Below are 72,089 nucleotides of genomic sequence, written 5' to 3'. Positions count from 1 at the left end.
GGTCACAAAACACCGAGCTGATCTCCCTGTGCTATGCAGCTGCTTCCCACTAGCTATCTATTTTACCTTTGGTAGTGTATATACGTCCCTGCCACTCTCTCACTTTGTCCCAGCTTACCCTTCCCCCTCCCCGTATCCTCAAGTCCATTCTGTAGTAGGTCTATGTTTTTATTCCCATCTTGCCCCTAGGTTCTTCTCTTTCTGACTTACTTCGCTCTGTATGACAGACTCTATGTCCACCCACCTCACTACAAATAACTCAATTTCGTTTCTTTTTATGGCTGAGTAATATTCCATTGTATAAATGTGCCACATCTTCTTTACCCATTCATGTGTTGATGGACACTTAGGTTGCTTCCATGTCCTGGCTACTGTAAATAGAGCTGCAATGAACATTTTGGTACATGACTCTTTTTGAGTTATGGTTTTCTCAGGGTATACGCCCAGTAGTGGGATTGCTGGGTCGTATGGTAGTTCTATTTTTAGTTTTTTAAGGAACCTCCATACTGTTCTCCATAGTGGCTGTATCAATTTACATTCCCACCAACAGTGCAAGAGGGTTCCCTTTTCTCCACACCCTCTCCAGCATTTATGGTTTGTAGACTTTTTTGATGATGGCCATTCTGACCGGTGTGACATGATATCTCATTGTAGTTTTGATTTGCATTTCCCTAATGATTAATGATGTTGAGCATTCTTTCATGGGTTTGTTGGCAATCTGTATATCTCCTTTGGAGAAATGTCAATTTAGGTCTCTGCCCATTTTTGGATTGGGTTGTTTGTTTTTTTGATATTGAGCTGTATGAGCTGCTTGCAAATTTTGGAGATTAATCCTTTGTCAGTTGCTTCATTTGCAAATATTTTCTCCCATTCTGAGGGTTGTCTTTTTCTCTTGTTTATGGTTTCCTTTGCTGTGCAAAAGCTTTTAAGTTTCATTAGGCCCCATTTTTTTTGTTTGTTTTTATTTCCATTTCTCTAGGAGGTGGGTCAAAAAGGATCTTGCTGTGATTTATGTCATAGAGTGTTTTCCTATGTTTTCCTCTAAGAGTTTTATAGTGTCTGGCCTTAAATTTAGGTCTTTAATCCATTTTGAGTTTATCTTTGTGTATGGTGTTAAGGAGTGTTCTAATTTCATTCTTTTACATGTAGCTGTCCAGTTTCCCCAGCACCACTTATTGAAGAGGTTGTCTTTTCTCCATCGTATATTCTTGCCTCCTTTATCAAAGATAAGGTGACCATATGTGCATGGGTTTATCTCTGAGCTTTCTAGCCTGTTCCATTGATCTATATTTCTGTTTTTGTGCCAGTACCATACTGTCTTGATTACTTTAGCTTTGTAGTATAGTCTGAAGTCAGGGAGCCTGATTCCTTCAGCTCCAGTTTTCTTTCCCAAGATTGCTTTGGCTATTCGGGGTCTTTTGTGTTTCCATACAAATTGTGAAATTTTTTGTTCTAGTTCTGTGAAAAATGCCAGTGGTAGTTTGATAGGGATTGCATTGAATCTGTAGATTGCTTTGGGTAGTAGAGTCATTTTCATAATGTTGATTCTTCCAATCCAAGAACATGGTATATCTCTCCATCTATTTGTATGATCATTAATTTCTTTCATCAGTGTCTTATAATTTTCTGCATACAGGTCTTTTGTCTCCTTAGGTAGGTTTATTCCTAGATATTTTATTCTTTTTTTGCAATGGTAAATGGGAGTGTTTTCTCAATTTCACTTTCAGATTTTTCATGATTAGTGTATAGGAATGCCAGAGATTTCTGTGCATTAATTTTGTATCCTGCTACTTTACCAAATTAGCTCTAGTAGTTTTCTGGTAGCATCTTTAGGATTCTCTATGTATAGTATCATGTCATCTGCAAACAGTGACAGCTTTACTTCTTCTTTTCTGATTTGGATTCCTTTTATTTCTTTTTCTTCTCTGATTGCTGTGGCTAACACTTCCAAAACTATGTTGAATAATAGTGGTGAGAGTGGGCAACCTTGTCTTGTTCCTGATCTTAGTGGAAATGGTTTCAATTTTTCACCATTGAGGACGATGCTGGCTGTGGGTTTGTCATATATGGCCTTTATTATGTTGAGGAAAGTTCCCTCTATGACTACTTTCTGGAGGGTTTTTCTCATAAAGGGGTGTTGAATTTTGTCTAAAGCTTTTTCTGCACCTATTGAGCTGATCATACGGTTCTTTTCCTTCAATTTGTTAATATGGTGTATCACATAGATTGATTTGTGTATATTGAAGAATCCTTGCATTCCTGGAATAAACCCCACTTGATCATGGTGTATGATCCTTTTAATGTGCTGTTGGATTCTGTTTGCTAGTATTTTGTGGAGGATTTTTGCATCTATGTTCACCAGTGACATTGCCCTGTATTTTTCTTTTTTGTGACATCTTTGTCTGGTTTTGGTGTCAGGGTGATGGTGACCTCATACAATGAGTTTGGGAGTGTTCCTCCCTCTGCTATATTTTGGAACATTTTGAGAAGGATAGGTGTTAGCTCTTCTCTAAATGTTTGATAGAATTCACCTGTGAAGCCATCTGGTCCTGGGCTTTTGTTTGTTGGAAGATTTTTAATCACAGTTTCAATTTCAGTGCTTGTGATTGGTCTGTTCATATTTTCTATTTCTTCCTGGTTCAGTCTCGGAAGGTTGTGCATTTCTAAGAATTTGTCCATTTCTTCCAGGTTGTCCATTTTATTGGCATATAGTTGCTTGTAGTAATCTCTCATGATCCTTTGTATTTCTGCAGTGTCAGTTGCTACTTCTCCTTTTTCATTTCTAATTCTATTGATTTGAGTCATCTCCCTTTTTTTCTTGATGAGTGTGGCTAATGGTTTATCAATTTTTTTTTATCTTCTCAAAGAACCAGCTTTTAGTTTTATTGATCTTTGCTATCGTTTCCTTCATTTCTTTTTCATTTATTTCTGTTCTGATGTTTATGATTTCTTTCCTTCTGCTAACTTTGGGGTTTTTTTGTTCTTCTTTCTCTAATTGCTTGCTGTTACCTTTTAACCTCACCTCTTTTTCAATTTGAGTCAGATAATTCTTAGAGTAACTATATTAATCTTCATTGACTAAACACTTAATACAGACTCTAATTGGCATAAGTTGTTTTTACTACTTTTGTCTTTTTTTTTTCCCTCTTCTGTGAGATATCCCCTTACACCTGTCATAGTGGCTATCATCAAAAGACAAGGGATAACAAGTGTTGGCAAGAATGTGGAGAAAAGGGAACCCTTTTTAAAACAGTAATGTCCCTCTTTCTGTCTTTGCTCCCCTACAGCTAATTGTTAATAAAACAATTGGAATAATTCCCTCTAAGCATAAGATAGATCTTTTCACTCTTCTGCTCAGAATCCTCCAATGGATTCCCATTTCATTCAATAAATATTATTTTATTCAATACATAATGTTTTTCAATAAATAAAGTTCAATAAATAATTCTAAAATAGGCTTACAAATCTTATCATAACACCACTATGATCTATCTGACTCCATTTTCATTTATTGTGACCCAGACTCTTCTCAAGCCATGCCCCTCTAGCCTATACCTTACTGTTTCTTGACCATATCGGATGTTCTACTGTCCAAGGGCCTTGGTCCTTTCCTCTTTCTAGAACTATATTCCTTCAATTAGTTGCATTTCTCATACCCTCCATTAGGTCTTTGCTTAAATGCCATCTTCTCAATGATTTTTTAGCTAACATCCTGTTTAAGTTTTAGTTCATTTCTTGGCACTTTCTTTCCCTTTTCATTGCCTTGTTTTTATCCGTAACAAATGGATATAGTTTTATCCATATCCATATTCCTATCCACCATCTGAATTACATACTATGTATTTGCCTGGTTATTTATATTATGTATTTAGAAAGTAACCTGCATGAGGTCAGAAATATGCTTTCTTCACTCTGTACTGACATACACATGGTGCTCACTAAATATTTGTTGAATGGAAGGATATTTTAAATGCTCAGAATGCATTTATTTGAAAATTATTTCCCATATGTTTTTATTACTTCTTGAATAAAAAATAATCTATTTATATAGAAGGAAATACATGACTCGTTAACAAAAAATTAGGAACGTAACCTTCATGTTACTGCCTTTTTAAATTAGAACTCTGCTCAGTGCTCTGTGGTGACCTAAATAGGAAGGAAATCCAAAAAAGAGGGGATATATGTGTACATATAGCTGATTCACTTTGCTGTACAGTAAAAACTAACACAAAATTGTAAAGCAACAATACTTCAGTAAAAATTAATTAAAAAAAAAAGAATTGAGAAATAAATGTAAAACCTCTAAGTGAACTTATACATTTCTAAGCATGATATTATTTTTGCAAGTCAACAACATTGTTTTTAACTGTAATAGGTTTCATAATTACAAACAACTGAGATTAATCATGAACAATTTACTTACTTTATTATTCTCATGCTAATTATTTTTTGCTGTTGAAAAATGTAAACAATTTTTGCTTGTATAGTATTTTAAAAACCCCTATTTAGCCTATCAGTGCATACTAAGGAAAACATGTTCAGAAGATTTTGGTATGAAAAATGGGCAATTTTGATCATCACTCTATGAAATTTTAAAAAGTGAAACTTAAGGTATGAGGGAAAGAAAATAACTAACACATTAGAATTCATATTTAAAAAAACATATTGAAGGTAAATACAATGAATCCAACAAGTGTTCAAAGTTTCATCATTCACTGTATAAAGCATATCCACAAATGAAACATGTTAATTAGTTTTGTTTTTCTTAAAGTCAGAAGTTTTCATAAAGTGTTTAAAGACAACCTTTTTTTAAACAATATATAGTAATTCACACACCTGTGACCTCTAGTTTTATGAACAAATATAATAAAGTTGAAGCAATGTCCAATTACCTAAATTGTAAATAAAGAAAGTGCTAATTTAAAGTGGAGGCTTAATGCTTATTCCTCTCCTCAGATGTATGCAAGTGTTGATGGAGTTTTTGCCTAAATAGCCCATGTAATTGTCACTGAGATCCTCAGTCATTGTTCATAGTGGGTATTAAATCTGAACAAATATGGCCCCCACCATTTTACCCACTCCATATTTTTTATGCCTTGAAATATCTTTCTCAGTGAAATGTTTTTGTGCAAAAATTTTTGGTGAAACTTCAGAGTACATAAATATAATTATGATGCAAGAATTTTCTCCCTTCTGAGAGAATCTGCCCCACCCATGACCCTTCTAAGAAAACCTGGTACACTCAGAGTCCTAGAGCTCTCAGGAGGAACCTAAGCTGGTATGTTTATTAAAGATGACCTCACCCTTTCCTTCCTTTGCACAGACTTAGGGTTGAGAATAGAAACCTGGCAAAAGTAGGGTTCTGTTTCTGGAACTTATAATTGGGTCCCTGAGTGAGCGAGTCAATGATCTTAGGACTGACTTGCTATAGTGACCTGTAAAATCAAAGTGCATTGAGAAATTTGAAAACCAAAGCTATTTTCAAGGTTCAGTTTTGAGGGTATAGCAGCAGGGCCCTTGAAGAATGACACTGATCTTCAAAGACAGTATGGACCAGTTGTAGAGGGCAGGACTTCACTGTTGTATTTGGCTGTTGCTTCCCAGCCAGGTGCCTGGGAATCAAGACAGTAACTCCTAGAGGTTTCAGAATCAAAAACATTAAGGTGAATCCCAACTCATTTAGATTTCTTCTGTTTACAAATATCTTTAACCCCATTTTTATCAACATAGTTATATAATAGCTATTTATATGATTGTAGATGTACCCACTAAATGGTAACTCTTGTGAGCTCTATTTTCTAACTAGAAGTAAATATTAAAATGCCATATTAGTATTGTATCATTGTGTTAAAATAATAAAAATATTAGTAACAGAAGTCATCCTATCTTGAGATGACTTATGTGTATACAAGCAAAAAGTTTTTTTCTGGCTAATAAAAATGACTTTTTTTTTTTTTTTTTTTTAGTTTGAGAGTTATAGAGCCTGAGCTACACTTCAATAAAATAATAAAATAAAATAAAATAATTTTTACTTGGAATTAGTGTATTTACAGTTAACCAGTTACAAGTTCACAACAGTTTTAGGAGACGGTTATCTTTATACCTATATGGAGCAGCCTCTGTTTAGAAAGGAGAAGGTATAATTTAATGAAAGGGACTTTGTCCTGGTATTTATGACTTGACCTCTATCTCATTGACAATCTTATGCTAACTTTCATAAGATAATTAAACTCTTTGATCTGTGAAGTAAATGTATCATGTTATAAATAGAAATATTATGTGGGATCCAAAATAGCAACTGACCTATGAAAGCTACATTTCCATTTCATATGAAAATCTAGGACATATGAGAAGAATTAGAATGCAATATGGTTTGATCCCCCAAATGTACCATATGCTATTCATTTTGATATGAATAACAAGCCTTTTTGTAGTTTCAAACAATGCCTTTTGGGATATATTCTACGATGCTTATGTAAAATGTCTTGCAGATGTTTTATTCCTTTAACATTTGCAAAATTTGTATTTCATCCTCATGAGCCTTCTGTTTTGTTTAAGGCCGGATCGGGTAAATGTTGGTGCAAACTAATTAGCATCAAAAAATACCAAGTTGATCAGATAGTAATTCAAAAGCAAATGCACATGGTCTTGTTATAGAGTTACCTAGATTTTACTTTAATGCTCAGTAGATGAAAAGCATGTTCTACAAGTATGTGTTCAGACTGGCTTTCTTAACTTTGTTTAGAATTATACAATTCTTTTATTTTTTTAATAATTATTATATTTAATACATTTATTTCACATATTGCTAGTAACTTTCACTTAATTTGGAAGTATTCTCTGGTTTCTGTTTTCTAGGTAAAGAATATTTATTATTGAAGTGCCTGAAATACAAGTAACTATTAGTAGTTATGTATTTTCATTACATCAATTTCATTAATATCAGCTTGATAAAAGGATAAGAATAAAACAATATTATGTAAATATTGCATAAATAAATAATGCATAGAACAGCATTACCTTGATATTTTGGCTCCTGTGTGTTTTGTCACTAAAAAAACCCTAAATATTTCTAATTTCACATGTCACCAAGAAGCAATATCATTAAAAAACCAAGCAAAAATACATTACTGTGTTGTATCTTTAAAACAAGTTCTTTTCACTTATATCTGCCCATGTATCTTGATGGGAGGCAGAGACTTGGGCTTTTTGAGTGGCACTGTTGTTTTATGGAATGGTAAAGAATCATAAAGTCCTAGAATTCTGAATTTGAATACTGATTTTATCAATTAACAGCTACATATATTTCAGGTATCACTTAATATCCCTAAATCTCAGTGACCTCATCTAAAGAAAAGTAGGTCATGTCTACCTTGATGAATTGTTTATATGCTTAATTTTCAAAATTCAGATAAAATGCCTAATATATTACTTAGTAAATATTAGACAGTAGCAATAACATATTTTACTTTTCACACTCTTCAGTTTTTGTAGAAAAATCAACAAATAATATCCTGAAAGTTTGGAAAGAAATGAAAAAATATTTTTGTTATTCTAGCAGCACTGTTAATATATGCTTCTATTTTTTTCCCTCTGTATATTGTACTTGTAAATACAATTTATAGGCTTTCAAATTTTAATTTATGTCAAAGACATTTCTCCATGCTTGGAGAAATGGCTGTATTTTTCATAGTCCCATAGAGTTTATTCAGATGCAGAGATGAAAATTCCAGTTATATAATTTGAAAAGAGAGTGATTTGTACACAGGTGTTTTAACACCACTTATCTCGAAAACACAAGTGCACACACACACACACACACACAAATAAAAATGACCAAAGGGATATAAAAAACAATATTGAGGATATCCATCAGAAGAAGCCTGAATATGGTACCACACAATCTGAAAAATTCCTGTTAGACATACTGAAGATGTACACATTGAGAAGGAAGTTGTGATATATTAAAGAACTAATACAGAAATACAATCAAGAAACTGCAACTCCCTAATTTGGAGGGTCAAGAAGAAGCTAGAACACTGGAAAGGCAGGACTACCTCATTTGGAAGTGCTTTTAATGTGATGGAGCCATAGATTTCAAAAGGCACCCTGTTGCTTGGATATCTATACCCAAGTATAGACACATTGGACAGAAAACTCCAGTTGTTGCCAGAGAGGCACACTGACCTGAATTGCCCCTAATACTCTGGATTTATCTTGAACTAATAGAGCACTTTGCTAACTTGGCTGTAGTTTTCCATGACGTGGCAGGATCTTGACATGCTGTTGCATATCTCTGCAAAGTCACAGAAAGAAACATCCCAGTATTGAGACTAGACATAGTCACATCTTGTATCTACCCAAACAAAAAAACTGAATTACAAATACAGTCCTTAGAATAGTAGATTCAATAAACATAGAACAATAATCAAGCAGAAAGTTCCATCGAATCACTTTCCATATCAATTTATATGCTGAATCACAGGAATGGTAATATTTGCATAATTTAGTGTTTCAGCTAAAAATATAAGCCCAAATTAATAATGAAAGGAAGTAATAAAATCCATGAATAATTTATGCATAAGTATCTGATGAAGAGAAACTTCTCCAGTCATTGAATATAAGGAAACAACACATGGACCCTATAAATATATGAAATAAACAGATTAAATGGACTCTATTTTGAAGCATGACTGTATTACATAGATTCAAAGAACATAATCACATTATTTCAGTTCAATCAGAGAATTTGTGGTTATTAAATTCTAGAATTCTCCAATAATTTTAGTAATTCTTTTGACATAATTTCTTAATAATTTAGAAGATCTAAACTAGACATATGTGTGTAAATACATATGTGTTCATCACATATTTATATTTAATCAGGGTTCCCAGAAGTTCTTATGAATCCAAGAGTTATCTCAGTTAACTTTTATATACATTATATGTTTCGATGTATTCTTAAACAAGGATTCATCTAATAAAAAAATTTGTGCAACTAACATATAGTTTAGGGTGGCTTCTGAGTTTTCAAGGATATGAGACCAAAAGTGGTGGGGGAAACTTTCCCTTAAAGAAAATAATTTTAACATAAGAGTGTGTAAAGGAGATATTCTTGAGAAGATGGTGCATACCACACCTCCCCATAATCTCTTCACATGAACCAATCAAAATTAGCATCTTTAGTAACTGTTATTAGTTTCTTAGGGCTATCATAATAAAAGTACCATTAACTGGTGGCTTAAAAAACAAGATAAATTTATTATCTCACATTTTTGGAGGTTAGAAGTCTAAAATCAATATCAGCATGACTGGTTCTTTCTAAGGGCTCTTGAGTGATCAGTGACAATGTCCTGTTTAACTCTATACAATGGATACAGGTAAATTCAAACGTTAAAAAGGTGGTTTCAATCTGGGCATTGTATAACAAAAGTCCAAAGTGTAAAAATACAAGCTGTTTACATGTGCTTCAATTAGAATGAAGATTGTTGACTTGTCATTGTAAAATAAATTACCAGGATACAGCACTAACATTTTTGTAGATTCTATCAGAGTTGCTGATTTAAAACCCACTTGATAGAATGTATTTTTTATTATAATAAGGTGGGCTGAGTTTGACATGAGTATCTATAAAGTTTCTATAATTTCCTATATGTGGGCAAACACCACTTCTTACAGGAAGTAGCTTTTAACTGCCTTATACATCCTTTCTGTAAAAGTTCTAAAGACCACATTTTATAGAAATTTTAAAATTTATTCAATTATATTTGTTAATAATAATTGAAATTCAAACATTTAGATATCTTTTAACTAGAGAAATTTAGAGATGCTTCATATGTAATGTTATAAAAATTTATACTTTATAAAGAAAAGGCTTACCAGATATCTACTTGAATTTATTGATTATATATTATTGTTGAGTACACTTGATAACTTTGTTGACATAATTCCAAACCTTAATGGGCATTAAAAGTAATGGTTGAGCTACTAAAATCTCTATTAGAGTAATTTGGTCTAAAAAGCAGTGTATTGGAGTTCATGACTAAACAAACCACAAAGTTATTGAGAGCACTTGTCAATTACCAAAATGGAGTAATATCTGTAAACATCTAAAAAAATGAATATAGCTTTCAACTACATGGCATACTGGGGACACAAATCAATAGAAAGTAAAGCAAACACATCAAACAACACTTCTGCTCATCAAGACTTTTAACCTTTTTCTGTTGACTTAAATTCATAATCACATTGTTTCTCAGGGCCAGCTAACTTATTGATTACATGTGAGGCACATCTCTTTCATCATTAAGGAAATAAGGGATCACATTTTAATGGAGTTATGAGTAGTCTTTTAAAGAGATAGTACCATAAATTCAGCATATTTTTGATACTAATTTATTTTATGTTGAATGTGTTTTAGTTTCTCTTATGGTTATTGGACAGTTTCTGTTTTCTTCCTCTTTTTTTGACAATTATGATAAATTAGGTATTGTCTGAAAAACATCCATTTCATTATATTTGAATATTTTATTACCATACAGGTATGCATAGCTTTGGTTAATGTTTTATCACTCTCTGTATTTTCAACAGCATTCTATTTTTATTTTTGTGTATTCCTATTTTCCATTTTTTTATCATTAATAACAATGAATACATTACTATTTTATTCCATTTTTTTTTGAAAAGGCAGCTCCTAGGTTTATCAGTTCTTATTTATTCTTTTCAAACCCATTAATTCCTGCTTTTGTTCATATTTACTTGTTTTTTTCTGCTTTCCTTTGTTTTGTGTTGCTATAAATTTTCCTATTTCATGAATTAAATGGTTATTCTTATTTTTTTCTTGATTGATATTAAAAGTATTTAAAAACTATACTGCGACTAGTTACCCCTCTGGCCCTAGCCAGTTTCAATGAGATATGTACAATGACACCCCTTGGGGCAGTGTTCTAGTTTAGGAAACATGGTTTCATTTGTATCATATAACAGTAAAATGTGAATAATAGATAATATTGATTGTTTACACTTGTCTAAGTATTTAAGTCCTTATGTATATAGACAATTAAGGTACCCCCATTTGGAAGTTACCTTTCCATATTTATTTTATTGATGATGTAATTAACACATAGACATCCTCATATCTTGCCCAAGATCTTCATTTATGAAACAGTGAAACAAAAAACCCAGTGTGATGGTTAGTCTCATGTGTCAACTTGGCTGGGCTATGGTCCCCAATTGTTTGGTCAAACACTAGATGATACTGTGAAGGTATTTCATAGATGTGATTAATATTTGGAATCAGTTGACTTAATTAAAGGAGATTACCATCAAACAAGTGGGTGGATTTCATTCAGTCAGCCTTAAAAACAAAAACTGAGTTTTCACAAAGAAGAAGAAATTCTGCCTCAAGACTGCACATAACAGGCATAACAGAAATTATGCCTGAGTGTCCAGCCTCCTGGCCTGCCCTATAAACTTACCAGCCCCCAATATTGCATAAGCCAATTGGTTAAAATCAATATCTTTCTCTCCACACCCCCCCCATCCTCAGCCTTATCGCTCCCTCTCTCTGTCTTTCAGTGAATCACACTTCTTACCCATTCACCCAACACACAGACACAAACTGATGTGAATATATCATTAAAAAGCTGCTATGATTCCTATCTATCACCCCATGAATTTTAAAAGAGGCTTTGCTTCTTTTTATGCTTATTATTTGTTGATTTATCAGTTTTTTAAAAAAAATCTTACTAGGGTTCCATAAATATCCCTGAATCATATATTTACTCAGAGATCAGAATCTTATCATGGCACCCTCATATTTGGCTGTTCTCCCCAGACTTAATATTGGTTTACTCTCAGCTCATGGTTTCTGATACATGCTCATTCTCTCCATCAACTATGAGAAGAGGCGATAGGTATCCCACCCTTCCTCAGTCCATCGAATACCACCTGACTAGGCCTCATAGCCCTATAAACCCTAAGGAAAAACAAAAACAACAACAACACCAAAAACATGACAGAAGTGGAATATAAAAAGCACATGATTAAAAACATGTGCATTTTTCAGTTTGCCTCTTGATTGACCTCCTTGCGGAACTTGACATATCTAACCACTCTTTCCGTATTGAAACTTTCCCTTTTTGATATCCAGGATCTAGTCAGGTCATACTTGTTAGTTCTTTTAATACTTTCCTTAGTTTATCTCTGAAATATCCATGTGCTTTTTCTCTACCAGGACAATTTCCTGTATAAACATGGCTTCAAATACTACTGATACCCTAATATCTCCAGACAACTCTATTACCTATGCAACTGTACAATTCAGTCATGCCAGTCATTTTCAATTGGTCCAGAGTCACTTCAAGTTATGTAAAATATTAATTTGTCACCCCTCGCATTTCTAGTCTATTCCAATCTTGCTCTCTCCCTCACGATCTGTTATCTCAGGGACTCTCTATTACCTAGCCAATCTGAAAACCAGAAATCTTGGAGGAAGAATAGCCTGCCTAAGATGAACCTTCAATGATACCAATTTCCATTTTCTTCTATCTCCACTATGTTGATTAATTTATTTTACTTATTTGTGGACATTATATGTTTACTAGATTGCAAAACTTGTGAAGACAGAAATGATGCATTTTACCTTTATATTGCGATAGGAAGTCTGCCATAAAAATGTGGAAAATAAATGAGATAATAAATTATGAGTGTGATACCTACATAAGCAAATATGTTCTCATAGTTTTATCATTCTTATTGAACATTATCATACATTGTATTTGAGACATATTTGAGACATGTGCCTTAAATTTTGATAGTCAAATGAGTCCAAAACATATATCTCTAATGCCACAAGATGAAGCATCCAACTGGGGAAAAACTTACAAGCAGAGAAGTAGTAGGGACAAGTCATTATCTCATTATTTCCAGCTAGGCATAAATTGAGCTAGCTCATAAAATGAGCCAGGCTTATTATTGTAGGCTAGGCATAAATGGTAAATAATTTGGTAGAGATCCCCCTTCCCATCCCCAGTAATGCTCTGTACATCTTATCTATAAGGTTAGGGGACAGAAATATCTCTGTGGTCACGTAATGATGAAAACGCCTGGTTGTGGAGTGATTTGCTGGAGAAGGGGAGCCGCTGGAGCCCAATGGCTGGTGTCACCTTGTTTTTCTGTTTAGCTAACTTGGACCTTCTGAATCAACTCTCTGCTCAGCTGCCAGAGAAAGAAAACGAGCCAATGAGACTATTCAAATTTGTTGCCTATCAGCATTCAAGTGGAAAATTCATTTCCAAAGGCAGGATGGTATAGTGGGATAACACTGTGATTTTGTGATTTTTAAAATCAGACAAATACTTGTTGAAACCTCAGGTGTGCCATTTACGAGTTGTGTTCTTTAAACTCTTTTAATAAAAAGGAATTTTAAAATTGAGTTTATAATACAGACCACTACTGTTATTGGGTGCATTAACTAAAAAAATACATATTAGCTCAATGATTGTACTAATTATGTACTAACTTATGTATTCATTAAGCAAGTACTGAACAACATGCATAGAAAGCCTTCTCTATCCAATACTAATTAACTTTTCAAGACCCTCTCCTTATTTTTAAAATTTACATTAAGAAATTAACTCTCCATGGTCTCCTAAAACTACAAAAAAAGACAGAATTTTATTTATTTTATTTATTATTTCACTTCATGATAAATGAAAGTCAACAGAAACCAACTTTTTCATTGATGAGAATTAAATTATAAAAGAAGTCAAGGGTTCTATAATCATTCATTTCACTTGCTCATTATTTGGAAACTGGATCTACATAGAATTCTTGACATTCTTATCTTTTTAACGTGGTAGGAAATTATTACTATTTAGCTTCTTTTCCTATAATGCAATACTTTTCAAATATAAGACCACTTTAGCTGCCAGAGGAAGTAAATGGATGAGAAATTAGTTGGTAGCTCTAGGAGAGAAACTCCTCTAATTTAGGGACTTAAAATGTAGATAATTGCAATTTTGGAAGTTATGAAGAAAACTGACATGTGAATGGGATTTCTGATCACTTTATTACTAAATAAAGTTCTGACACCCAAGATTAGTTTAACATTTAATTCATTCACTTGAAGGAAAAAACTTAGAGTGAAAAAGATATATTTGGATATGAACACATTTAATGTAATGGTCTTGGGTTTTTAAGAGAATAAGAATATTAAAGAAATAATGTCAACCTCTTCAATGCAAGTCCAGAATATATGAATTTTCTGTTTTTTAAATATTTATAAAAATGATTGGGTAAACATTACTGAAGGCCAATATGCCATCACAGCCAAGATTATCTGATGATCAATACAAGGTAAAAGCTGTCACCATGATGAACTGTGATTGCTAAAGATCTTCAAGAACCCAAGGACATTCAGATGCAATTTAAAAAAATAATTAGGGAAAAAAACACACAATAATGGTAATTTGGAAAAAACATATAGAAGTGTTTTTTCCCCTCATATTTTCCCCTAATTCATTCTATGATATATAGGCATTAAGAAACAAAATAATGTTATATAATAAATAACTTTTATATTAAACAATATTTTACCTTAAAAATGAGTATTTAAAAAATCAAAACAAAATATAGGGCAGATGATATACTGCAAATGTACTTACAATATATCTTTTTATAAAGTTTTATGAGGAAAATCTTATCCACTTGTGCCCAGATATTTAAACTCTTTAGTTCACTAAAATTTAAAATATCTATTGTATTGTATAAAAATGTCATTATTTTGACACAGAGTTATGTATTCCAAATGTGGACAAGATATGCATTAAAATATCAGCCTTTATTAAAAACTAAATAAACTGATGAGGAAACTTGTTTCCATAGGAAAACTAACAAAGTGTTGCCCTTTGGATTTAGCTATAAATTTTAAAGTGGTAAAAAAAATTACATGTATATTAAAATTTTACATATACTTTTGTATTCAATCAACAAAATTACTTAAAGCTTAGAAGTCAATGGGTATTTTTAAATTTTAAGATGAAATGAAAGAACAGAATTTAATTCTAAATTTAAAAAAAAATCGTAAGGAAGTTTACTTTTTTGTAAAGAAGTTCACTTCTTTGTAAAGAAGTTTCTGGGACTTCCCTGGTGGTCCAGTGGTTAGGACTCCATGCTTCTACTGCAGGGGCCATGGGTTCAGTCCCTAGTCAGGGAACTAAGATCCTGTAAGCCTCAAGGCACATTCAAAAAAAATAATAATTAATAATAAAACTTCATTAAAAAAGAAGTTTGTAAAGAAATCCCATAAGTGACCATAGCATAGCAATTGACTTATATATTTGTATTTAACAGCTCTGAAAAATTCTTTGCTTAATAGTTCGGAATTTGTAAGGTCACCATACAAGCTTCCACTTTGCTTTTTCTTGTATAAACTCTTTTGCATAGTTGGTTACTACCACTCTGTGAATGATGTATATTTATTCACTACACAAGACTTAAAGAATGCTAAAAGAAACTATTACACTAGTTTTAGTTGCAATATTCTGGTTTGTACATCAATATATTTTCATAGAATGTAAAAATTTCTATACTTAATATTGCTGCCACTATCACTATCCACTGTGGGAGTTTTCACCATTCTGAAAAATGGTAACTACCAAATGCTTTCTGAATCCTTCTCTCTCCTTTAGGTATATAGCTTAATTCAGTAACTATTTGCCTTTTTCCCCTCAGGATTAGAAACAGAAACTAAATGACAAAACTCAGATGCATACCTTTCCTCCAGTCTTCATAAAATGTCCATTCAACTTTAATACACTTTTTTCAATTGACAAAATTAAGTAATGTTTGTGTTCTCAATAATGGTTTACTTCATCGTCAGTATTCAAATATGAGTAGGCATAAGAATTCAGATATTCATTTGTTCTTTTTAAACTTAGTCTATCTTCATTTACTGTTTATGATTTTAATTTTAGATTTTGAACCTAGACTTTCTTAGTCAAATGGTTGTTTTCCAGGAAACATTGTATGTTCTGATTTACTGCTACCATCAAAATGATTTAATTTTCTCTAAATAAAACAATTTTTTTGTATCATTATTTGTTCCTACTCTTCATCATCCTTTCTGTTTCTTATGCAAGGATTTTAAGGATTCCTTTATATGCTTATGCTCTGTGTTTTTAAAGACAAGATAATTCAAATTTGTTTTCCATCTGATTGAAGTAATTTAATTCTTCTTCCACCTTTCTAAATTTATTAAGTTCTGTTAATTTGGGCTTTTCTTATATCTGCATCTAATATGCTATTTTGATTTGTCTTAATAAGACTGATATTTTTCTTATATCTGCATCTAATATGCTATTTTCTTATATCTGCATCTAATATGCTATTTTGATTTGTCTTAATAAGACTGATATTACTTTCTCTGTCATAAAAATACATTGGCTTTTGCCACAAATAACTTTCCTAATCACCTCTAAATGTATTCATAGATCAGAAGTCTAACATAAATAATACTTATCATTCTCTTAAAAATAGTAAATAGGATATTTTAATTCCCTGAAAATAATTCTCTTATTTCCCTTATTATCTACCTTAAAGAATATTTTGAGTGTTTACTCTGAAAATTTACATTGTAGAAGATTTTTGGATTGAACCCTAAGGGAATGCTTTTCTCTGCAATTACCCTTGTTTATCATCCCTGTGATTTTATTTAACACATTATCTGACAACAAGAAAAGATCCATGACCTTAATCCTGCTGATTCTTCTACATCCATTAGGCAAATGCTTAATTTAACAAATGAGCCTTCTGCTTTGCCCTAAAACCAGAAAATGCGGTTTTCCTAAAACTAATCGATGAAGCAAACTCAGAGAATCAGATTTTATTTTATTTTTTGAGGGGAAGAAACATAACAAAGAAAAAAAGAAAAACCATCCCTTAAGGGTAGTGTTTAAACATGAAAACCACATGTCCATGTAAAACTATGAATCTAGATTATTTAAATATTCTGAATGATATTAGAGCATCAGCACATCAGCACCTGCAGCTGGAGAACGTCCACTTATTGCACGAATTTTATTTTTGTTATTTGAAGACTGACAAACCAGTGGACAATACAATAGTGTTACTGCAATTGTAATGGCCTACAGTGGTGTCTGAGATATTGTACACTTTTCATAAATATATGTTAAATTCATATGACTTAACCTCACTTCGATATTACATGTATGATGTATACTTAATAAAAACTTTCTTGTTCCTACTCTTTTAGTTTTAAAAATCCAGAGAAATTTTGCTTTGGTTATATTCTGAACGAGAATCACATTTCAATTCGGTTCTGTATTCTGTAAATAAGCAGTGACTTCACTCGTTTACATATAACTTAATTTTCCAGAGATTTAAATTTAAACAGCAACACCAATAAATCATTGAAACACTGTGAAAGACCTCACATTGAATATAATTAACACAGGAAGGTGATCAAGTCATGATTCCACTTCTGATGAAATTTATAGTTTTGTTAGAGATTGTAAAGATATATACAAATTACTATTAAATAAGCAAAATCACAATTTCATTCAATAATTAAGAACAAAGTTTCTAGAACTTCTAGAAATTCATAGACTTAAATAGCACTATCTAATAATTTATTTATATCTGCTCAATTTATGTATGTCTTCTATATTGTCTCAATAATCATTTCTAACCCTCATTGTTTTCATCAAGCCCTTTCCTATGTTTACTAGGCATTTTTGGTTGCTCAACTAATAAAGGATGAGGGGACACTTATTTTACTGATACACATTGAAAAATGGAAAAAAAGAATTTCTTTGACAAGACTAAACTTCACTAACTATTAAAAATAGCCACGAAACACACCTACCTGGAAGAGTAGGCACTGGGATATACTGGGTCGTATGGAGATTGGAACTGAAAATTTATTCATGATTCAAAGCAGCTTTATGGAGTGGGTTATTATTTTAACTGCATACTTCCCTACTAAACATAATAGTATTAAGAATAATAATCATAATAAACTATAACAATCACAACAAATAATAATTCATGGATTTCTACTAGGGACCTTACCCTTATGAAACTTTCTCTCTAACTTCCATGCCCCGCTCCACATCAAAACATAACAGCAACTACAACAAGAGCAATTCACTTTTCCTTTGAATTTCATGTTGACACTTGGGAAGAAACTCAGACAGATCTCTTTCTTCTCATTGAAGTTTCCACTGTCCTTCTTGGGCAAGTATCTTACAGCACAGCACCAAATAAGTCATCTGCCACCCTATGGATTGGCTGGCAGGTCACTCCTGATAATCCACTGTGAGTACATGAAAGAGCCATGTGGTAGAGAAAATCTTAGGGCTATCTATGAGCAGAATGGATTGACAAGAAGATTTAAATCAATGCTTGCCTCCCATCAGAGCCCAGAATTTTACATGTTTGCTACCCTCTGTCTCTGTGAATGGTAATTTCATCCACATTCAAGTTTGCACTTAACGATAGGGAAAACATGATTCCTAAAACAATTTCTTGATCTCTTTCAAACAATACTCCTTTATATTTTCCAAAAGTCTGGGTTTAGGTGCTCTTATAAAACACTGTTTATAAGTGTTTTGAAAGTTTAATTTTTTCTACTCATCTCTTTATACTTATTTCTCTCAACAGACTGCTCTTTGAAGGGAGTTAACGTTATAATATATTTATGCTTTGTGTATGTGTATCTACAGTACTTAGCCTAGGCCTGGTATATAGGCAGTTGCTATTTAAATGTTTGGGAAATAAATTAAAATTTAATTTATTAAGGGAAAAATCTTTTAAAAGAACTTGTTCAAAAAATGAATATTTAATAGACTTGCTTTATAATGTTAGAGCTTTCTTCATATGTAAGCAGAACTTCCCTGACACTTGAAACATAGTATATATTCCAGGTGCCTTGTTAAGCTAATATGCTAAGAATGATGGCATCTAAAGGGAAAGAAACATTTTGTGCCCTATCCAGTGTTGGAGAGAAAAATAATTTTTCTCTACCCTTCCAGGTTCTTCTGGCTGGTCTAAGAGTTAAACTGACATGACACAGATTAACAGCAGAAAATCAAATTTAATTTCATACATTCAGGAACCCCCGACATACATGAAAGGTTCAAAGACAGAAGGGTAAAAATGAGGTATATACACCATCCTGAGCTAAAAAATAGAATAGGGGTCTAGGATTTCCAAGGACAGGAGCCTTATTTCCAGAAAAGTAAGAAGAAAAGCAGATGCTTTGTTATTAGATATTTGCTCTGTCATACATGTGCCACTCAGATAAAAATTATCTCTGGTAATAACTCTCATTCTGGGAAAGCCTCCAGTTTAACTTTTTCTAGATAGTTAAAGGAGGGGCAAGAGTTTCTTTTGAGCCTGCAGGATATCAAATGCTTTTAGTTCAAAATAATCCTCATGCAAAAGTGGCACATTTGTGGGAGACCCATTCTGAACCCTTTCACCAGTTACTTGGAAATTCTATGGTAAACATGACATGTATTTTCTTGCACAGCTTCCTGGATCGAGGGGATTGTGCATTGACATTGCATCACTTAGTAGAGCAGATATTTCTCCTAGGTCACATGACAAGCATACTGATTTTCCATAAGGAATAAAATAATATTGTATTCATATGTATTATTCCTAATATTTGCGCAAACATTTGTAAAATTTATTGTCTCCTAATATGGATGAGAAAATATTAAAGATTTATACACATGGTTTTGATCCATTCATTTTATTGGAATTGTACTCTGTCTAATAAACTTAAAAATAAATCTCCTGATAAGAATTTTAATGTTGATACATAGGGCCTTAGTGGTTTTATAACTAAAGACTACAACCTTAAAATTGATATTTAATGGCTTTTCCTTTGGAAAAAGTGATTTTCTATGACAAATAATTTTATTAATTTTCTCATCAAAATATTTAAGTTTAAGGGATTCTGTGTGTCCATTTAACGTTCCAAACAGATCACAAGTGCTCTGAAGTTAGAGTCTATATATTTAATACACTTCCCTTTCATGCTACCTCATCTCTTTATTCTTATTCAGCACAGAATGAGCACATAACAATGACTGCCATTGACATAACTGCTCATCTGGACACCACTAAGATGGGGAGAAATACATCCTTATAGGATTTTCTGATAAAACTTCTCATTGAACCTCAAACCGTTGGTGACAAACTTTCTTTTTTACATCCCTTGAAAAAATTAACTACAAATAATATTTTAAAAATATTTCTTTTTTCTTTTTTTTTTTTTTAACATCTTTATTGAAGTATAATTGCCTTACAATGGTGTGTTAGCTTCTGCTTTATAACAAAGTGAATCAGTTATACATATACAATATGTTCCCATTTCTCTTCCCTCTTGCATCTCCCTCCCTCCCACCCTCCCCATCCCACCCCTCTAGGTGGTCACAAAGCACCGAGCTGATCTCCCTGTGCTATGCGGCTGCTTCCCACTAGCTATCTATTTTACATTTGGTAGTGTATATATGTCCATGCCACTCTCTTACCCTGTCACATCTCACCCTACCCCCTCCCCATATCCTCAAGTCCATTCTCTAGTAGGTCTGTGTCTTTATTCCCGTCTTGCCACTAGGTTCTTCATGGCCTTTTTTTTTTTTTTCCCTTAGATTCCGTATATATGTGTTAGCATACTGTATTTGTTTTTCTCTTTCTGACTTACTTCACTCTGTATGACAGAATTTCTAATTCTATTGATTTGAGTCTTCTCCCTTTTTCTCTTGATGAGTCTGGCTAATGGTTTATCAATTTTGTTTATCTTCTCAAAGAACCAGCTTTTAGTTTCATTGATTTTTGCTATTGTTTCCTTCATTTCTTTTTCATTTATTTCTGACCTGATCTTTATAATTTCTTTCCTTCTGCTAGCTTTGGGGTTTTTTTGTTCTTCTTTCTCTAATTGCTTTAGGTGCAAGGTTAGGTTGTTTATTCAAGATGTTTCCTGTTTCTTGAGGTAGGCTTGTATTGCTATAAACTTCCCTCTTAGCACTGCTTTTGCTGCGTCCCATAGGTTTTGGGTCGTCGTATCTCCATTGTCATTTGTTTCTAAGTATTTTTTGATTTCCCCTTTGATTTCTTCAGTGATCACTTCGTTATTAAGTAGTGTATTGTGTAGCCTCCATGTGTTTGTATTTTTTACAGATCTTTTCCTGTAATTGATATCTAGTCTCATAGCGTTGTGGTCAGAAAAGATACTTGATACGATTTCAATTTTCTTAAATTTACCAAGGCTTGATTTGTGACCCAAGATATGATCTATGCTGGAGAATGTTCCATGAGCACTTGAGAAAAATGTCTATTCTGTTGTTTTTGGGTGGAATGTCCTATAAATATCAATTAAGTCCATCTTGTTTAATGTATCATTTAAAGCTTGTGTTTCCTTATTTATTTTCATTTTGGATGAAACCAGGAGATGATAACCATTTAGTCTTCCCCAATTCCACAACTTCGTGAATCTATGAAGATATTTTTAAGAAAAATAAAGTTATTTTATTTCTATATATATCTTGTCCAAATTTTATGATTTTCCAATAATTTTAAAAAATTTCAAATAATTTAATTTGTAAAAAAAAAGCTCTTTAGTGTTTCTAATACATCAGAACTATCAGTCATTAATAAATTGACAAAAATAAGTTTATTTCTTTACTTGTGTCTTTAATTCTGCAATAGATAGCCATAGTGACTTTTCTTCCACCTATGAAGAGTATGGTAGCTATTAGGCATAAACTGTTATTAGCTATTAGCATAAGCTGTTACTCATGGGGTGAGAAGTAATTACTTTGCCTATGATTAAACATAAGAATTCAGAAAACTTATTTGTTGTATTTTTTACAGTCCCAGAATACCACTTTTTTTACACCAATTATTCTATTTTTTTCACAGGAAAAGTGAGGGAATAGTGAATAAGAAAATTGTACAATTAAAGCTTTTAGTTTTAGAAGAAATATTTGAAAAGGTTTAATCATAAGTACATTTAAAGAAAAATAAATAACTGATTCTGAGTAACAAAACATGAATATTTTAAAATTTGAAATACTATCAACAGTAGAAAGAGACAAATTGACCAATGAATTAACCTATTGAATATATATATATATTTCAATTATTAATTAACTTACTAGTAATTATAAATTTAATCACAAGGGAAAACCATACATATATAATTTGATAACCTCAGATATATATGTTAAAATTCATCTTCCAATTTTTTTTATTCCTTGAAGACAAATAAGACTTTTTTCATTATAGCTCCACAAACCTGGTATGGAGAATATCAGTGTTAAATATCTGTTGAAAGTATGAATTAACATTTAAAATTTTGTGCCTGAAGGCAAGGCATTGAATAATTAGTTCATTATCTGGATCAAAGAAATCACCAGAAGTCAGCAAATATTCAGCTTTGTTCTAAATATATTTATCAGAATCTACTAGAAAAAAGTATGTCTAATTCATACATCACTATGAAGAGGAAAAAAAACCCACTTTGAGGATAGAAAACAATGATTAAGAGAATAAACTGGGAATATATGTTATAGGGAAAAGAAATTTAAAAGTGAAGTATAGGAAGAGGTCAATTAATAGATATATGAGACCTATTAATTTAATCATGCTGCTGTCAATTGTGAAATGTTTATCACACTAAACATTAAGGACTGTTAATGAACTTTAAAAATACTTCTTATTCAACAAAGACCACTGGGAAAATCTTTCTAGAGCCAAAACATTTCAGGGAAAGAATAAAATGAAGAACAACTTCTAAACTTCTAACACTGTCTCCTGAGGGACAAATGACCGAAACTGAAAAAACTCAAGCGTGAACTGAAAAAAAGTGGCACTGTAAATATAATTTTAAGAACTGCTATGACAATAATTAGATTATCAGGAAATGTTATCAGCATCAATTTTGAGACGTATCAATATTTAATATTAAATGTTAAGACTGGTTTATAATCAACCAGATGACTGTAACATAATCCTTACCTTTGCATAGAATGTCCTCACTAAAATCATTGGTTATGTCTATATTATTATTTTTGTTTGTGTTCTTACCCAAACTAGTTTTGTGTATAATTTTATTACTGAAGAAAATAAGATAGGATAATATGTATTTTAAGTATTTCCCAGTTAATATTTTAAACTCAAAGTTTATTCATGTTTAATTTATGCTCTAGTGACTCAATTAACATGAGTTGACTGATTGCATATATCTATCATAAGATAACAGTTGTGAAAATCAATATATTTGCAAAATATAATCCCTTTTTCTAATAGTGACAGACTAGGTTAGTCCCCCATTGAATACCCATTTCACTATGAAACTCATTATCTTTATCTTTCTTCACAAAGGAGTGTAGAAATGCAGCAGATTGTGAAGTGAATAAACCTTGATTAGATTTGGTGTTTATAATTTCATTAATTCATGAAATATTTAAAGAAATATATATTTTCTTTGGTTATTAATAAGGATTTTGCAATCATAAAATATAAATATATGTTTATATATATACACATACAAGTAAGTGTATATATATAATTATCTGTGTTAAAAATGTGACAGAATATGAAATAAAATTTAACATGGCTTATATAAACTGTTTACCTCTTTAAATTACTTAGGTTTCTAATAAACTGTTAGATTTATGCTCTTGCTACATTGATTGCCCAAATATTTCATTCTCTAAATTTTAATGTTTAATTTTTAAAGAAAGAGTGAAATTACAGAACTATTTTGAGTTTCTAGTTTTTAAATTTGAGCAACTTAGAAAAATTAAAAGAAATTTATACATAGAATATGTTTGATTACTTTGAATTATTCCTCAAATTCTTTGTAGAGCACTGTTCCCACAAATCATTATTTTTAAAAAGTCTACTTTCACAGAAGTGTTACCACAATGTCATTTTCTGGTCATTCATCAAAAATTATACAGTATAAAAGTGATGGGACCACATGATAACTACCTCTAAAATGGCTATTAGGCACTCATTTTCTCAAAATAAATACTTACACTTGTTAATTAGAATTGTTTTTACAGGCCTTTTAGCAATCACCTTCTCCAAAAAATAGGGCTGTTAAGGGAAGAAAATATTTTAAAATTCAGTTACTGAATCTGATGTCATGAGAGTGTTGTGATACCTTTTAATTCATTAAAAAATCATTTTGAAGAGTACATTTCAAAAAGGGGAACTGCTTAGATTGATGTCATATGGAAAATTTTATACAGGTTAAAAATTTGCATAAGGAATTTTAAATGATTAAGTAACACAGCCTGAATACAGGTCATAAACATTAATAGAATTTACATTTAAAAATACTTAGGTAAATTAAATGGAAGGTATATGTTTTATTAGACACATTTATTAAATATGGTTTTTCATGTATGTAATGTAGTCTATTCATGTCAGTGATTCCTTTAATCGATGCTGTCATCATAGTAATTTTGGAGAAAAGATGCATTTAGAACTTTGTAATAAGATGTTACATGTGTGTCATCAGCTATTTGCCAGAATTTTGTGAATGTTTCTAAGTTTGAGAACAATTAAATAGGGCCAAGTACGTGATATCCTATTATGATACCCTTGATATCCTATTGTGAGAGTTAGGATATCTATGCAGGATGTGCTACAATATTATAAAAAAAAATTCTGTCAGATTTAGTGAACATGTGGTTAGCTTTTCAAATGAGCCAACTTGAAAAAACTTAGGAAAGAGAGAGAGAGTTCCTTTGAAGACAGTTCTGAGGTGGCTTCCACCATGTTAGGGAGAAGGCCAGAGAGGTGCTTCCTCCATACCTGAGGTCCGATGAGCGAGGACTCCATTAGGACCACCTGAACATTAGGCAGCATCAGTAGTAATGTGGGACTCAGCCTGAGATGGCCAGGGCTGCAGGAGACCGAGGGCTATATTGAAAGAAGTTTCAAATCCAAAAAAAATTTGGGGCTGCAGAGATGGGAGAAAAAGGGGTTTGTTTTCTTTAGACCAGATGTAGGCAATGCAGGAGAGGACTTTCCTGGAGCTGCCTTAGACATGTCACCCAAGACTTCACCTGGAGGGTGAAGTGACTGCAGGAAGACTGGCTGAGGCCATGTCCTGTGGACAGGGGCCAGCTGGAGAAGGGAACAAGACCACAGCCTGGGAAATGTATCTGCGCAACCTTTGTGCTCTTGTAGAAATACCTCTTAATCATTATGTGATATTGAAAAATGAAACAAGAAAAAAACCACACCACAGCGCGACAGGCAATATACACTGTTGTACTTCTATATTTTCAAAACTTTTCTGAGTATAAAATTCAAAACTAAAACACATCTGAAAGTTAACTCGACTGTGAGAATTTTATACACTCATTCTATGAATGGGTAGTTTAGAAAAATAAGATTTTCAACCAAAAACATAGTCATATTTCTTCTCATTCTCCCTCATTTTGTATTTACTAGGGAATCATAGCCACAGACACATGATAGAACACACTTGTTTGAACGTTTGCCTCATGTATTTACCTAAACAAGCACTTTGTTTCTATTTTTAAAAATAAATTCCAAATAACTAATGAATCATAGAAGCATACATATTATTCTGTATCTGACTCACCCTTGTATGAAATAAGCAATTTGAGAGTCTCGAGACATTTGACATTCAACAATTTCTGAAAAGCTGTTTAACTGCTAAAGATTTTATTCTCACTAATTTTTTTTTTCAGTTCAGTATAACGTTAATAAAAACTATCAGTCTTTTAACAAACATTAACTGTCCCAGCACTAGAGGAAAACATAATGATGACAAGATATTCTACATGGAGGGACCCTGGGTAGTAGAAGATATGATCAAATCTATTTAGGCATCTACTCTAAGTTATTCAAGCCCTCAAGTAGTACTATTTTGTTATACACGACCAAAAATTATTTCTGTTCCATTGGAACTCCTGAATATAGCACGATTTTCCTCATTTTATATTTTAAAGGCATTGTGTCTTCACAGTAAGAGTTACACAACCACACATGAAGTCGTTTAACAGCAGCCCTTTTGTTTGAAACGTTGGGCCTTTAAGAGAATATCGTTAAAATAAGAAGAAAGAAAACAACTTTCAAGTCAATGATGGAAGATGAAAGACCAACTGTGAATGTACCACATTTCAATTCAAATCTTTAAATAAGACTGTACAAGAAATGTCCCCATCACCTAAAAGACAGAAAAAGCGCACAGTTTTGCCACTCCAGGTAAAGGAGATTCAGGTGGCTTTCCTGGCATTCCTTCTCTTGGAGCTGTCTTTCTTCTCCTGCCCCTTTCTCCAACATCTCAGGGCATCAGCAACTCTCAGAAGAGAAGTTCCTGAGCTCAAAATGTAGTGAAGGGCAGACAGTTTGGGCACCCTGGAACCCCTTCCTTGGGATTCAGGAAAGGGACACATGCCCCCTACCGACACCCCCCCGAACACACGGGCAGGTGAGGAGAGAGCTTTTCTGTGAACACAATACTCGCCAAGAGGCCACCTCCCCCTTCCATGCCTCTTCTTATTCCAGTTGGGAGAGGCAAGCCCTGCAGAGAGGGAAGTGGCACCTGATTCTCACTAAATTTAATCCAGCAGGACAATGTCCTTTTGACTATCATATTCTTTACATTTTCCTTCCTCAAGGTGAATAATTTTTTGCTAATATTATGCTTAATGTAAATCTCCTTTTAATTTTTAATTAAAAAGGGACTAAAACAGGGTTGTTTTTTTTTAAATACATCGGGATCTCTAATTATAGTACTAAGTTACTTTGCTTTCCAAAGTTCTTTTCTAAATTTCATCTCTGAAGTTTTTATAGAAAACTGCAATTAAGTTTTTATAAGAGATTTTCTTTCAATAATATATTAAACCCAAACAATTTGATTGTTGTACATTTCATAAGCATTTCTATCGCAACTTTTGCAAAGTGGGTTATTTAACCTATTATTTTTAAACTTATGTTTATTATATCACAACAATATACATTCAGGGATATTTTCTTCAATTTGAAATATCTTTAGTATATGTGAGAGACTCTGGGGAAAATTATCACCATTGAGATAATAAAAAACCTTTTACAACTCATGGTTGCAATATACTCTAAAAGAGTATGATTATTTTGCCTTCAAAATCTTCATTACGTTTTTCTTTATGTATAAGACTTCATGTAATTTTTCCAGAACTTATTCCATTTTCTTGGACAAAACAAAAAAGTGCTTTGAAAAACGTTAAAGAATAAGATTAGTTAACTTAATTATGGCAAAAATGGAAATAGTTCGATAAACTCAATTATTTAAAAGTTACCCTTTATATTATATGAGAAATATAGGCAATTTGTATATGGTCATTGGATTTATCTCTATTTCCACATTGTTTAATAAAAATACAGTCAAAATGTTTCACTTAGCAAATTTGAACAAATCTTTACCAGTGTGAAATACTACTCTATTAAAAATTATAATCATCATGCACTGCTACTACGTGTAAGGCATTCACTTAGGCATACGTATATAGTCACAGTGTTGATTTTTATGATTAAAACTGTATAAATATTTGTCCAAACCCATGGAATATATAACACTAAGTGTGAACCCTAATGTTCAACTATGCACTTTGGGTGATAATGGTTTATCAATGTAGAGTCATCAACTGCCGCAAATGTACCACTCTGGTGGGGAATGTTAATTGTGGGGAAGGCTCTACGTATAATGAGGGCAAGAGCTACATGCAGAAGTCTCTGCTTTCACTCAGTTTTTCTGTGAACCTAAAACTGCTCTAAAAATAAATTCTATTAAAATATCTAGTGTAAATATAGTTAATATAGTATAAGTATGAAATAAAGTTAATCAGATGAAAAGAAAGTCTTATGTAAAAAATATAATACCTCAATATAAATCTATACAAATAGACTCCTTTAGATTCTGGTAGGTACACTTTTTAATATAAGCCATACATTAACTTTCAATATTTGTATATTACCTGAAAATATAAGCAAAAGGAGATAGGCATTTCCCCTTAAAAATGAAATTCTCCTAATGCTTTCAACATTGTGTTTTCCAAAGAATGTTGTCACACATGCTCAAGCAGTCATTATATATTCAGTTGCAGTTGAGGTTATTCAGTCAGAATAACAACATTTTGTCAGCAACCTTCCTGATCTGTATAAAAGCCAATAAATACTGTATGTAGTGGTATTATCTGAAAAGAGCAATCTTGCCCCGAACACAGAAGGATTGTTCCTATCTTCCTTCAAGTGCTTTCATGAAATATTTACCGTGCAAATATACAAGAAGTGAATTGCAGACTAATATCTACTGTGTTGAAGCATGCATTAGTCTTTCCATGTGGATTTTGAAAGCATGATTTTGGATTGTAATAATAAATCAAGACAGCCAACTGTTAATTATTTGTAATGAATGGGAAAAATGAACACAGACATGAATTGTTCTAATTAAATAATTAATGCTATATATGTGAAATGCATTTTTACGTTATTTAAAATTGAACCCCCAATCTCCATATCTCAATGGACTCAGTAACTAAGTCATTCCAGACCCTGCTTAAGAAATGCAATCCAGATGCAGATGCAGATTGAAAACAGATAAATTATAATCTTAATTAATGTGAAATTAATCTTGAAAAAAAAGTATGTAAAAGATAAACTGAACCAGATAACTCTAAAACCTTTTACGTGGAACTAAGGGGAAAAAAATCTATTTATTCATTACACATTTTAATAAACTATTTTTAAACTGAAAGAAACAGAAATAAATTCCACACAACTGGGGGCTGCATATTTATAGAGATTCCAATGCCCTTTTTAATCTCCCACAGAAACTCTTGAGATGTGTTCTAATCAATCCAAAAATATGTTGTAGTTTATGTTGTTTGCAAACACATAATTTTGTCTCCACTATATCAGTGATTATATTTCAATATTGTATTATTTTCCAGGGATTTTGGTCTACTTTGAGGAAAAGCAACAAGTGTCATTCTATGTTTTCACTGGATCATCTTTTCCATAAAGTTTGTCTGATAACATTTTTTTTGAGTGTGAAAAAAATTACTAAGTATAAAATAGCCTAATTCCAAGATATGACAATACAGCAAGGAAGGCAACATACACTCTGGAGCCACAACCCTTTACTTGCTTTGTTATCTAGAGAACATCTGGATTCCAAACTATACTGATAGTTTTACACCCCGGCTGTCATTCCATTTGATGTCTACTTATTATGACCTCTTTCAGAAAAAATTACATTAAAAAAAGCCGTATGGGAAAATGAACACTGGCTTGAGAGTTGAGCATCATATTAACCTAAAATCAACAACTAACTAGTAGGGTGACTTGAGGCAAGATAAGTTATTGAGACTATGTTTTATCATCTGTAAAAAGAGCAAAGTGGAACTAGATAATAACTCAGATACTCTAGCTATTGGTGTCTGTGAAATATATATTTTCCATTCTTTTTCTATCTAGGACATGTTAAAAATCTTCACCACTTACTTCTTCACACTCACAGACACACTCACAGAGGGAAAGAACTGGACATATTTTCTTTTAAATTATATATATATATAATATATATATATATTTGAATTACTAGTAATTCAAAGAATACAGGCAAGAGCAAAACATAAACCAAACATTCATCTTTTGAAGAGGTCCAAAAACATCAATTCAACTGCATGTATCTTCTCTCTTGCTTGGGACATATTTTAGTTTGGATTTACATATAAGATTTAAGCAGTGAATGTGGAATATAGCTTAAAGAGAAAGAAAATTTCTGTTGTGGCACAATTTCAATCATATCCCCCGTTAGAAAACCTACCTGATATTCTCCAGCAAGTAATGTTGTCCAAATCCATAAATTTCGGGTTTATTTATAAGGTTCCTAGACAGATTAGGCATATTCTGCCAAATGCATCCAGTAGATAAGGACTCCCTGTTATCTTTCTACTAGTAAATACTCTGAGTATGTCCACCAGGATAGGATAGCTGTTTTCCCTGATAAAGATAAGAAATAGGTTAGAGCCTTGCTGAACATTTTTTCGGGTTACGAATTTATCAGGAAACAATATTGGTTACGGGGGAAAGTGTACAAATGGATTCTCAAAGTGGACTGAGAATCTGAGACAGTTCGTGTCCCGTGTCATGTTTACTGAGGACACCCACTGCTGGTGAGGCTATCCATCATCAAGTAAACAATATGACTTATTTAATGGATATCAATGAGCAATCCAAGTGCTTGTCAACCATCTCTGAAACGATGTGGCCATAATGGCAATGATGAAGGTTATCATGAATTCAAAACCACGGATGCCTTTTAATCAAAAGACACAAATAAACTGATACATAAAATTACCCAATCTGCCAGCAGTGGAAACCAACACTGAGCTCCCAATATGGTGCTCTACCCAAGAAAAACCAGTCACCAGGAGAAAGGTGGATTTTTCCAAACTGTGTTCATCATGGCAAGGGATAGCAATTTGCCATCCCTGGAATAACACCATTTTGGGGTACTACTATCATTTCCTTAGACAACATACTTTGATCAGCCCCCAAAAAAGTTTTTACCAAGTTTTATATTAACACTAAAGCTATCCCATATATTTTGCTTCTTAATCACAGGCTTCAATTACATTGACACGTGTGCCTGGTACATAATAATAATGATACATCTACTGTCCGTCTTCTAAGCAGCAAGCCCAGTAGAATGATAAAATGGCTTATTGAAGACATTTTCCGGGTTGGCTGGGACCACCTCCTTGGGATATCGGAAGATGGGCCTTTATGATGTAGTATATTCTGAAGCAGTGACATTTATAAGGTATTATTTCTTCCATAGTCAAGATCTAAGGATCCAAGGACAAGTATGTAAAAGTGATTTTCTTACAAAATAGCTTGTTCTTCAGCCCAGTGACTTTGAGATCTTCTCTCTAAAAGGTGTTACTATTCCTTGGGGGAAATGTTTCTAAAAGGTGATACAATGGACTGTCAGTATAGATCTGCCCATTTTGGACATAGGAGTGAACCAGTAGGCAAAACAAAGAGTTAAAACGTTGCCTACTGTGTTCGAGTCTCAGGTGACCAAGCAGAACAAGATGAAGTCGTTAACAGCATGAATTCTGGAGTCAAATTTCATTGGCTCAAATTTCAGATAAATAACCATGGGCAAAGTTACTCAGCATCTGGGTCTCAATTTTCTCACCTGTAAAATTGGTGAGATATTGATAGTTAAATTTGCCAAGCTTTTTGAAAAGTACCTGGTACATAATATATGATACATGATGCTTATTATTTGTTATAGTATTAATATTAAGATGAAATAATGTTGCCCAGATTGGGAAAGTAAAGAGTATGTATGGAGCCCTGGTAGTACTCTGGGACACAGCGAAAATAGTCAAATGATTGTAATCCTATACAGACAAGACCAACAGAGTTCAGACCACTCAAGATAAAGTTTTGGATTATCCCACAAGAGAGACAAATAACACCTAACGTTTGAGGTTTTGAGGGAATTTAAATGGGTGTAGAAAAAATGGAAGAAGAAAATTGTAAATGCTCATGAATTCATGATCAATTTAAGGTATGTCTCAAGTAGCTTCCTATATTTTGATCTCTCTCTCTCTCTCAAGTACATCCTCTCTCTAGTGTACTCTCACTCTCTGTTCTCTCTGTTTCTCTTGCACATGATCATCATTGGAATTATTATCCTTTTCTCTTTCATCACCTCTACCAATTTATTTTCATCTCCTTTTTATTCCCTACAATTTTATATAGAATATAAAATTTTATATAGAATATGTAACTACAATTTTATATAGAATATGTAACTATGGCTTAGTGTGATGTTTGTTAAATCATATGAAGAAGGGTGTCTGAGTGAACAGAGGAGCAGGTGGTGGTATTGCTCTTGTTGCTAGGACATTAAGTAGCGGAAGAGGAATGTTGATTATAGAAAATAGCAGTCTAGACAAATTTGTAATGAGCTGTGAAAAAAATAACTCCGATTTCTATTTATGTAATGTTCAGGCAGAAAAGCAGCTAACCTTTATGAGTATCATCTGTTCCAGAATGTCCAAAGTTTTATCTCTTTATACTCCCAAAACCACTCCTACTAAGTAGAAAAAGAAGATATTTCTTTGTTATCAAGTCAAACATTGAGCTAAGTGTTGTATATCTTACTTGGGAAAAACTTATAAAACTCTTTATAATGTATTATTAATATTTATTATAATAATAATGAAAAGATATGATTCCTAGGGTATGTTTTATAACCTTCCCAAAGTCATATAGCTACAGAACAGCAGGATCAAACTAGACCTCAAACTAATTCAGTTGAATCCAAAACCAACCCATCATTTTTCTACTATTCCATGCTTCCTTGAATGATGTGAAATCATGGTTAAGAAGGCTGTTAAGAGATTATTATATTAAAAAAAAAATTCACATAGGAAGCTAGAAGAAAAGTATCTTAGGGCGGAATAAATATTATGGAGAAAGGCACACAATTCTGAAAACTTCCAAATGATCAGAGAGAGGTGAAAAGTTATTTATGGTTTGACCTTAGAAACCTGAAAGGGTGATAAAAATGGAGATAGGGTTTGGTGCTTGTGATGGGGTAGTGGGATTAAATTTAATGACTCTATCCTGTTGGTATTGAGAAATCAGAATTTTTAAGCTTAAACCCAATTGTGGGAACACAGTATTTAATACACCATAGGAAAGAGTATAAGTAAGAATGTATCTTGGTACTCAGAAATCTAGATTTTATGTGACGGAAAAGCAGATGTGAAGCCCTATTATATAAAAGAAAGACAAGAATAATCCTATTTTCAAACAAGGGCAGTGACAGTTTTAAAAAATAGTTTACAAGTGCATAACATTACTTCCTGCAGAGTCGTCAGTTCATAGAAGAAAGAGATAGGTTTACAGCTCTTGTTTTTAGTCAAATGAGAGCAATCTCTGCACTAAACATATTATAAAACATTTTCATCTATGAATAAACAGTCTGAGTACTTTGGGCAGAAGTCAAAGGGTTGTAAATGTAAGAGAGATTTACTACTATTATTTATATTCGATTGAATTTCATTTTACTTTTCTTTGAACATCAGCAACTCTTTTTCTTCTTTTTGTTGTCGCTAGAAAGAAAAATGAAGAGGTAATAATTCTCTTAATTTTAATTTCAAATGTAGAAGCCTTTTTGCATTTAAAATTTTATTTCTTTTCTTGGTATGAGATATTTTTGATAATATACCTGTGCATAATGCTAAGAATTTTGACAAAAAGAGCAAGTTAAATAGAAATAATCCTGGCTTACTTTGTCAGATTAAACTATAAAATAACTAAAAAATATAAACAAAGTTCTATCAGCCTTCCGATTCATTTTCTTACTTTTATTTGGAGTCAAAGGCATGTTTTACTTCTTATATCCCTCTAATATTGTATTGAACCTTCATATTGAAATCTTCATACATTTAAAACTTTTACATATTATTGCTTGTTTTCTAAACTATTTCCTCTGGAATTTTAGGAATTTGTAGGTGGTTAGAACTAAAGCCACAAGTTAAAGTAGAGCCCACAGATAATTTAACATAGTTTTAGAGCTGACATCTACTTGGCCTTGATTTAAAGGGCAGTTGCACTATCAAAAATTTTCAGTCAATTCAGAGAATAGAGGATATTAGAAGTCATGAGAGAATTCCCAGACTATTGAGAAGTTTAGACAGCAAAGTAAATTATACAAAGAAGGAAAACAAAGTCCAGAAATTACGCTAAGTTATTGTGACACATTCTGAATGTCATGCATAGTAGTCAGAATAATGCCTCTCCACAAATATGTCCATGCCTTAAACCCCAAAACCTATGAAAATGTTATTTCATATGGCTAAAAAAATTACAGATGTGATTAGTAAGGAGTCTGGCTCAGGCCACTTATCAAGCAAACCCTGATCCTTCTCAATGCCTCAGCACCTTTCTCCACATCCCTTGGTCTTCAGGAGAAAAGTCTTTCTCTTCTAAACTGAAAGTGAAAGGGGCAGGAAGAACCTTATTTGATGCTCCTTATTCATTTGAATGTTTTCTCATATGAATTCATACTCTCTTTTTTAATAGTTTAAGTCCTTTTTAGTTAGGCTTCTGTTTTCCAGCTTTAGGTGTATTGGAGAAGGAATATTCATAGAGGCTATACCGGGAAACTAAATAATGACCAAATTAGAGATACCAGTTAGTCTTAATGAGACACATTACAATGACTCCAATCAAATATTTAAGATATTGTCTGCTATGAACATTTGTAATTTTTTTCAGACAAACTTTATTCTCACCAATTTCTCTTTTATAGTGAGTACAATAGTGTTAGTTTAAGCAACTATATCCATTGTTATATATATCTGCTATTATAGGTCTGTTGTCATAGATTTCTGGTATAACTCCTTTGTCCCACAGAATTAATGCTGTTCTAGAAACATTTCCTGACATGAAAAAGATAATTACTATTTTGTTAAATTTTATTAACGTTTTATTAATGTGGTAATTTTAATAGCCATAGATATTTATAACAGTTCACACAGTTTGTCTAGTTGTCCTCTAATTAAATACTGGATAACTTAATTCTTGTATCTGCCTTTGAACTTCAAGTGTATTTACTCTATTAGATCAATTAAATCTAGGACAACTTGTAATTTCCCCATTCTTAAATCTAATATCCATATATAAGTGCACTAAAATACAATAGTAAACAAATGCATATTGAAATATTACTCTATGAAATACGAATATATAGGCATTAATTTTTCCTTTAGTATATTTTTCCTCAAGACATTCATCAAATTGTGTAATATCAAGCTTCCTACATTTAATACATTTCTATTCTAATTATCGACTTAGATTTTGGTGTGTTTATAATTTGGGAGATGTGATGGGGAAGGAAAATGAAAAAAACATAGAGGATATCTTAAAATAATTATAAGGAGGGGAAGGCCCTGAGAAGATTGGAAACTCAGTAGATGCTAATTTTTTTAACAACTGTCTACAAATTTTTTCAAAACAACTTTTCATCTGTAACATAAATTTGGGTGGGAGAAAAAGGAAGAAAATTTACAGTCCTGTGGAAAGAGAGGGAGAGAGAGAGAAGAGGGAAAGGTAGAAAGGAAGAAAAGGAGGAAGAATACTCTTCCTTATTTGATTTCCTGACTGAAGATCTTAAGTTAAAGGGCATCTCTTTCTTTTCCTATTCATCGCTACAACTACCTCCCATACAGTTAAATTATCTGATATTTGATCTTTATTGTATTCTATATTACCTAATCTGGTGTGTGCAAATTTGCAAAAACCATTTTCATTTGTTCTGGTCTTGTTGTATTTCTATGCTTTGTACATTGTACAAAGTCAATGCATTCTTCAGCTGGGGTATTTTTAGAAAAGAAGAGCATATAATTTTTTTTTGAAAGCAGTTTGAATATCTGTGATGTTTGTTGATCTCTTTGGAAATTAATGAAAGATTTCTTTCCTCTCAAAATAATGGTCATGTAACCCAGAGCCTGGGAAAATTATCAATATCTTATCTAAATTAAAATCTAAATTAAACCTTTTTTCTCCTTATGATCCAACTTCTTCTTGGTGAGTATTCAATTATTGTAGTGAATTTATTGTTGTTCTGAAACTGGAGGAACATTAAAAACATTGAAGGAATTACTCAGCGCAAAGTCATTTAGCACTCTATTCAAAGAAAAAAAGTGTAAGAACTGGTGTGAAAACAGAACAAAGGTGAGACTGGGAATTAGAAACTCATGAAGGTTGTGCAGCAAATGAAACCACCAAGATAATGATAAGGCAACCTGCAAAATGGTAGAAAATATTTGCAAATCATCTATCTAATAAGGGTTTAAAATCCAAAGTTTATAAAGAAATCATATACTCCAATATCAAAAAAAAAAATCCCATCTAATTAAAATTGGATAGAGGAACAGAACTGACATTCTTCCAGTGAAGATATACAGATGACCAACAGGTACATGAAAAGATGCTCAACATCACTAAACATCAGGGAAATGCAAATCAAAACCACAATGAGATATCACCTCACACCTTTTAGAATTGCTACCATCAAGAAGACAAGAGATAACAAATGTTGGTGAGGATGTGCTCTGTTAGTGGGAATGTAAATTAGTGCAGCCACTATGGAAAATAGTATGGAAGTTCCTCAAAAAAATAAAAATAGAACTACCATATGGTCCAGGAATCCTACTTCTGGGTATGAATCCAAAGGAAATGGAAACAGTATCTTGAAGAGATATCTGCATTCCTGTGTCCACTGTAGCATTATGAAAACACCTAAGCTTCTGTCCTTCAAAGGATGAATGGATAAACAATAAGTGGTATATAGGTGCCATATATGGACAAAGTACACACACACACACACACACACAAACACACACACACTGGAATATTATTTGGCCATGAAAAATAAGGTCATTTTGCTATTTCTGACAATATAGATGGCCCTTGAAGGCATTATGCTCAGTGAAATAGATCAGACAAAGACAAATACCATATGATATCAGGAATATGTGGAATCCAAACTCATAGAAACAGAGACTAGAATGGTGGTTTCCAGGGGCTTGTGGGTGGGGGAAATGGGAGATTTAATCAAAAAGTACAAGCTTCCAGTTATAAGATAAGTAAGTTCTGGGAAACTAATGTATAGCATGGTGATTATAGCTAATAATACTATATTATATACTTAAATGCTGCTAGGAGAGTACATCTTAAATGTCCACACCAGAAAAAGAAATGGAATTATATGAGAGGATGCAGGTATTAGCTAACACCATGGTAGTAATTATTATTCAATATGTAAATGTATCAAATCAAACACTTTGCACACCGTACACTTACACAAGATTTTATGTCCATTATATCTCAATAAAGCTGAGGGGAAGAAAGAAACCCATTGACAAAGAGTCTGATAATACTACAGGAGCAAGGGTGTTTCCAAAACTAGCAGATAACAGAAAAATCTTTAAAGTTATCTATACATAGATCATGGGATCAACCATGATTTTTGTATCAAAGTATTGTTAATTGGCTATATTTCAAAAAACTAAAAATTTAGCTGTAATTTAGTTTGTTCAAATATCAACATATATATATGTGTGTGTGTATATATATATATATATATATATGCATGATAGTTCATTACAACAAGGATGTATCTTGAGGGCATTATGCTAAATGAAATAAGTCAAAAAGATAAAGACCCATTGTGTATGATCTCACTTATATGTAAAATCTAAAAAAAAAAATCATAAATATAGAGAACAGATTGGTGGCTGTCAGAGGCAAGGGATCAGAGGTGAGAAAAATAGGTGAAGCTTAGCAAAGAGTACAAAATTACAGTTATAAGATAAAATAAATCCTGGGGATATAATGTACAGCATGGTTACTATAACTAACTGTCCTATATTTTATATTTGAAAGTTGTTAAGACAGTAGATCTAGGAAGTTCTCATCACAAGTAAAAACTGTAACTATGTGAGGTGATGGATCTTAACTAAACTTATTGTGGTAATCATTTCATAATATATACATATATCAAATCATTATGTGGCACACCTTACACTAATACAATGTCATATGTCCATTACATCTCAATAAAAAATGCATGGATGAATAAGTTAAGTGACATGATGTGTGCTTTTTTATGACTAAAATTGTCATTTAAACATTATCAGAATCATGTATTGAGGCAATCCAGCATGGCTGACACCAAGATTACTTAAGTAATGCATGCTTCTAAAGACTCTCTTCTAATCATGTGACCCTTCATTGTAACATGATCAAAATCATATTGTCTTTGAAATGAAAAAAAAATAGTAAAGTCTAACTTTCATGGTTATTTTTTCACTGCCAATTACTACTTATTGATGACTCATTTACTGCTTTTTGAATAACTTTTAAACATTTTGAGTAGCATCAGACTCACTTTCTTTTTTCCAAATTGATCTCTAAGGATGAAAGGCTCACTCCTCTCTATATCTGTGTATACAGTCAACTAATTTCTACATGAGAAAGTTCCCATGTCACTAATACACTATGAAATCTATGAGAAAGCAATTAGAAATTATGATAAGATTATAAATAGATTTTCATTCTAACTGATAAATCAATTAATAGCTGTATTACTTTCCCCCACCGCCAGAATAAGACTATATATATATATATATATATATATATATATATATATATATATACATATATGAATGAAAGCTACTTATCTTCCATTCATTCCTATAACTTACTGCAAGAGAAATAAGTTGCTGGATTATAAAAACAAAACAAATCAGAACTTAAATATATCTTTATATTTTTAACAAAAATGAGATCATAAAGATAATTTCTTAAGTAATATTTAAATTTTATGCAGCGTGAAATGACAATAGAAAAGAACAGATGATTTTTAGTTATATAAATTTTTTTCAATATCCATTATCAAATGATGTTATAACTTGCATAACTTCACACTTTAAAATCCTAGAGTTAACATAGTATTGTAATTGCTATCCAATGTAGGATATTTCTATTAGTCAAAAACAGAGTGAACATTATGCAAACAGTTAAGTATCAATGGAAGTTAACTTTTTCAATTATTGTTACTGAAGTAATATCAGAGTGTATATATCACTTCAAGCTTGGAACAGTTTTGTAGACATTCTGTATGTTTGGAAATCGCATTTTGTGATGCAGCTAATTTGAAATAGCTAGCTACATTTCCAACCTCTATACCAGTACTGAGAACAGCTAATGATAAAAGGACTCCTTGGCAAATCAATTCTCCAATTCTCCTGGAATCTGGACTTTAAGTAATTTGTAAGAAAACACATTATTTAGCCAGCTATAGATTCTACTATTTCATGATTAATATTACAATCCATTAATCAATTTATAGATATAAATACACTAATGTTCAAAAATAAATAAGAATTTAAACACACTATAATCAATAAACATAATTAAAACAATAGTCATCTACATTCATTTGTCTCCTAGCTATTTGGTGAAGTTACTGAAGCACAGAGCCAAACAACTAATACAATATTTAGTTTTGTTTATTAAAATAATGAAAGTATGTTAATGACAAAGTGCAAAAATACATAATAGAATTCAATGTACTGTGAAGTAAAATTTTGTTTGAAAATCAAGACAAGTTTAGTAAAAGCTTGTCATTAAATGAACATTGCATAACGTGCATTTAACAACTATTAAATCATTTTTATTGAAGTGTATCTGCAAATTATACACCATGAAAAATGATAGCAATATGCTCAAAACAGTCTAAGTCTAGTGTATGGAATTATGTTAATTTTAAACAGTACCCAAGTTATTTTGTATAATCACAAAAAACAGGAGTTTAGAAATATCTGCATAAATTTTATTTATTCTTTTTAGTGTTTACATCAATGTATGATTTAATCTCATTCTAGTATAGTTAATTCTTACACCTAATAATTCCTTTATAAGAGTCCCATTTTGATTCAAATGCAAATAAACCCTGAGTATTGCATATATAGTACAGATATCATAAACATTATATAGTACATGCACATATAGGGAAATTTGAGGGGACACATAATATAATCAGATTTTATATATGATCTTATTGATAAAGAATATCAAAGATGACTAATTTTAACATATTTGAAATCTTGTCTAACTTATAAATGAATTAAGTCCTCAAAAATACAATATCATATATGTATAGGCTACAATTTAAAATATGTTATATAAATCTTAAGTGAATAAAGAAAAATATGTAATTTTATCAGCATTAATGATTAAATATTATTTAATAAAGACTCAAATGAAGCAATTATGATTTTATTTATTTATTTGTATTGACATATAGTTGATTTACAATATTATACTAGCTTCAGGTGAACAACATAGTGATTCAATATTTTTATAGATTATATTTCATTTAAAGTTATTTTAAAGTAATGGCTATATTTCCCTATGCTGTACGATATATCCTTGTAGCTTTTCTATTTTATACATAATTGTTTGAACCTTTCAATCCCCTACCCCTACCTTGTTCCTTCCTCCCCTTCACTCTCCAGCCTGGTAACCATTAGTTTCTTCTCTATACCTATGATTCTGCTTCTGTTTTCTTATATTTATTTATTTGTTTTGTTTTTTATATTCCACATATAAGTGATAACATACACTATTAGTCTTTCTCTGACTTAGTTCACTAGGCATAATACCCTCTAGGTCCAACCATGTTGCTGCAAACAGCAGAATTTCATTATTTTATAGCTGAGTAATATTCCATTGTGTATGTGTGTGTGTGTGTTTGTGTTTGCGTGTATCACATCTTCTTTAATTAATTCATCTGTTGATGGACACAGTTCGTTTCCACATTTTGGCTATTGTAAATAATGCTGCTATGAACATTGGGGTGCATGTGTCTTTTTGAATTAGTGTTTTTGTTTTCTTCAGATATATACCCAGGAATGGAATTGTTGGATCATAGTGTAGTTAGTTCTATTTTTTCCTTTTTTGAGGAAATTCCGTACTGTTTTCCATAGTGGGTTCATCAATTTACATTCTCACTGACACTACACTAGGGTTCCCTTTGTTTCACATCTTCACCAACATTTGTTAATTGTGGTCTTTTTGTTGATAGCCATTCTGACAAGAATGAGATGATATCTCATTATGGTTTTGATATGCATTTTTCTGATGATTAGCAATGTTGAGCATCCTTTCATTTGTCTGTTGGCTCTCTGTATATCTTCTCTGGATAAATATCTATTCAGGTCTTCTGCCCATTTTTAAATCAGGTTTTTTGTAAAAAAAATTGACTTGTATGAGCTGTTTATACATTTTGCATACTAACCCCTTGTAGTTTATATCATTTAAAATATTTTCTCCCATTCAGTAGGTTGTCTTTTCATTTTCTCCATGCTTTCTTGTGCTGTGCAAAAACTTTTAAGGTTCATTAGGTCTCATATGTTTATTTTTGCTTTTGTTTCCTTTGCCTTAAGAGACAGATCTAAAAAAATTGCTAGAATTTATGTCAAAGAGTGTTCTGTTTATGTTTTCCTCCAGGAGCTTCATGGGTTTTGGTCTTACACTTAGGTCTTTACTCCACTTTGAGTTTATTTTTGTATATAGTGTGAGAAAATGTTATAATTTCGTTCTTTTACATGAAGGTGTCCAATTTTCCCAGTATCACTTTTTAAAGGAACTGTCTTTTCTCCATTGTATTTTTTTTTTTTTTTTTGCTTTTTATCCCTGGTCTTTAGTGATTTTTGTTATTCAAAGAAAAAAGAAATGTTACATAGCATTGTTCATGACCTTTTCACAGGTTATATTGGCTTAGAGGAGTCTTGTTCCATTATATATTTTTGCCTCCATACTTAAGATTTTAATAACAAAAATATATTTTTACTCTCACCACTTTCTTTCCAATTATCTGAAGTGTTAATAATACATCAACATTGTAAAGTATTTGGTGGTACTAAATTATAAAATATATCCACAATCACTTTGCTTCCATTAAATGTTCAAAATAGAGTAAACAAAAATGCATGTTCCATAGTATTAACGTGACTTCCAATATAAAACTAGACAGTGTAAATACTTCCTAACTCTTTCTATAGGATCAGCATTACTATAATGTGAAGACCAGACAAAAATATTATAGGAAAGACAACTAGAGACCAATATCTCTCAAGAATATACATTCACAAAGTTCTCAATAAAATATTAACAAATCATATCCAGCACTGTATAAAAATTTTTAAACTGCAAGACTGATTCAACATTAAAAATAAATAAATGTAATCCATCACATCAACAAACTAAAGAAGGATAATATCAATGCAATAATATCAATAGATCCTGAAATAGCACTTGAAAAAATTCAATACCCATTCACGATAAAAACTGTCAATAAACTAGGAATAGAGGGAAATTTCCTCAATTTGATAAAGAAAAATACCTATAGCTAACATCATACTTAATGGGGAAAAATGAAAAGCTTTCTTACTAAGATCAGGAACAAGGCAAGGATGACCCATCTCACCACTCCTTTTCAATTCTGTCCTGGAAAGCTTAACTAATGTATAAAACAAGAAAAATAATTAAAAATTTACTGAGTGGAAAGGAAGAAATAAAACTGTATTTGTTCACAGATTACACAATCATCTATGTAGAAAATCCAAAAGAATCAACCAAAAACTCTGGGAACTTACAAGTGACCATAGCAAGTTTGCAAAATGCACCATTAATATTCAAGAGTCAATCGTTTCCCTATCTACCAGCAACGAGCAAGTAGAATTTCACATACAAAAACACAATGCCATTAATCTTAGCACCTCACAAAATTAAATACTTAGTTATAAATCTAACAAAATATGTACAAGATCTATATGGGTGAAATTACAAAACTCTAATGAAAGAAATCAAAGAAGAACTAAATAAATGGAGATATATTCCAGTTCTTGGATAGAAGCAATCAATATTATCAAGATATCAGTTCTTCCCAAGTTCATCTATAGATTCAGTGCAATCCTAATCAAAATCCCAGGACTTATTTAATCTATATTGACAAACTGATTCTAAAGTTTATATGGAGAGACAAAAGACTCAGAATAGTAACACAATATTGAATGAAAACAAAGTTGGAACACTGACAGTACCTGACTTCAAGACATAATGTAAAGCTAAAGTAATCAAGAGAGTGTGGTATTAGAAAAAAAAAAAAAAAAAGACAGATCAATGGAATAGAACATATAGCACAAAAATATGCCCACATAAATATGGTCAGCTGATCTTGACCAAGGAGCAAAGACACTAAAATGAATGAAAGATGGTCTTCCCAACAAACAGTGTTAAAATGCATGGACAACCACATGCAAAAATAATGAATCTAGACACAAACTTTACACCCTTCACATTTGAAATTAATTTAAAATGGTTCTGAGACCTCAATGAAAAATCCAAAAATATAAGACTTTTAGAAGATAACGTAGGAGAAAATTTAGATGACTTTGGATTTGGTGATGGCTTTTTAGATCTGAAACTAAAGGTATGACTCATGAAAGGAAGAATTAATAAGCTGAACTTCATTAAAATAAAACATTTTGTTTTGTGAAAGATGCTGTCAAGAGAATGAAAAGCCACAAACCAGGAGAAAATATTTTCAAAAAACATATCTAATAATGGACTGTTATCCAAAATATACAAGGAATTCTAAAATTCAACAATAGGAAAACAAACAAACCAATTAAAAAATAGGCTAGAAGCCATAGCAGTCACCTCACCAAAAAGACATACTGATGGCAAATAAACATATAGAAAGATGCTCCACATCATATATCATCAGGGAAATGCAAATAAAAACAACATATATTTTGTCAATTAATTTATGAAAAATGAGACAAAAATATGCAATTGTGAAAGGACAGTCTCTTCAATAAATGGTGTGGGGAAAATTCAACAGCCACATACAAAAGAAAGAAACATGACCACTATCTTACACTGTACACAAAAATTACTCAAAATAGAGACTTGAACATAACCCATGAAACTCCTAGAAGAAAACATAGGTGGTAAGTTCCTTGACATAGGTCTTGGTTATAATTTTTTTAATTTGACTTCAAAAGAGAAAGCAACAAAAGCAAAAGTAAGTGAAACTACATCAAATTTAAAAGCTTCTGCACAGCAAAGGAAAACATCAACAAAATGAAAAGGCAACTTACTGAATGGGAGAAAATATTTGTATATCATATAAATGATAAGGTACTAATATCCAAAATATATAAAGAACTCATACAACTCAATAGCAAAAATACCCCCAAAATTGTGATTTAAAAATGTGATTTATAAAACATCTGTATAAACATTTTTCCAAAGAAGACATACATATGGTCAAAAGGTATGAGAAAGATATTCAACATCTTTAATAATCAAGGAAATGCTGATCAAAACCATAGTGACATATCACCTCACACCTGTTAGAATGGCTATTATCAAAAAAGAAAAGAAAACACTTGTGGACTGTTGGTGGGAATGTAAATTGGTACAGCCACTATGGAAAACAGTAGAGTTTCCTTAAAAAAATAAAAATAAAACTACCATATGGTCCAGCAATTCTACTTCTAGGTATTATATGGAAATATGGAAAAACCTGTGTCCATCTCTGGATGAATGGATAAGGAAATTGTAATATATATAAAATGGAATATTACTCAGCCATATAAAAGAATGAAATCTTGCTATTTTTGACAGCATGGATGGATTTCAAGGGCTAAGTTCATAATTTTAACTTGTTAATTATGCTAAGTTAAATAAGTCAGGCAGAGAGTCTTTCTTATATGTGCGATCTTAAGAAAATCAAAAACCAAACTCACAGCTACAGAGAAGAGATTGGTGGTTGCCAGAGGTGGGGATGAGGGGTAGAAGAGTTGGATGAAGGGGGTCAAAAACAAAAAAGAAAACCCAATACAATTTACACATCACTCCAATATAATGAGAGGTCTTTTTAGTGATGAAAATGTTCTGTGTCATGACTATATCAATGTGAATATCCTGGTTGTAACATTGAACTATATTTGCAATAGTTTACCATTGGGGTAAACTTAGTAAAAGTTTCAATAGGATCTCTCTGTATTATTTCTTTCAACTGCATGTAATTCTATAATTATCTCAGACAAAAATTCAAGTAAAAAAGACACTAAAAAGAAAACATGTAAGTGTTCCACAGACTATGACAAACTATTTACAGGATGCCTATCTGAAAAAAGACTCATAAAAGCAAACAAGAAAACATTAGACATTTAATACCTGGTTCATTCTTTTGTTTTTAAATTTTTATTGGAGTCTAGTTAATTTACAATGTTGTGTTAGTTTCTGCTGTAGAGCAAAGTGAATCACTTATATATATACATATATCCACTCTTTTTTCTTTAAGATTCTTTTCCCATATCGGCCATTACAGAGTATTGAGTAGAATTCCCTGTGCTACACAGCAGGTTCTTACTAGTTATCTATTTTATATATAGTAGTATGTATATGTCAGTCCCAATCTCCCAATTTATCCCTCCCCCGACCCCCGGTTCATACTTCAAGTGGTAAACTCATCCATAATCGTCATCACCAATCGTAAAATTAGTACATGAATTCACACTGGACATGGAAAAGAAGACTATAACAAAAATGTTGAATCTTTGAGTAAATATCACAGGTAATTTTTTAAAAATATATTCCTTAATATTATCTTTAAAATAGGAATCAGTCAGCTTCTACCATTCCATCAGCCCATACTTGAGCTTTCAACACATGTCCACATGAATCCAACTGATTACATTTGTTGAGGGAGGAAGTTGTTAACACGTTAACAATTAACCTAATTGAAAAAGGGTATTAGGAGAATGAACAGTTATTTTATTAAATGACTGTAAAATATATATTGTTTTGCAGGACCCAGTAAATACCATGCAAAATAAAGAGAAGACAAGAAAGTGGCAGAGTAGAAAACAAAACCTGTTATTTAAATAAAAAGTTATGAATGAACAGAAAATATATTTTTCCCTTTGCAAAATCAATCACCATTGACAAATTAATCTACTAATTTCTTTAACATTATAATTACTATCTACTATTTTATTATTTAAATGCTTTCTTTCATTCTAAGTTTACTTTTATCCTTAGCAAAATAATGCTATAATTTGCAATGTACTCAATCAAAATGAATATTATTAAAATGATTAATGTTCCATGATCATTTCAGAATATAAAGACAAAATTAGAGATGAAATATTTTGTGTGCGTTAGTCAATCATCTTTGTATCTCTTCTTTTTTAGTATTATTTATTACCATGATGTAAAGGCCCTATATTAATTTTGCTTATAACATTCTAAAATAAATGTTTGATGCAAGATCTTCCATTCTGTCCCCACCTCTGAGGGGGTGAGTCTAGATATCAGGTGGGGGGCAGGACTAAAGCCAGGGTGCTCCCTAGTTGGACCTTGCCCATTAACAGGAATTTGTCTGTCCCTTTCTCTTCTTCCAAAGATTGGTGTAAGCATTGGAGATGGGGTTAGGGGTGGGAGATTGCACTGAAAAGACTCAGGATCTGTATTCTGCAACAGAATAAATCATTACTTGTTCTCCTAAAGCTGCAGAATAAACAGTGAAGACGGAGATGTTTCACCTTCCTCTTACTAGCTTTTTGAGACCTTTTCAGGGACACCAGAAACTTGAAGGCCTGACCAGAGAGACAAAGAGGTAAAAGGAGGCAGAAAGGGGCTCCCCTCTTGCACATATGTGGTACCCCTATGTTGGTAAATAGACCCAAATTTTCTTTGACTCAATTTTCCAATTTTCCTGTATCTCTACTAAGGTTAATTTGGGATTTTGTTCTTCCCAGCAGCTTCTTAATATGCTTATCCAAAGATGGCAACCCCAGCAGCTGCCCTTCAATGACTTGTTCATAGTCTTATTATTAGACCTACCATCCTGATTCCAATTACTTGTTTATCTCAGAGTAGGCTTTCAGGGCAAGGACAGCATCTCATTTGAGTCCCCAGGGACTAGACCTGGATGAAAATTGCTGTAAGAACTCAACAAGTATCCATCAGTTAAATTGACAAATAAATGAATTTCTCTTGGCATTCAAGAATAAAGTAGTATAGATCAAGGACTCCTATAGAGAAGATCATTGCTCCAAAGGAAAACAGAGAGTATAAAAATCTAATTGAATTGAGCATTTCATGCAGGCTAGAACCATTAAAAAGTTTTAAACACTGCTGTGAACTCTTTCTTAGTGTAGTATCATATCTAAAAGCTACACCGTGTTGTAGTTTTCAACATAACCTTAAGCAGGTTAGTTTAATTAAATCATAAAATGTTTCAACATTTCAAATGTGATTATGACAAAAACGTATCTACAATAAGAACTTTCAGGTCAGGTGACCAAAATTCTATGGTTCATCACCCCAGAGAGAAAACACACACTTCTTGTAGAAAGCCACTCTGATCTTTTTAAAAGAGTATTTTTCAAAAATTAAATAGAACCAAATATTGAGACATAGCTTTCAATAAGGTTGATTGAGCTTCCATAAATTTTATTTGTATGGTACCGAGAGCTGTTCATTTAACTTACTGAAAACAACAGTAAGAAGTTAATATGTGTTTGCAGGTGGGTGAGCTTGCTGCAGGGTGTGTCCCATCCATACTCTACACCTTCTGAGGATGCAGGAAATCTCAGTGGTGAAGATGAATTTGTCTTTTGGCTCAGTATTTAGTTATAGAAAGGAGAAGAGAAAGGGGGAAAGAAGGAGTCTTATTTTGACAATAAGAAAAAACAAAGATTTATCATTCATCAGAAAAATGAGCGCTATGGGAAAAGGCCAGTGACCCACATTCTGTTAGACTGAAACAAACAGGACTCTCTTTACAATAGAACACATTAAATCCAGCTAAAAGATGATGCTTTAAAAATCAAACTAACATTATTATATAAACAACCATATTGAACATAGTTTTTTTCTTCTAAGGACAAATACAGTTTTAAATATGATTTTTAAAAAGTAAAAATTTAATAATGAAATTATATACAGAGACAAGTTTTATATATTTGTTAGACATTTTGAACTTCACTTAAAAATGTACACATGCTCATATATTATAGTTTATTTGTTCTGGCTCTGAATTCTCTGTAACACATATCTTGCAACTGCCTTTTGGTATATTTTGATCTGATTATATTTTTTTCAGAGAAAACATTCATTAGGTAAGCACTACCCTATGTTTAGAAATGAAACCAAGCAGGATCCTGCAGGGCCTCCCCAGGGAAAGACCCCACCCCTACTCAGGAGAAGCACCAGAACGGTGGTCATAGACCCAGCAGGTCCTCCCTCTTTCCCACAGTCTTTGTGAAAAAGCACAAACTACTGGGCCAGAGGGGAAAAGCAAAGAATCATTAACTGCTTTAAGTTAAAACAAAATTCCCCAGTGATGATTTGTATTGCCCACTGTACTGTCAGAGGCCTGGACTAGATTGGCCAATGATAAAACCTAGTATAGCATTTTATAACCTCTAATAAGTTAATTAACTTCACTTTGGTAGAGCATTCTTATCTCTTGTGGAAGTGACAAAGTAACAAACCCTTTAAATCCCACTGAATTGCAAATGAACATTGCTGCCAAGTTGCTACTTGTGGAATATTAATAACTAGTACTTCCTTAACCTAACTATGCACTGGAATTGCAATGAAGATTAAAAAAGAAATGCAGATTCCCAAACATCCCCACAGGGCTAGTGGATCACAATCTTGAGTTCTAGCTGCCCCTGTCTCTCAACTGCAGCCAGAGTTGATAATGAATGTCTTAAACAGCTAAGGCTGTCAGTGTGTACTGAAAAACAATCTTAGAACAAAGGTGATAGTTGGTAAAAAGTTTCTTGCTACTAAGAGAAGTAAGAGATTAAATAACAGCAAAAATAAGATGTGTAATCTATATATCGGAAAATAGTTTTGATTAATGAGATATGAGACAGCTTGGCACCTGTGTGAAAAATGAGCCTGGTTAAACTCAAAGCAGGTTAAGAAAGAGGAATGAGTCAGAGAAATTGGCATAAATATATGGTCCACCTACCGAGAGATCAGAATCCCAACTGCAGCTTTGAGTAAGTCAGACTTGAGAGTTTGGAAGTGTAAATTCAACAGGCTCTTGTGTAAAGCGTGTTATTTTGGTATTCACACTTGGATCCAAAATATGGAGGACAAGCCTATATATTTCTGAATCTGCTTTTAGTTTAGCCAGGCTCATTTTTATAACACACTGCATTGAAAAGTCAGCCCACACCTTCCTATTCCACAACCCGAAATACCCAACTTCTCGCTACCCTTAGGACAGTCTTCTCAGATGTTTAAGTTTTGTTTTCTGAAACTAAAGAGAGGAAGGTAAGTGTTTGGAATATAGAAAAGATCAATAAATAAAAGCTTTTTAAAATTGTTGTTATTGTTACTATTGTTGTTATTGAAAATCTCCAATATTAGATTTAATATTTAAAATATGTAAGAAGACTAATTTCTTGCTGGTATTAACACAAAAGCCAACCCTTCTCATACTGAATTAATTAAATCTATTTTCTGGTATATAGATTACATGTCTTATTTTTACTTAATTTAATCTGCTCTTCTTTTCCTCCTGAAAGCCCTAATCAGCTGTAGTGGTCCCTCTTAACTATCTAAATAGACTATCATAATAATTTCCTTTTCAAATATAAAACAAAAATGATACTATAAATATAATTATAAATATATAAATCTTGTCTTTTATCTATTTTCCTTTAATACTGTGGGATTTTATTTATTTAACTTGAATTTTGGATTTTTCAAACTCTTGGATCAAATGCCCCTCATTCAATTAAAAAGGCATTCCCAATATTATCTTCCTTTGCTTTATATTCCTTTAAAAACTTTTTTTTTCTGAAAGACAATGCAGTTTTGAAGTTATATACTAAGTTCTTATGCCTAGCATCAAGACTTTTTATTATATTCATATTATTTCTTTTGAGGTGAAACTAGTGATCTTCTAATCCTTATTACCACCTTTACATGATTCCATCAATTAGTGTTTTACTTACCCTGTTTCTGTTAATATATGTGCTTTCCACTTTGATGAGAGCAAACTTACTTATAATTACAAATCTAACTGAAATTCAATGAAATACAAAGGTCAGTTTTGAAAGTATATACAGTGAAGAAAAGATAATGAATTATTCATCTTTGTGTCTGTAATGCTTAGCTTAGATCATATAAAAGAGCTCAGTGTTTATTGTGTAGAAATAGAACAGTACATAAGAGATGCAAGACACAGACATCATTACTAAAAATAATTAAAAATAAACCACATGCACAAACAAAAAAACTCTTATTCTTTCAGTACAAAGGATCAGTGAGGTTCTGTCACTTTTTCACACCATAAAATCAGAGAAAGGCAGAAGATGACTTTGTATCATTTCACATCACCAAGTATCAGGGTATTTAGTTGTAAACAGAGGAGTGGAAGGCATATCCTCCCTTCATCAAGAGATATTGATTTTTGTGATATTGAAGGAGATAAAATACACAATATATAGCTTTCTTATTTTTAAATTGCTCTATACGTATGTATCAGTAATTAATATTACTCTGAAAAAATGAGAAGCACTGCTATGTTAATTGATCTGGTAAAACATCGGAATAAATCTGACCCCAATCCTCCACACCATTTATCTAACAGGAAGTTAATCTGCTATTTGGGGAGCTCCTTGGATTTTCCCACCTCACTGGTTAGTATAAAGGTCTTCATAGCACAGTTAGAGGAAGCCCCTTTGATCTTCCACCCATAGTGGTTACTGCAGTTCTATTGCTTCTATGTTAAGAATTATCATGGAAGAGCCAGGCACCCTTTTGAAAAGAGTAGTGTTAAGGTATGGGGTCCAAACTTCCAGAGCATACCACAAAATCATTCCTTACCTCTCCTGAATGATTGAAGGAAGGCTAGTACACAAAACAGAACCAACAGTCTCCTTCCTCATGTAAGGGGAACTTTCCCTTCTTTCCCTTTCTAACATATCTGCATTGAAAACTCAGCCCCTACCTTCCTATCCCACACCCCCAAATACCCCACTTTTCACTACCCTTCAGACAACCTTCTAAGATGTTTAAGTTTTCTGAAACAAAAGACTGGAAGGTAAGTGTTTGGAATATAGAAAAGACTCAATAAATTAAAGCTTTTAAATGTTGTTATTGTTATAATTATTATTGTTATACCAAATCTCTAATATTAGTTCTAGTTTTTAAATTATGTAAGGAGACTAATTTTTCACCAGTATTAAGGTGGTGGTGGGTTTGGTTTTCATGTGACTTTACCTTTTATTTAGAAATAGTATCTTTCTGTTTTTTTTTGTAACTCTATGAGCAAACCACTTAACCAATTCTAAAAAGGTGAAAAAAGGTATAAGCAAAATTAGCTTCACTTAGAAAAGTGTAAGTAAAACAACTTAGAAAAAGTTGTCAGTAAATTTTAGTTCCCTTCTGCCTAGTCTCAGTTTCTATACACTTAAATCCTTGCTTACTTAGTACAATTATTGTAAAAAATCAGTGAAAGAAAATGTTCTGTGCTGTTTATAAAATGTAAAATATGATTTAATATATATTCATAAATAGCTTTTGACTTCTTAGAAAGTTGTTCAAGTTTATGTTCACCATACCGCATGACTGAACATCTAAAATGATCATGTTTGTGTGATGAACCAAGTGAATGCTTGCAGCCTATGAAGAGAAGATCAGAGTACTGGAACGCTGTAATTCAAATCTGTTAGCTCTGTTGATCTTGTTTTTAAAAAGTTTTAAAACTATGCTACTGTGAAAGCAAAAGTAGAAGCTGCCTAGTTTGTAGTCCTAAAAGCAATATCACTTATATTTCATTTTTTGATTCAATTGCTCATTAGAGGAATTGATGTTTATGACATGACTTTTTAGTGTTTATAATCTCTGAGTCTTTTTGCCTGTTGTTACGGGCAACAGCGGGAAACTAATGATGATTAAGACAAGGTTAGCTAAAGACGGGGATTAAAAATTTAGAGATTAAATAATTTTTAAAAACAGCTTATATATGGATATGCCTCTGTACACGTGTACACACACACACATACGTATTCCCAAACAAAACAGCCCATATATTTAATTACATCTTCATTGATAAGTACGTTTCAAAGGTATTCATTTCTGCCTCACATAATTTTATCAATCCCATTTCATATAGTCATGTTATCCATCTTTTTAAAAATAATTTTTACTTGCTTATCACTTGGGAATTTTAAAGCAGATTTAAATACTTTATTATACATACATTTGAAGTAAGTGCAGCCTGTTTCAAACACTTATTTAATGTTTCATGGGATGGGAATTTAGCAAAAATATCCATTTGAAATTACTTCTTCAAGCGCAGAGTAACAGTGTTCAGATGTATCCCAGCATCCACAGAGCTCACCACATGCACGGTGATGTGATCATTTAGAAGCTCGGCCGGGCAGTGTGTGTGAGGCATAAGAGCTGCTCAGCGGGCCCAGTCTTACGCAGAATCGGCACAGTCAGATCCATCAGTAAGCTCTTGTGTCTAACTCTCTGTTACAGCAGCCCTTCTGGTACCCCACATTTAAAGAGAATATCCAATAAAGTCCATATGCATATTTAAATATTTAGGATGCTATTTTGATGTTTAAAATTCCTGTTATAATATTACAAATACTCAGAGTTTATAAAAATCAGAATAGTGCTCTAAAAGCAAATACTGTTTTATCTTTTGAAGCAATAGAATTGTGAAACTTTTGATGATATATGACTGGGGTAATATGGTATGTAGTACCTAGGGCCAGTGTGGTTGATTTTAAGATGCCATCGTGTTGGTACATTTATACTTAAAGAGAGAAGGTTGTTTCTATGCAAGGTAAGTAGTACGCATATAATAATGGCAATATAATACATCGAAAAGAACAGAAAAATATAAGACAAATATAGCTTTGTAACAGTAGTATATATACATTTAAAATTTATTCTTTAATGTAAGTAAAATATATTTTTATGAAATTCCACATTTCAGGGATATAACATATTGTCTCTAAGCATTTAAGTCATTTGGCTAAAATTAAGGGTAGAATAAGTAGCTATCAGTAAAATTCAAAGGGAGACATGTGAGTCAGCAAACTCAGAATGCTATATTACAAAATAATTATACAATGCAATGCTGTTAATGTATTTTCCATATTTTGGATTAAATTTCCATATATTCTAACATAGGATTTCATCAACAATGTCATCTTTTACAGGACCTAGATCACACCAAACAGTATATATTTTTTATTCCTGTGAAAAACTCTAGCTAACAAGAAGTTCATCACATAGATTCCACAAAATATTCAGGTTGCTTTAATTTTCCAACACCAGTTAGTTAATGTTACGTATTTTAAAAATCTTTTATATTTGTTAGTCTTCTCAGTGTATTAATAGACTGATCAATAGGCTAAATAAGTTCTAATAATATAAGAAGCAGATGTATAGAAATCTGTTAACATGAATTTTCGATCATATTCTGAGAAAATAGGAACTCCCACTGGAAATGGAAATCCAAATTGTTCACATTTTTAGGGAAAATACATATAGCTTCTACCCAACAATTTCACTGCTAAACACTAAGCCACCAGTATATTTGAAAAAGTACATCAATAAATATGTAAGAGAATATTCATTGTTTATACTATGTGTATTGAGGTAGGGGTGTGGGTTAAAACCAACAAATGTTAATTAATAGAGGACTGATTATTAAATTTTGTTACTTTCATACAACAAACTACTCTGGAAATGTTAAAAATAATGAGGTTGTACAAATTTAGTGCAGGCATGGGAACTATATTATAAAAATAATATCAGTAGCTAAAACTATTTTTCTGGAAGGATAAGCAAGAAAATGCTTTCAATAATATATTTGGGCAGAAGTATTCAATATTAGTGAGGTTAAAAAGCTATGGGGTGTACTGCTGAACTGAATGAATAAGCATTTTCAGAACTCTAATGAAAAACTGATGAACTCATAAAAGAGCTAACAAAAGATCAAGATGAAAAAAAAAATTAATTACATGGGACTGAGTGAACTGATGAGGATGAGTATAATTTTTGTGACTTTCTGTCTGAATTTAAAAAAAAAAAAAAAATTCCACAAGGACTCAGAGGCAAAGAATATACAAATCAATTTTCACTGCAAAGTAAAGGAGCTGTTACAGTGGAGGATTACTGGACTGAATGTCAATACTATGACATAGTATGAGTGTGTTTCATGTTTGGTAATTGCAATCATTGTTGCTTTTGTTGTGGTCATCCATGTACAATGCTTGGTGTCAGTCGATTTATCTCTTGTAAAAATAAAATACAGTGTGTGTGTGTGAAAAAAAATATATATATATATACCAAAAAAAAAAAAAAAAAAAAAAAAAAAAGCTATGGGGTGACATTCATTTTTATTTCATACCTTAATGGATTGGTTGATTACTCTTACCTTTTGTATGCATTAAATCTATGCTTATTTTTAATATTCAGAGTGGTTATCAGGAATAATAGGTCATTTTAATATTAATTTGTATTATTATTTATTTTTAAAATGAATAAGTACTATTAAACATTTAAAAATCAGATGCCAGCCAGAGCACAATTTTATTTTATTAAAAAAAAATCACTGTAAAACTAGTTTGCTTCTTATGGAATCTCTTATTCAGCTCTAGAAGTTTGAAAACTTGAATCTCCTATTTCTTCATCTATTGATATTCAAAATGTTTACAGAAACGATTCACTTGTTTAATATTTTAGGACTATCTTCTAGGGAAAAATGATTATGAATATTGAAAAAGTCACTATCATGTAGAAATATAATGATATTACAGATTAGAACAATAAAAATAACCATTTTCACCCAAAGTGTTGATTATCATTTCAATTCATGAATTTCACTGTCGTACTAATTAAGTACTAATTAAGTACTTTCTAACATTTAAAAAAAGAAATTGAGGCCACTTTTGCAACTGGTGACACATATTAACATAATTTTGTGAAACTGAACTTTTTGTACAATTGTATTTTTATTACTTTCAGTAATTTCTAAAGTTGTCTGTAGCAGCCTATTAAAGTTTTCCTGTTCCAATTTTGCATCAGTAACAACTAATAAAGATTATTTCTTGGTTTCGATATATATATTCTTATTAAATAAAGAAGTATTAAACTATTTACATACTTCATTAAATAAAACTGAATTAGCTATAAATACTTATGTAAACTTCTAACAGTTGCTCCAAAAGCAAACAAGAGGGAGGTATGTCCTCGTATAATGACACTTGTTTCTCTACAAATTTAGGAGAAATGGAAATATCTTATTTTCTACTCTGAATTCCTTTCAGTGCAGAAGAGGGAGAATGCAAGGTCTCTGCAATGCCCACGCAACCTACAGTGCTTGGGCCCATGCTTGGGAGGTGCGAGAGGGGAACACAAATATTCGTGTTGATGGGAGGGATTTACATAGGAAACAATCCTGGCTCTGCTGGATGTCAGCTCTGCTGTCCTGATGGATGTTTAGATACCCCTCCCCCCAACCAATCCTCTTCCCTGTCAGGGGTCTGAGGCATCCCTGGGCAGGGCTAGCATTTGAGCCTCTTTCTTAGCTTGAACTTATTATCTTGGGCTCAGGACCTTAGGATGGAGCAATAAATATCTGGGGCAAACACAGCCCTTCCTTTAGGGATCTCCTTTTGGAATCTAAGGAGAGGAACAGTGTAATTGAGGGTGGGGTCTGACACTCCTATCTATAACACTACAAGAAGTGGGAGCAAAGAGGTGGGTCAAATCTCCAGGAGGGCACCTGGGTTCCTGTTACTGGAGGAGTGGGAAGGGCGTTGACTTCTCCAAAACGCACCTGCACACAGGCTCTACCCTTCCTCCCTTGTCTGAATCTGCCCTATCAATGAGCGTGGATGGACCATTCATATTGGAGAAATGAGGCATAGACTACCTTTGAATAGAAGAGAGAGGTGCTAGAGTTTCTGCCACTTCCCCAGTTCTCTTGAGATCCTCCTGAGTCCAGGAGAAACAGCAACTCCTCGATCACTGCAGTTTTGGAGAGGAGGAGAGACAGTACAACTCACCTTTGATTGCCCTGGAGCTTCCTAGGAAGTGGTCTCAAGAAGAAATAGAGATAATCATTTTTTAAAATGTTAAATGATAAGCACCTACTAATATTACTGAAGCAGGTTTGTTTGTCCAACGTGCAGCAAGCCAAACGCTGAGATGCCGAGGTTTGTAACAGAGAAAGGGTTTATTCAGGACGCAGCCAAGAGAAGAGATGGGAGAACAAGTCTCAAATCCACCTCCCCAAAGACTAGGGGCTTGGGATGTTTATGGGTGTGTATAGGGTGGTCAGAGGTGCAGGGGAAGGTGATTGAAGGCAGGCAAAAGGCCAGGGGATCGTTTGTCTTCTCAGGCTTATCTGAGTTACATGCTTCTTCATGGGACTCAGGTTCAGAAAATGGCAGTGTTAGCATGATCCGAGGGTGGAGTTTTCGGCTCGCTGATGTCAAAATGTCATCCATCCATCCATCCATCCATCCGTCCATCCATCCGGCATTCAGGCAGGCCCAGTCGACTGTTTGGTAGTCTTGGTCAGTTTCAGCTGGGCAAGAACTAGCTCCAAGTTCCTGAAAACAACTTAGGCAACCATTACTACAGCAACCCATACCTCAGAAGTGTTATATTTATAGGGAGGCGATTGAAGGAATCTTGTGATACATTGTCTAAGCTACATGAAGCTTGGATGGTATGCAGTTTGCAAGAACAATTAAATCAAGCTTGACCTTGGTCAGTGAAGGTAGGTTACAAAAATATATGCACCCCAGTGTTCATAGCAGCATTATTTACAATAACCAAGATATGGAAGCAACCTAAATGTCCATCAACAGATGAATGTTATGTGGTACATATAAGTAAAATGGAATACTACTCAGCTATAAAAAGAATAAAATTTTGCCATTTGCAGCAACATGGATGGACTTGAAAGGTCTTACGCTTAATAAAATAAGTCAGAGGAGAAAGACAAATACTGTATGATATCACTTATATGAGGAATCTAAAAAATACAACAAACTAGTGAACATAACAAAAAAGAAGAAGACTTACAGATATAGAGAACAACTAGTGGTTACTAGAGGGGAGAGGTAAGGGGGGAAGAAGCCATATACGGGTAGGGGATTAAGAGGTACAAACTATTATTGTACAACACAAGGAATATAGCCAATATTTTATAATAAATATAAATGGAGTATAACCTTTGAAAATTGTGAATCACTATGTTGTACATCTGTAACTTGTATAATATTGTACATCAACTATACTTCAATAAATAAAATCAATTATAAACTTTAAAAGTGCAGACAATTAAAAAATATGTAGACCATATGTTTCATCTATTCATAGGAAACTTTTCTAAGGAAAAAAGGGGGATGAAAGAATATATGTGTGAGATACTATTTATCATAATAATCTAATAAAAAAATTGGAAAATTTATGTATGGCTAATTTAAATTAAAAATAAAGTATGTATTTAAATAAATATATTATGATAAATTACAGATGGGGATTATATTCAAACAATAAATCCTTTAGAGATGAGTATATATGTATATGGTGATAATATTCTATTCTAACCTTCATTTGTTTTCAATTAATATATTTTGGGTGTCCTATAGGGAATAAATGATCAGTTCATGATCCATACCTTTTTTTAATGCTCTGCTGTTCAATTTCATTCTACTCTCCTGTAGATAAGCAGGTTTTTTCTTTAATTCTTTAGTAGTTAGAGCAGTTTTAGGTTCACAGCAAAACTGAGGAAGGTACAGAAGTTTCCCATATGCCCACGTACCCACACATGTACAGCCTCTTTGTTATGAATGTTCTCCATCAGAGTGGTACATGTAAATTTGGGAAAGTACCAAGGAGTGCAGTTACTGGACTGTAGGTAAGAGTGTTTAGTTTTATAAGCAACGACCAAACTGTCTTCTAAAGTAGCCATGCCCTTTTGCATTCCCACCAGCAATGGTTGTTCCACATCCTCGCCAGCCTTCGGTGTTGTCAGTATTCCGGATTTTGGTCATTTTCATAGGATTATGGTGGTATCTCGTTGTTTTCATTTCCATTTCCCTGATGACAGATGATGTAGAACATCTTTTCATATGCTTGTTGCTATCTGTATATCTTTTTCGGTGAGGTGTCTCTTAAAGTCTTTGGCCCACTTTTAAATGCAGTTGGCTGATTTCTTATGGTTGAGATTTCTTTTTATGTTTTGGATAGCAGTCCTTTATCACATATGTCTTTTGCAAATCTTTTCTTGTAGTTTGTGGCTGGTTTCATATTAATGTATAAGCAATTACTAGTCCATATTGAAAACAAGATAGAATTTGTCATGTCTAGTACATTAAAAGCAGCAAACACAACATGCTGGTTATAATATTCTCTAAGATAACTAAAAATTATTTATATTTAATTATGAATAACGGCTAAACTTTCATTTGATTGGTGAAAGATATTCTTTAGGTGGATGTGATTTGAAATATGGTAGACATAAATATTCAGAATTACAAGATACACACACACACACTTACGTCTCTCATTTGGATCATCTTCTTAGAGCTAATGGAATTACATGATTTTATAACATTCTGGTTTATATTCTAAATATATTTATAAACTAATATATAAGATGAAATGAATGCTTATAAGGAAAGATCAAATCTTATGGAAAAATGCATTAAATTTATGAACTAATTTTGTTTCATCTTTGGAACTTTGGTTAGCATATTGAAGGAAATACTAGTATCAGTCATCGATCTTGTGTCATAGTGGTTAAAAAATTTATTAACTTGAAATGTTATTCTTGTTTAAGATAATTTTTTAATGCTCTCATGAAGAACAGGATGTCATTTCTCTTGTGATATTTTGGTGACAGCAGTATTCTATAGGCATAAACTAAATTTTTGATAAAAGATGTTCAGGAGTTTAAGAACCAATTATTTTCATTTCTGATTTTAGTGAGTGGTTTTGGACTCAGAGCGCAAAATGATAGATCATGCATCTTAATAACCTTTCTTTGGAAATTATTTAGATACACAAAACCCCTAAGCAATCCTCCTATGCATTTTGAATTTCATAAAATACAGAAGAATACTTTCAAATCCAATTACTACATATCTAATACAAATTTGATGGGGATGGAGAGGAGTCATTCTTGAAAAGTATTCTGTCACAATTTGATGAAAAAGGATATCATTCAAATGGAGAAGATGATGAGATAACACTAGTGCCCTAAAAGTAACCAAAGCTCCAGAAGACTGTCAAGCTGGAAGGGAAGAAAATAAAGTTGTGCCATTTTTTTTATATCAGTACCAAGTTTAACGTTTTCAAACTTAGTATTCATTAATAAGTCATTACATATGGAAACGATAAGTAGATTAGATTCGTCTCATGTCACAAATGTTCTCAATATAAATGATAATTATTGAAAAGTCATAGCTAATTGCAAATTAAATAAATTACTTGTAACCAAAGCTTTTCAAGGGCAAAATTAGAAAAATTCTTCCTATTTTTTAAATCTCAGGTTTTTTTGGGGGAGGGGTTAATTGAGGTGTAGTTACTTTAGAATGTTCTGTTAGTTTCAAGTATACAGCAAAGTGATTCGGTTGTGTGTGTGCATGTGTGTGTGTGTGTGTGTGTATATATATGTATACATATTCTTTTTCAGATTCTTTTCCATTATAGGTTATTACAAGAATTTGAGTATAGTTCCCTGTGCTATACAGTAGGTCCTTATTAGTTACCTATTTTATATATAGTAGTGTGTGTATGTTAATCCCAAACTCCTCATCTTGGGTAATTTAGCAGTTTGGGAAATTGTGCTATTTTTTAATTAAACAATTTACGTTATTAAAAATGTTACCATTATTTAAATTCATGGAACTTGAATGTATGAATATAAAAGAAACAATTGTTTAATTATGTCTTTTCAATGTAGTAGTAAATTAATTTAAAGCAACTTTCTGTGAATAAATATAGAATAAACATACTAATTTGAACATTAATTTGTTCTTCTTACCTATAACAGGTTTAGGTAAGTTGGAAAGATGTATTTAAAATATATGCTGTTGTTTTCCCTGTTTTCCTTTTAGTTTTAAGTCAAGAGTTGCTGTGCTGCAATACGCGCCGCCCCCCCCCCCCCCCACATAATGCTCTAAATCTCAGGTTGTGGAGTTCACTTTTCTCATTTAAAGGCGTGAATATAACTGCTATAAATGGCTCAGCCATCTCTAGAATCATAACACAACTGTCTGAATTCTATCTATGGTAGTAAGTAGCTGTCTTTCTGAATCAGCTTTTATTACTGACTGTGGTGACCTCAACTTGGTATTGATTTGGCCACCATTAGATGAAGAAGATTTCTATTATCTGCTGTCTCACCCATTACCATCAGTTTTCAAAATATTTTCTACAATATCAGAGGCAAATAATTTTATTCTCTGAAGAATCATAAAACTTGACAGAAAGAATTTCAGAACACGATAGGGTGAGAAATGTATTCTTAGTTTGTAGCTACATTTTAAAAAAACCAAGTACTTATCTAGGTTGACATCCTCTTATAGCAGAATAATTACTGTATAAACTATACTGAAAAATTTGTTTTATAAAAGGTATTTAACAAAGAAGTATATGTAATTATTAAAAATAATCTCCACTGATATTATTTTAGCTTCATCTCAGTGTATTATAAAATATTACTGGTTACTATTATTATTAACTTATATACTATGAAAATCACCCTTTTGATGTACAGTTATTTATATTACATACATGCAAGGTTTCTAATAACCACAACCACAGGCAATCAACACATATTTCAAACACCCCAAAGAATTCTGTATGCTGTTCCTACATTTTTGCCTTTTCTAGAATGTCAAATAAATAGAATCATAGAGGATGTCATCTTTTGAGTCTGGATTCTTCCACTTAGCATATTGCCTTTGAGAATTTTTCATGTTGTGGTTAGGGAATACTTCACTGAGTGTTGTAACACAGTTTGTTTATCCATTTATTTATTAATGGACATTGAGATTATTTCCAGGTTTTGGTAACTATCAATAATGCCGCTTTAAAACATTTATGTTTAGGTTTTTATATGAACATAGTTTTCATTTCCTTAGCATAAATACCTAGAATAAATGCAAATCCCAGGTGATTCAGTAAGTATTTTTAAGTTTAAAAGAAACTACACCACCATACTTCAGGGAAACCATGTCATTTTGCACTGTCACCATCAACGTCTGAGTGCCTCTCTTCTTCTGCATCCTTGCTTTTTAAAAAAATTTAGCCATTCTAATAGGTGTATAATGGTATATTGTTTTGTGTTTATTAATTTGCATTTCCTTAATGACTAAATGGCTAATAATGATGAGCAGTTTTTTCATTTGCTTACTTACATCTTATTTATCTTCTTTGGTGAAGGGCCTGTTCAAATCTTTTGCCCGTTTTTACACTGGGTTGCTGGTTTTCTTATTATTGTGTTTTGAGAGTTCTTTGACTGATATTTATTTTGCAAATATTTCACCCCAGTCTATATAGCCTGCCTTTTTATCCTCTTAACAGTGGCCTTCACAGAGAAAGAGGTTTTGATTTTGATGAAGTCTTATTTACTGACTTTTCTTTTATAGATTGTGCTTTGGATGTCAATTCTATGAAATCTGCCTAATCAACAGTTATAAAGATATTTTCCAATGCTTTCTTCTAAGAGATTTGTAACTGTATGTTTTATCTTAAGGCCAATAATGTATTTTGAGTTAATTTTTATACAAGTTGTAAGTTGTAGGTTTGTTTTGTTTTGTTTTTTTCTTGCCTATGGCTGCCCAGTTCTTACAGGTTCATTTGTTGACAAGAGTAGTCTTTGTCCATTGAATCACCATCGTACATTGGTCAATAAATCAATTAAAAATATATGTGTTTATTTATTTCTGGATCTTCTATTCTGTTCTATTTGTTCAGCCTTACTTTTCATCAATATCATACTGTCTGGACTGCTATAGAATTATATTATTTCTTAAAGCCTGAAAAAATGAGTTCACCAACTTTTTTTTTTTTCAAAATTGTTTGGATATTCAAGTTCCTTTAACTTTCCATAAAAGTTTTAGAATCAACTTGTCAATATTTACAAAATATCCTGTTGGGATTTTTCATGAGGATTGCATTAAATTATAAATCTATTTGAAGAAAAGTAAATTCCTTAACTATACTGAGTCTCCTAAATATGAACACAACATGTCGTCCTATTTACTCATGTCTTCTTTGATCTCTTTCATAGACATTTCTTAGTTTTCAGCATACAGATTGTGCACATCTTGTATAAGATTTATACCTAAGCATTTCACATTTGTGGGAGCTATTGTAGATGATATTGTTTCTTAAAATTTTAGCTGATGTTTATTTCTATTATATTAGAAATTTAAGTTTTATATATTTGATCTTATATCTTCTAAACTTGCTAATGTCACATTATTTCTATGAGCTATTTTGTAGATTCCCTGGGATTTTCTATGTACACAATTATGTCATCTGTGAATGAAGATAGATTAATTTCTCCCTCTCTAATCTGAATACATTTTATCTCATTTTCTTGTCTTAGTGAAATTGCTCAGACTTCCAAGAAAATATTCAACAGGAGTGGTGAGAGAATAAAACTACAAACAAAACCAATACCCCTCCTGAACACAGGCACAAATCCTCAATAAAGTATTAGCAAATCAGATCCATCACACACACACACACACACACACACACACACCATGACTAAGTAGGTTTTTCCAGGAATGCAAGATTTGAACAACATAAAAAAGTAAAATAATGTAATTCACCATGCTAACAGATATAACAAGACTAAACACATAATACTGTCTATAGATACAGATTTATTGGCTAATTTCCCATTTTAGAGAGAGAATATTGAGCCATTCTCATTAAGTATGATGTTAGCTCTTTCCCTTTTAGACATAATCTTTATCAAATTAAGGAAGCTCTTTTGTTTTCCTAGGTTATTTTTTATCATTAATGGATGTTGACTTAAAAAGAAATTGCTTGCTCATGATATATATAGATATAAATACACACAGATACAGAGACAGATATCGATGTAGATCCAGGTGTGGATTGCGGGATTCAGTTTGCTAATTTTTTTTGAAGAACTTTGTGTCTATATTCAGGATAAATATTGTTCCATACTTCTGTTTTATCCTAATATATTTATTCTAATACATGAGTTTGCTTCTTAAAAGAAGTTTTGCTCTTCTATTTTCTGCAAGAATATTTGAAGAGTGGGTGTTACTTCTCCCTTAAGTGTTTGGTAGATTTCAACAGTGCAACCATGTAGAAGTGGTGTTTTCTTTTTGGAAGTTCTTTAACTGTAAATGTAATATTTTAAAATACATATATGGCTATTCAGGTTAAATATTTTTCCTGTATGAGCTTGGTAATTTCTGTCTTTGAGAAATGAGTCCATTTTATCTGTTTTTTCTATTACGGGCATACAACTGTTTGCAGTACTTCCTCACCCTTTAATATCTGTGGAGGCAGTGGTGATATGTCCTCTTTTTTCCTGATGTTGGTAATTTGTGCCTTCTTTTTTTAAAAACATTTTCATTAAGAAATAAAGGAACTATATCCATTTATACCATGATATTTGTTACAATTTCCTTTCCTAAAATTAAAAGTATCTCTTATGACATTAATACTTCAAAAATTACCAACAAAATGAGATATGTCAATATTGAAACATGAAATATGTAGAGATACCTTGCTGATATATGAAAGTTGTCAGTTTTATTGGTGTATATAGAATTCTCTTGTACTCCAAGTAATATAAAAGTGTACTGTGTTCTAATTGAAAACATTCTACTGTCACTCCTCTCTCTAACCTAAATATATACTAAAATCTGCAATAGTAAGTTATACATTATATTAATAGTAACTCTAGTTGTCTACAGAGTATTATGTAACGATTTTGTTTATTTCTTATGTTTGTATCTTTTAGTGGGCTTTTAAAGATATAATTTGCGCTAATTTAATTAGCATTTTAAGATTAAGTCAAGTGCTTTTAAAATTCACTGAATTTAATATTATACTTGTTTAATATAATTTAATATTACCAATATTTGCTGATCTCTACAGAAAAATCTTCCAAAATACTCCTGGAAGGAGGACAATATTTTTTAATTGAGATATAATTGACATGGAATGTTATATTAGTTTCAGGTGTACAACATAATGATTTGATATTTATAGATATTTATATGTATTGCAAAATGATCACAGCAATAAGTTTAGTTAACATCCATCGCCATACATAGCTACAATTTTTTTTCTCTGTATGACAATTTTTAAGACCTACTCTCCTAGCAACATTGAAATATACAATACAGTATTATTAACTATAGTCACCTTGTTGTATGTTATATCCCTATGACATTTATTTCATAACTGGAAGTTTGTACTTTTTGACCATCTTCACCCATTTCACCCACCCCTTATTCTCTGCCTCTGACAATGACCAATCTGTTCTCTGTATGTATTGGACAATTTTATCATCAAATAAATTTATGAAATACTCTGCTATATTCAGAACAGCATAGTACAGATATACAGGACAGGTTGTCCAATGCAAAATGGTCCCATTTAAAAGAAACAATTCATATATACACTACTAAATGTAAAATAGATAGCTAGTGGGAAGCAACCGCATAGCACAGGGAGATTAGCTCGGTGTTTTGAGACCATCTAGAGGGGTGGGATGGGGCGGGTGGGAGGGAGACACAAGAGGGAGGAGATATGGGGATATTATGTATATGTATAGCTGATTCACTTTGTTATACAGCAGAAACTAACACACCATTGTAAAGCTATTATACTCCAATAAAGATGTTAAAAAAAAAAAAGAAACAATTCACGCCATAGATACATAATGATAGATTAAAGGGCAGGGGGAGGTGAGAGATTCCTTGGAGAGATCTTAGCACAGCAGAGGAGAGACTCCCCCTTCACATAAACGCAAACGTTCTCACAAGGCCATGAACTCACCTAATAATACATGAAAGCACTTTTTCAATGGAACAGACAAATATGTCTATCCTGACCATGCATCAGGTGTACTATGTCCCAAGGTCATTTTCTTTTCCAATCTACTTCTTGATTCTTATCCTTGGCTAACATCAAATCCAATAATTTCCCTTCAATTTAGGGTGGGGAAGATTTGGATTGTTTCTACTACTAATGGCGTAAATGACAGACCAAATTTCTGACGTGTGGGAGTGGTTAGAGCTCGGGTTCAAGCATTTGCAGAGCCACAGCCTCTGCAACCAGGGGTCGGAAATGTTCCTCCTGCAAGACCAAGCTGCCAGGGCACTTCTTTCTAACTTGCATATAAGTGCTATAGGGACTATCCCTTTCTTGGAGATTCATAATGCATATATAAAAGTCAAATTTAAAAATCGTAGCAGGAAAAAAATGATAAAGTATGTTTGGACTCAATATTTAACACACACATGCCCAGACTGATTATCTATCCTTTTATTGAAAATTGATGATGCTTGTTAAAATAATCTAAAAATTACCAGAGTTTTGAAAAGATCAATTTTGATTTGACCCAATGTTAACAAGCTCACTTAATTTTGTTTCCTTAAAATTTTGTCCCATGTGACATTCGTAAATGTACCTTAAGAATAGGACTTTTGTCTTATTTTTTTTTCCTTCCTTTTCTTTTTTTACCCCTGACTCTAAGCATGGGAACTGGCATATTTTAGGTGTTTAAATAAATGATTGTTGAATAAATAAAATAAAGCTTTAAAAATTTTTAATTATCCTATCATGGTGTATTTTTCTTAAAAATAAAACCAAAAAGGCACTGTTATTTAAAAGAAATTCTGTTTAAAATAAGAACTAGAGAACTTAAGACAGTCACCACTGTGACCACCTGTCAATAGGAGGCTGCTGGAATAACACTAACCTGCTAAACACTGAGAGCTTCAACATAGTCTTTTAAAGTCGCTATCTGAGTGACTTATTTTGGAGTTTTATTATGCTCTCAAACATTCCACCAGTTTGTCATTTTGAAGAAAAGGTCATTAGCCCTAAACACTAACATTTTCCCTCCAGTTATAACTAATTATATAGGTGACTTTAGCCTCAGTTTGTTCATCCACGAAATAGGTGATTTGGACTAAATTATTTTTACGGTTCTTTACAATTCTAAGCATGTAAAAGGTTGGATACTTTTTATTTACCGTACCTGGCAAGTAGATTTCATTCAATGAATAATCTATTGTAAGACCAAAATATTAAAACAATTAGTGCAATGACTGCTGAATAATGAGTTATTGTTATTGATGAAATTAATATGATACAGTAGAAAGAAAATAATCTTTAGAATTAACTAAATATGATCTTGAATCCCCTGTTTGCTTCTTACTAGCTATGAGATCTTAGATAAGTTTATTAAGAATTTTGCAAATTTATATACTCCATTATGGAGACAATGTTGCCTATAGTTATAATAAAACAGTGTTAGCTTTCCTACATTATCCTTACCTGCTAATTTGTGCAATTATTTCATTGTGCATGAGAATAGATCCCAGTAACTATTTTAATGTAACAGAAGCCCATGCTTTCCAGCTATGATAGTTTCCCAGTGGTAGTACCTAATGATGCCCAGTTTCTCTTAAGATTTATCCATATAGTTCTTGGCCTCCTAGGAGCCAGGTGATTTACTTTTACCCTCACCAGCATGAATACTAGGCTATTTATGGTAGTCCTCCTCTCAAGCTCTGTATTTAAACCACGCACAGAACTTTCAGAAAGTAGCTCCAAGTTCTCCAGAGAAACACCTAGAAGCATTTCTTAGCTACACCACATTTTGTCATATTTAGCTTTTCCACAGTTCATTTTTGCTTACTCTGAGACAAAACACAATGCCAATACTCCCTGAGATCAGGTTAAAACCTCGAACATTCAGAGGTTTTCTTCCCTGTCTGTCATATGGTGTAAAATGTGTCCCAGTGGCAATTTCCCAACTCAGGTATGCAGAGGACTTGAAAGCATTTCCAGAGATCTTTCAGTTCCCTAAATAAAACCCATAAGCCATGAGGAAAAGCAAAGTCCAGGCAGACCAGACGTGGGCATCCCATAGGTCTTCCATGCAGGTATTCAGACTAATCTCCAATAATTGCATGCATATTTAAGGTTATTGCACAGATTACATTTAATATACCTGTGCTCACCATCTGCTATATCTCTTGGGGAAGTGACATTGAACATTTGGGAATTCTGTTTTATTAGCAATAATGTTTTAAGCTCATAAAGTACGAATGAAATAAGCCCTTTTAATTTTAATCACACATGAGGCATTTATACTATGCCAGTTCTGGGAGAATTATGCATCTCTTGCTTAGGGGTGACAAATTATAGAGGTAAGAAATATACACAGGTATGCACACCCCAGATATACCATCTTTCAATAAATTATTTCATTTTTACTGATTTTGTTAAAGAACAAAGGTTCTTTTGTTTTTTTTTAATGTAGCATCAATTCAGGCAGAAGAAAGATAGAAATTCCATCCTCCCAAGCAGATGTCAAAAACATTTAAACAGCTGTCAAACCAGTTCAAACTGTCATCAGAAGTGACCTTAAACCAAGTTTAGTTTTTAAATATTATGTTAAAAAAAGAAGTGAAAAAACAACACAGTGCCATTATGCAGATGTCTGAAATATTAAATGAAAGAATGAACATCTGTTCAGTTCCTCTTCAAACTTTAATGGTTTGGAGAGAAATTCTGTTGTCTCAGATCTTTAAGAACATCTGAGGCCCATACAGCCTCAACACCTGTGAAAGAGGCTCTCTGAAAACGTACATTCTAACTTCAAAGTCTTTTACTACCGTTCTTTGCCAAACATATGCCAACAAACAGAACTTATTATTATTTATGATATTTAAGGCCCTCTTGTAGTGTATATTTTAGAGTGAGAATAAAATCCTTTGGGCTTTACTATACTTTTATGCACAGAAAACATGTATTTTATTTTTATTAGAAATACAAAAACAGAGCAATTTGATAGCTGAGCTATCAACTGAGCTATCATTTTTAGCTTATCTGAGTACTGGATACTTAAATTATCTGTTTTTAGAGGTAGTTATACATATGGTACAATAATTTTAAATTCAGTCCTCTTGAATATGATTATTTCATTCAGTGTTTATGAGAAAATCATTCCTTCTATAATTGAAAAAAATTCTGCACAAAAGTATCAGGTTTATGTTAATGTATTATTTGAAAAAAAACCATCTTGCTGATATAAATAAAATAATTCTAGACATACATTTGCCTAGTTAATGTGAAGGTGTATTTTCTGCTAATGTCTTTTACACACATATGCCTGTATGTGAGTGAGTATGTATACATATGCGTCTGTGTATGTATAACAGATTTTCTATATGCTAGATGGTGTTACAATGTTCCAAATTTAATAAATCAAAATCTGAAATCATCTCTGTCAAAGAGATACAATAGAGATCAACTTGTGTATGTTAACATGGAGAAATTTCTGTTGCCAGATGCTTCTTCTTCTAACCTGAAAGCATCTTTAACTTCCCCACTGATCTTTTGCATCTTTGAAGAGAAACCAAATTTAGGATTTAAAATCCTAATGGCTGTTTAAAGCCAGAATTATTTTAAGTTAAACTGGAATTTAGACACTTGCACTCAATTACATATGAGAGTTCCGAAAAGAGGCTGTAATAAACATTTCACCTGAAGAGTAGAAATAAAATTTTAAATGTCTACCAATTGAAAAATTCTAGTGAAAACAGGGAAGAATTTATAAGGAAACTATACTTTTACTCTAATGCCTGACACATGAGGGATATTTCCTTACACTTATGTTAGAATCCAAAATTCATTTTCTTCATGCTCCTAGAGATGCAAATCTGTGGTTCTTAACTCTGGCTTTACATTAAAAACACTAGGAAACATTTAAGAAATCCAGATATCCAGGCTATATTCCAGATGAATTAAATTAGAATTTCTAGGTTGACACTCAGGCACCAGTAATTTTTAAAGCTTCAAATATGATTATAATAAATATCCAATTTTGGGAACCATCTGTTAAAAATGTAAACAAATAATCATGTATCAAGTATAACCAAATAACCATGTGTTTTGCATTAATTTCTCTCTATTTTAGAACCTATAAAGAGCATGTTTTAATGGATGTGTCTATTTAATTTTATTTCCTTCTTATTTATTTTTAGCTGATATTTTATAATTATACTTATATAAAATTTGCTGAAGTCTTAACTAGTATTTCCATCTATCAGCTACTAAAGTCTCTTCACAAAACCCTTACCACAAAATATCAGTAGTGAGATCTAAAATTAAATCTAAAAATTAAAAAATTGGAGAAACTTTGAAAAAATTTAATCTACCCTCATTACCAAAAGCTATTTAAATTCATATTTGTATGGCATATAAACAGGTATGTTTATAATGGCAATGGCAACATGTAACTCTTTCAAACACATTATTATATATCCATTCAATAACATTACTAAATAACATACATTATTTTGATTTGGTAAAAATAAATAGAATATTTAGAAATATTTAGAAATGAACATGATGATGTATAGAAATATTTTGAGAGTATATATTTACACAAAATCTTAATAATCAGTATGCATAAGAGGTTGGATTTTGGATAGTATTTTTTATTCTTTATTTTATAATTTTCTACCATAAATATATATTTACTTTAAGATTATATTTTAAAATAGTTTTTGCATTTCACAAAATTTCAAAAATTGGATATTTCAAATTCTCAAAATTAATTACCTCAAAATTAATTATAGCACTCTTAAATCTTCACTACCAGTTAATTCCACCTACTTCAACCTAATTTTTCTCATTACATGCAGACTTTCCAAAGGCAGATTGGTTTAAAAAGAGTAATACTGGACAATTATTGTCCCATTTCACCCTTTTCTGATTACTCCATTTGGCTAAACCCAAACTTCAGAGGAAGTTTGTTGCTTTTTGTTATATTCTCTACACTTTGTTACATGACCTTGGGTAGATTGCAAAAAATATGAAAAGATTAAATTGTTCTAAAGAATATAAAGGTCCTTGAATAAAGTGTTGACATATTTGCAATAGTACTTTATTTTAGCCTGTTGGAAAAGTTTAAGATTTTACATTTCTGATCTTACTATCTGAGCCACTGCATCTCATACCAAATTATTTTAAACCTCTGTTGCTTTTTTTTTTTCCTAGAAGATGTGTTACTATGAAATTCCCTGATTACTTTCCTAGTCATATTTTAAACCACTTTAAAAAAGTCAATATAAAAAGGTTCATTTTATTCCTAGTTTAACAAGAAGTTATATCTTATTCATGATGTTACAGATATTTAGAAAGCTTTAGTAATACTAAAGAATATTTTAAATACCAAAGTATATAGTAATTCTCAGTAAATTTTCTAATTAACTGAGGAATTTGTTAAGAAGTATGCTTCCTCATAACTGAGAACATTTCATTAACATTAAATATGATATATAAAATATACATATAATAATACATGTATATAATATAATGTGTATATATATGTTCAGTAACACTCTCTTACCATCTCAGAGACAACCAACCAACTAACCAAGCAAAAATGAAGCAAAATACAGTCACCTAAAGGTGACTTTATTCCTATTTTTAAAAATCCTTCTTATTTTAAATCATTTACTATAATAGAGTAGGTATGGTTGCTTGAGTTGTATATTTGCAGTTAAACTGCTTAATGATTCTATATGGAACAGCTAAATATTAGAAGTGCTAGGTAATATTTAATAGCTGATAATTACGACTTCCATTATTTTTTTTCATACAAGTAACTGAGTTACTAATGATTGAATAATAATTATTCTCATTCTTACATAAATTTATTAATACCTTACAAATTAAACAGCTTTATAATTTCAAAAAGTTGTTGACAACTGGTAAAATATCTTGAAAGTAATTTGTGCTTTTGTCGTTCATAATTAAAATTTGCATACTCAAATAAAGCCAAAATAAAAACCGTGTAATTCTTTTTTTTTTTTAACATCTTAATTGGAGTATAAATGCTTTACAATGGTGTGTTAGTTTCTGCTTTATAACAAAGTGAATCAGCTATACATACACATATATCCCCATATCTCCTCCCTCTTGTGTCTCCCTCCCACCCTCCCTATCCCACCCCTCAAGATGGACACAAAGCACCAAGCTGATCTCCCTGTGGTATGCTGCTGCTTCCCACTAGGTATTAATTTTACATTTGGCAGTGTATATAAGTCTATGCCACTCTCTCACTTCGTCCCAGCTTACCCTTTCCCTTCCCCGTGTCCTCAAGTTCATTCTCTACATCTGTGTCTTTATTCCTGTCCCGCCCCTAGGTTCTTCAGAACAATTTTTTTTTTCAGGACATGGATTTTTAATTTTATTTTAATTAATTAATTAATTTATTTTTTAACATCTTTATTGGAGTATAATTGCTTTACTATGGTGTGTTACTTTCTGCTTTATAACAAAGTGAATCAGTTATACATATACATATATCCCCATATCTCTTCCCTCTTGCATCTCCCTCCCTCCCACCCTCCATATCCCACCTCTCTAGGTGGTCACAAAGCACTGAGCTGATCTCCCTGTGCTATGCGGCTGCTTCCCACTAGCTATCTATTTTACATTTGGTAGTGTGTATATGTCAATGCTACTCTCTCACTTTGTCCCAGCTTACCCTTCCCCCTCCCCATAACCTCAAGTCCATTCTCTAGTAGGTCTGTGTCTTTGTTCCTGTCTTGCCCCTAGGTTCTTCATGACCATTTTTTTTTTTTTTTTTTAGATTCCATATATATGTGTTAGCATACGGTATTTGTTTTTCTCTTTCTGACTTACTTCACTCTGTATGACAGTCTCTAAGTCCATCCAGCTCACTACAAATAACTCAATTTCGTTTCCTTTTATGGTTGAGTAATATTCCACTGTATATATGCACCACATCCTCTTTATCCATTCATCTGTCAATGGACACTTAGGTTGCTTCCATGTCCTGGCTATTGTAAATAGAGCTGTAATGAACATTGTGCGACATGACTTATTTATTTATTTATTTTTACAGACTACAAAAAAAGTGCCATTTATTGTCCCTGCCATATGGTTACAAGAATCTTCTTAGCAAACTGTACTTCATTTTTAGTAATCAGGAGAATCAGGCTTAGCTTAATAAATCTAATACTCACATTTTTAAATTTTAACATCTTTATTGGAGTATA

Source organism: Balaenoptera ricei, chromosome 5, assembly GCF_028023285.1.
Source record: "Balaenoptera ricei isolate mBalRic1 chromosome 5, mBalRic1.hap2, whole genome shotgun sequence".
Taxonomy (NCBI): domain Eukaryota; kingdom Metazoa; phylum Chordata; class Mammalia; order Artiodactyla; family Balaenopteridae; genus Balaenoptera; species Balaenoptera ricei.
The sequence above is the reverse complement of the archived record's forward strand: the minus strand, read 5'-3'. Positions refer to the sequence as shown.